Genomic DNA, 72,089 nt, shown 5'->3' with positions numbered 1-72,089 from the left:
TTATATGTTGATCAAACACAAAAATATTTTTGAGTGTTTTACTTGTTTTTGAAAAGTATTTTTGTTTTGAAAAATTTCAAAAACTGTGCAACCTTGTTTTGGCGACTTTGCCTCGTGGGTCAAGCAAGTCGCGGCCCCAATCGCGAGCTTACTCAGAAGCTCCTGGCGACTCTCTGGCAGGTCAAGGCCCCAGTCGTGAAAAAGACTTAGAAATATTTCAAAATTTTGGGTTTTTGAGTTTTTCGCGACTCATGTTGGTGACTAGTTCACGAGTGGAAACTCTAGTCGTGAGGTTTACTCAGAATGATTCCCAGCTCCCTTTGCGACTTGCAAGTGGAACTTCCAATTGCAAAAAGCACTTAGACAAATTTTTCAAATTTTTTCATACGGGATTTTGGCAACTTGCACTAGCAACTTGTTTGCGACTCACTCCAGTCGCGAAAATCGTGTGTTTTGCACAATGAGGGTTATTTTTAGGGCAGTTTCAAAAAATTTCATTTTTCCCTCGCATCTTGTGACTATTCATCGTCTTGTTCATCCCTCCCTCTTCCAAAATCACCATTATCGCACACAAAACCTCCAATTTCATCATCATTTCTTAACCAATCTTCAAGAAAAGGTATGGATTCTGCTTCTTTCTCAATATATTTCATGTTTCTTGCATTAGATTCCTTGTATTATGTATCTTTGTTGAGATTTGAAAATATGATGTTTGAATCTGGTTTACTGATGAATTTGTTGAACTTATTGTATGGGTTTTGTTGATTATGTGGTGTTATAATGGGCCCTAGGTTGTACTTGGTGACATTTGTTGCACACACACACTCTTTAACATGATTAAGTTCTTAATGTCATGATTTTAGGGTTTCATTCAAAAATTCTGATTTGGGACTAACTAAGTGCTAATGAAATTTGTTGCTCGATGTGGTCTCCCTTGCTCTTTGATATTACATGATATAGATTTATATGTCTTTGTTCAAGAAATTAGCTGTAAAAGGAGGTCGTAGAAAAAGGAAAAGAACCAGTGATTGATCTTGACAACTTCACTCCTAAGTCCAAAAGGTATCGCTCATCGACAGGATTCTATGATGCTAGCAAGTTCAGATCATATTCAGCATCACAAGCTTATGAAAACTACTTCATGGATGCTCCCATGTTAGTGGAGAGGGTGCTTGATCAGGGTTCTCTCTTGGATACGAAAATCTCGAAATGGTTTGCCACTAAGGACTGGAACTTCCTCCTCTCCAACTTAGAAGAACCATATGAAAATATGGTGAAGGAATTCTATGCAAACGCCATTTCAGAAGGGGATGAGTTGAAATGTTGGGTTAGAGGACAGCACTTCACTATAACACCCTACTATCTTGCTAACATTTTGCACATCAACCAACCAATGTTTCCAAAGCCACTAGTGTATGATGCCTTAAATCCGAATGAGGAATAACTTCAGGAGACTCTTGGAGAAAACTTGGAATTCTCTCCCAATGTGAAATCAATTAGTGTTTCCTCACTTTCTCCGGAATTAAGGGTGCTTACAGCAATCATGTTTCACAATCTCTATCCTCTATCAAGCACTAGGTACATGAATCTCGGAAGAGCTTTGTTCCTTCATTATCTGATTACTGATGAAGAGATTGATATTTGCACTCATATCTTTCATCTTTTGCGCAAAACTGCTACAAGAACTGTCTCAAGGAACTACATTCCTTTTGGTTGTCTCATTTCAAGGATATTGAAACTCAAAGGCATTCATCCATCGGACGATGAGTCTCCCTACCTGAAGCCAAGTCTAATCAACATTTGTACGCTCAACACTAGCATTGGTCATAGTCGGAAGGGAATCAAGACAGAGAGTCCAGCTTCTCATGGTGGCTCACGCTCTAGATCATACTCCTATGAAGAGAATTTAGACAGCATTATGGCATCCGTCCATAACATAAGCACTAAGATGTTCGGACTTGCCTCTCTCCTGCACCATCACAACATCTGTTATGATACGAAGTTCACTTCCCTCCAAACTCAATTGGACCAAATTCAAAGAAAGCTAGAAGAAAATGAGGACTAGCTATTCCATGACAAAAAGGGGGAGATGGTGATGATAGGGGGAGAAGGAGCTTGATTAAAAGGGGAGTATTGAAGTTGAAGAGCAATAGAAAGAAAAGGCCCACGCTTAATATTTTGCTTCATATTATCTTATATCAAGATCTATGTTGCATACTTGAAATATGCTTTATTTTTGAACCTTTGCTTTGTAGCTCAGTAATTTTAGTTAATGTTATGCGTTTTCTTTAGTACTTCACTCTTATGCCCTTGTTGGATTTTATATTCTTGATGCAATTACCTTGAGTTTTTGTATCAGTTAAGTGTTGGACATGCAAATGATACTTTGCATTGAGCTTATTAGCTTGTATGTCCGGATGTTCATTCCTTGTGTAAATGATCATTGTGATCACTATTTATAGTGATTGTTCTTGTTTGGCTAAGTTATAATTTACTGCTTTAATCTTTACTACTTAATCGCATTGTGCTTGCTTCATATGCATTTCAAGATTTCTACTTACAATGATCGTCTTGTGTTGTTGTTTTTAGGAAATACTTGTTCGTATGGTTCAAGAGCTTCACAGTTTCTAGAATTAGGATGTGAGTGAGTTTGGGCAACTGTTTCTAACTCACATGTTAAGTCTAGAGTCTATTTTATGGTTTTGTCACGGAATAGCCAAATGGGGAGATTGTAAGGTTGAATTTATTCAATTATGTATTGGCTTTATTCTGTGCCAAATTTGCTTGTAATTTAGCAATTAGATACCCTGTATTTAGGTGGGAATTATGTAAGGGTAGTGTGTGAGAGAGTGAAGAAAACTCAAGAAGTATGCAATTCAAGGGAGTCTCGCGACTGGATCTTGTGACTGGAAAGTCGCCAGAATGGCACATGTGAGAAGCACACAGGGGGAGCTGAAGGGTCACAACAGCTAGAGCACTACAGGACAAAACTTCCAGTCTGGCTAGGCAGTTAGCTCGCGACTCGTTCGAGTTGCCAGAATGCCCTGTTTGGTTGAAACAAGACTTTTCGCATTCCTCATACACCCTACTATAAATACCCTTATACCCATGAAATGTTGAGAGCTTCCAGAGAGAATTTTGAGAGAGAAACCCTAGAGAAAAACAAGATTGACTCATCCACAATCTTCATCCTTTGATTCTCCAAATTCCTCTATTCTCACCCTCTCCATTGACATATCCTTGAGAGGTACATTTAACCAACTCCTTATCTCACCATACCCATATCAGTGATGAGGTATTTTGATGCTTGGGATGCAGTTCAAAAGGAACCAATTCATTTTGGTTGATGCAATGGGCTATTATGGGATTCGGTAAGCTAGGGAAGACAAGGTTCGGCGTAACCCTGTTAAAGCAAGAAGCTTGGAGGGTTTAGGTGCATTGGGTAGATTAGACTTGGAGGGTCTTCTGCTATTCATGTATCCCAACTTCATTCTCTAGTGGATTATTGAACACTTGGAAAGCGGCGGAGAGGTTTTATGCTGAGTACTTCAGTTTATCTTTGTATTTGCATCGCCGTGTTATCTTTGTATTTGCATCTCTCTTCCTTTACTCTTTACCTTTTAATTATTGCTATGATTGTATTTAAATATGGTTTAGAGTGCTTTTCCAATTTGGGTTTAGCTTATATTCATCTTTCTGCACATATATTGTTTGTGTATAAGGTTGTATTGGTAATTTTGTATTTGGGGGTCTAAACGTTCATAGGTATTTTACACTCTATTTGAACTTTCAAATATTATCACCAAAAGTATCAATTCAAAATAGCAATTATAGGCAAAAACACAAATATTAATGTGGGAAACCTTTTCTCCTTAAAGAGAAAAATCATTTGACAAACTCCAAATAATTTCCTTATTATCAAATCCATTACAACAATTAAGTTTATGCCAAACTAAAGATTTATACCAAATACAATAATCAATCCAGATCCACCTAATAAAAGTCATATCAATGCGGAACATAGCATATGGATAGACAACAAACACATATCTGTGAATCAAATTTATATATAATATGGGATGTCACATACGATCAATATGTAGTTTAGATTAGCTTTATTAGAAGCACAATATGAGAATCAGCTAATGTTAACCTCCGACAAGTCTATACATGAATTTACACTGAGGATACCCCACACTTTCTTGTAATATAATTATGTCATATTTTCAAAGGTAATAAGTGTGAAAATGAAACAGACTCTAGCAGAAGGCTCACATTCATATTTTATTTTATTTTATTTTTTCTTCTAAAAAAAAAGAAAAAGAAAAAAAGAAAAGAAAAAGGTAAGCCACAGCAAAAGTTGTCATTCGTTATATTCCTAAAAAAGTTGTCATTTATTACATGTAGCCCAATAAGACACCATGCGCTGCGGAATCCAAATAAGTAATGTTATTAGTAAATCAATTTAAATCATTTTTATGACGAAATGTTAATGGGCACTAGCTCTTTAAGGAAGATTTATTATAGGACCTATTTAATAATAAAAAAAAATAGTATAAATTGATGGCTGGACTAAAAATATTATTGAACAGACAAGTAAAATTTAAAAGAGAACTTTATTAGCTCTACATCTTAAAAAGTTGGTAAAAAAATCTAAAATAAAGCAAAATAATTTGACATAAAACTATTTCTAAATATGTGTCCGTCAACATTATCCAAACTAAATAAATAAATAGATAAGTACTTATTTTATTATTTTCTCTACTTACTTCTTTTTCCTATTTTCTTTGTTTAAACAAAAAAAAGCCAAAATTTAAGAGGTTAAGGATGAAATGAGACGTAATCAGGGTCACAATGATAATTTTATAATATTCAAGGATGTAAATGGAGAGATTTCATAGGAGATGTAGCAATTAAAAGACATCCAATGTTTACCTTTATATATATATATATATATATTTTCCCTTTCGTGTAGTCGAAGGCTTTGATATTAATTATAATATAGTCCCTCAATATATATATATATATATATANAGCTATCCTCAAGGTAAAATATATCCACTACAAAAGAATTGAAGTTTACACAATAGCGACTTAGACTACTAACATCCTATTGCTACCTTGAGTAGGAAACTTACTACCACGACCACATGACAGCTCTGAGTCCACGGATTACTTCTTTCTTGGATTCATAGCAACCACAAGTACTCCCATTTATGTTTTCTTTAAGCTCTTTATGCAGCAACCGAACTGATCATCAAGTTCTTGACATAATCTTGATTCTTGATAACCCTAAGTATGTGTGAAGGAAAACACCTCGAGATCTCAGAAGAGATTCACATACACAGCATAAACAACAACAATAAAACGTGGCTAGGGTTTTTCCTTTTATACTTAAGGCAAAACATAAAACCCTACACGTCACATGGGCTTGGGCTGAGTTAGAAAATTCTGCAGAAAAACAATCTACACAATCTTAGATTGATCGAGTCTAATTTTTGATCGATCGAGGCTGACAGATTTACACAGTAAATCCTGTAGTACTTTCGATTCCAACTTTACATATAAACACACTTTGACTAAGTCTAAAACAAGACTAAACGTTTTGATCATGGTTTGCCAATATTACAAAATGAAGTTCTAATACATTTAAACCTAAAGTCTTAGAACCCAACAAGATATATAAGGTTTAAATCATGTCTACATCAAGAGTTAATTAGGTTATGTTTGGTAATAGTTTTTGTTTTCTATTTTCAAAAACTTGTTTTTGGGAATATAAAGAAAAAACAATTTTCTTGTATTTTTGAAATACAAAACATGTTTGGCTAGTTGAAATTAAAAAAATAGTTTTTTCAAGAAAAAGAAAGAGAAAATTCTGAAATATGTTGTTATTAGGATTTAAACTCTAGTGCTAACTCATTAAATAAGATAGATTCATTAAATAAGATGCGTGTTATCATTGACATTTGAAAGCTAGAAATTGAAAATAGCCTTTTGCATGTTTTCAGTATCCTTCACAAATTTAGTTTTGAGAACATTTTTTGTTTTTTGTCCATTTTGGGTTACTAAGCAAGTTTTTTAGTCTCAAATAGAACAATATTTGTTTTTTGTCCATTTTGGGTTGCCAAATAAGTTTTTTAGTCTTAAAAATAGAAAATTATTTTAGAAATAGAAAATAAGGGGAAAAAATAGTTACCAAACATACCCTTAATGTCTTAATTTTTAGGTCTCAAAAAATATTGTAAGGTAGAATTTATTCAATCTTGTGTTGGCTTTATTCCGTGCCAAATTTGCTTGTAATTTAGCAATTAGATACCATGTATTTAGGTGAGAATTATGTAAGGGTAGTGTGTGAGAGAGTGTGAAAAAAACTCAAGAAGTTTTCAATTCAAAAGAGTCTCATGACTGGATTTTGCGACTGGCAAGTTGCCAGAATGGCACACGTGAGAAGCACCAAGGGGAGTTGAAGGGTCACGACACCTGGAGCACTACAGTACAAAACTTCTAGTCTGGCTAGGCAGTTAGCTCGCGACTCAAACTTGTGACTCGTTCCAGTCACAACCCGAGTCGCCAGAATGCCCTGTTTGGTTGAAACATAACTTTTCGCATTCCTCATACACCCTACTATAAATACCCTTATACCCACAAAATGTTGAAAGCTTCCAGAGAGAATTTTGAGAAAGAAACCTTAGAGAAAAACAAAATTGACTCATCCACAATCTTTATCCTTTGATTCTCCAAATTCCTCTACTCTCATCCTCTCCATTGACATGTCCTTGAGAGGTACATTTAACCAAATCCTTATTTCACCATATCCATATCAGTGAGGAGGTATTTTGGTGCTTGGGAACCAGTTCAGAAGGGACCAATTCATTTTGGTTGATGTAACAAGCTATTGCGGGATTTGGTACGCTAGAGAAAAAAAGGTTCGGCGTAACCCTATTGGAGCAAGAAGCTTGGAGGGCTTAGGTGCATTGGGTAGATTAGGCTTAGAGGGTCTTTTGCTATTTATGTATCTCAGCTTCATTCTCTAGTGGATTATTGACTGCTTGAAGGGCGGCGGAGAGGTTTTACGACAAGTACTTCGGTTTCCTCTTCGATAACACATCGTCATGTTATCTTTGTATTTGCATCTTTCTTCCTTTACTCTTTATCTTTCAATTACTGCTATAATTTTATTTAAATATGGTTTAGAGTGTTTTCCCAATTTGGGTTTAGCTTATATTCATCTTTTCGCACATATATTGTTTATGTATAAGCTTGTGTTGGTAATTTTATATTTAGGGGTCTAAATGTTCATAAGTGTTTTACACCCTATTTGAACTTTCGATTGGTATCAGAGTGGGTGCACTTGCTGTGGTTTAATTACCTAACTGCGATCCTTGATCCCTGTTGAGATGAATCGGTCTCACTCTCTTAATGCTCATCCATACTTTGATGGAAGTAACAATGCATTTTGGAAAGTCCGTATGACGACATTCCTATGTTCAATTGATGAGAGTGTTTGGGATGCTGTAGATATAGGATGGACTAGGTTGGAGGCTGCCAAATCCACATGAGATAAGGTAGCCCTTGTGGCAACTGATGCAAATAGCAAGGCACTAAATGCTATTTTCTGTGGTGTTTCTCCAGATTAGTTTCATAGGATTTCTCACATTACAATTGCCAAGGAGGCATGGCAAATCTTGGAGATGACCTATGAAGGCACCAAGAAAGTGAAAGACACCAAGTTGCAGATGCTTACCACACGCTTCAAAGAGTTGAAAATGAGTAAGGACTTGTCACTCGACTCATTTTATAGGAAGCTGAATGAGGTGGTAATTGGGAAGTTTAACTTGGGGTAAAAGATGGATGACTCCAAGATTGTAGGAAAAATTCTACGATCACTAACGGAGACCTTCCATGCAAAGGTTATTGCCATTGAAGAGAGCAAGGACCTTAATGACATCAAAGTTCAAGAACTTATTGGCTCACTTCAGACCTATGAGCTTTCTCTACCATCACAAAGGAAGAGCAAATCACTTGCTCTAAATACAATCAATGAGAGAATGGAAGCTTAAAACTCATCGAATGAGGATGAGGTCAAAAAAGATATGGCGTATCTTGTGAAGGCCGTTCGAAAGTTCTTGAAGTTCAAAAAGAATGGAAAGTTTGCTGAGAAAGGAAAATTCCCAAATTCCTGGAAGGAGAAAAAGGATTTTAAGAAGAAAGATGGGAAGGATTCTCAATCTTCTCAAGCAATCACATCCTATGAATGCAACAATCATGGGCATCTCAAGAAGGAGTGTCTAAACAATTTGAGAGGGAAGGGTAAAGTGTATGCCACTACTCTTAGTGACACTGACTCCTCTAATTCAGATTCAGAAGAAAGTTGTGATGTAGAGGGAAACTTCTTTGCATTCATGACCATTGCTTTCGTGGAATTTTCGAATGATTTGAGTGTGCTAGTGGAAGAGCTTGGTAAGCACACTGAATTGGAGTCAATGGGGATAGTAGAGGAATCCGATGATGAGGAAGATGAAAGAACAGTGGGATTGTAAGAGACCTACAATTACCTCCTTGAGAAGACCGGTGAATATTCAAAAGTGGCGAAAGTAGTCATTAAGAAAATGAAGAGAGCAGAGCAAGACTACAAGAGTCTTTTAGTCTGATACAAGGAGACTAAGTGTGAAGTCGAGACACAGAATGGAGAGCTGACTGAAGCCTACTCAAAGATAAAATTTCTTGAGCTTGAGGTGATTCAAGCTAATGCTAAAGTAGAGTGGGTTTCCTCCAAGAAGCTTGATGAAGTACTTGCTCATCAAAATCCTTTCTCCAAAAAGAGCAGATTGGGATACACCAAAGAGAGTAGTTCGAGTGCCAAAGTGTCCAAGGATATGAAGTTTGTGAAAGCTAAGGAACCAATGGTGGCAATTGCTACTGTTGAGAAAGTGAAGGCAGAAAGGAAGCAAAATGTGACTGACCAATGGTTTTTGACAAAGTCTCTTAACTAATCGGTGGTCAAACCTAAGGCTCAAGGGAAATCACTCCCAAAGTCACAAAGAGGTCCGAGAACTAAACATTTCTGCCATCATTGTGGAATTTAAGGACACACCAGACCCAATTGTTGTAAGCTTTAAGCATTAAAGAATTCAAATGCTCAAAGGTCGAGAGGACCAAGACATGGCAAAGGGAATTGGATTGCTGAGCAATCAAAAGGTCAAGAAGGTGATCCCGGAGTAAGGGATGTGATGAAGATGATTGATGCATTCACTACCTGTTTGACAAGCTTCACTAGAAGGTTTGAAAGTCATAACAATAGTACCCAATCCTCTAGGCATATCACCCCAAACACAAGTGTTGTGTGAGTGAAGAAGGCTACACATGCATAAGCATTACAACATGTCCATGCATTAATACTTCCTATGTTTTATGACATTGATTGGTTGTGTGCTTTTTGTTATCATTTTAGCATGTGTTGAAAATTTTTTTGTTTGTTTTTGCTTTGAATTTTTTTACATTTTTTTTTTAATCAATCTTTACTTGCTTTTGTGTCAAAAATCCAAAAACACATAAAAAGTAATAAATCCAAAAAGTTTGATCAGCATTGTTGTGTATTGTCACAAGCATGTTTTGCCTTGTACCTTTGTACTAATGGCTATGTGCATTTACGAGCATAACTTGTTCTTTATGCACTCATATCAGTGTGGGAAAAATCTTGACATCTATGTGACTGTTATAAGTAGATTTTCAAATTTGTCATGAATGATTAGTCAATGGTTTTGTTGATCTTGAGACCTGCATAGACTTATGCCTATATATCTTCCCACTCTTTTTAATTTTTTTTGCTTAAAGAGCTCAACAAATGTAAATCTCAAAATGAAAAGAGATAATGAGTTGCAAAAGTCATCGCACATACTAGTATTTGACTAGGAAAAAGGGAAAGCGACTTTTATGAAATGTATGATACTCCAAAAAGCCAAAGGCTTGTTCATCAAATTGAAATATCAAAAATTTCAGGCATCGATCTCAAAAATGAGATGTATTGAATCAAAAAGATCAAATGATATGATGTGTATGAAGCCAAATGAAAAGCTTCAAAATTTTGTAATCAAGTTCTATGGGAGGTCATATATGCATATTTCTATAATTAAGATAGGTCACTTTTCCTCGTGTTAATTGTGTATGACTTGGTTGAATTGATCATTGAAACTTTACATTAAACTAAGGACTATCTCATCTTTGATACCCACACACATTACACATGTCTATGTTCAATGAATGCCTTTCTCATTTGTGTGATTCTACTTGATTTAATATGTTGCACATGCTCATTTATATGTTGATCAAACACAAAAATATTTTTGAGTGTTTTACTTGTTTTTGAAAAGTATTTTTGTTTTGAAAAATTTCAAAAACTGTGCAACCTTGTTTTGGCGACTTTGCCTCGTGGGTCAAGCAAGTCGCGGCCCCAATCGCGAGCTTACTCAGAAGCTCCTGGCGACTCTCTGGCAGGTCAAGGCCCCAGTCGTGAAAAAGACTTAGAAATATTTCAAAATTTTGGGTTTTTGAGTTTTTCGCGACTCATGTTGGTGACTAGTTCACGAGTGGAAACTCTAGTCGTGAGGTTTACTCAGAATGATTCCCAGCTCCCTTTGCGACTTGCAAGTGGAACTTCCAATTGCAAAAAGCACTTAGACAAATTTTTCAAATTTTTTCATACGGGATTTTGGCAACTTGCACTAGCAACTTGTTTGCGACTCACTCCAGTCGCGAAAATCGTGTGTTTTGCACAATGAGGGTTATTTTTAGGGCAGTTTCAAAAAATTTCATTTTTCCCTCGCATCTTGTGACTATTCATCGTCTTGTTCATCCCTCCCTCTTCCAAAATCACCATTATCGCACACAAAACCTCCAATTTCATCATCATTTCTTAACCAATCTTCAAGAAAAGGTATGGATTCTGCTTCTTTCTCAATATATTTCATGTTTCTTGCATTAGATTCCTTGTATTATGTATCTTTGTTGAGATTTGAAAATATGATGTTTGAATCTGGTTTACTGATGAATTTGTTGAACTTATTGTATGGGTTTTGTTGATTATGTGGTGTTATAATGGGCCCTAGGTTGTACTTGGTGACATTTGTTGCACACACACACTCTTTAACATGATTAAGTTCTTAATGTCATGATTTTAGGGTTTCATTCAAAAATTCTGATTTGGGACTAACTAAGTGCTAATGAAATTTGTTGCTCGATGTGGTCTCCCTTGCTCTTTGATATTACATGATATAGATTTATATGTCTTTGTTCAAGAAATTAGCTGTAAAAGGAGGTCGTAGAAAAAGGAAAAGAACCAGTGATTGATCTTGACAACTTCACTCCTAAGTCCAAAAGGTATCGCTCATCGACAGGATTCTATGATGCTAGCAAGTTCAGATCATATTCAGCATCACAAGCTTATGAAAACTACTTCATGGATGCTCCCATGTTAGTGGAGAGGGTGCTTGATCAGGGTTCTCTCTTGGATACGAAAATCTCGAAATGGTTTGCCACTAAGGACTGGAACTTCCTCCTCTCCAACTTAGAAGAACCATATGAAAATATGGTGAAGGAATTCTATGCAAACGCCATTTCAGAAGGGGATGAGTTGAAATGTTGGGTTAGAGGACAGCACTTCACTATAACACCCTACTATCTTGCTAACATTTTGCACATCAACCAACCAATGTTTCCAAAGCCACTAGTGTATGATGCCTTAAATCCGAATGAGGAATAACTTCAGGAGACTCTTGGAGAAAACTTGGAATTCTCTCCCAATGTGAAATCAATTAGTGTTTCCTCACTTTCTCCGGAATTAAGGGTGCTTACAGCAATCATGTTTCACAATCTCTATCCTCTATCAAGCACTAGGTACATGAATCTCGGAAGAGCTTTGTTCCTTCATTATCTGATTACTGATGAAGAGATTGATATTTGCACTCATATCTTTCATCTTTTGCGCAAAACTGCTACAAGAACTGTCTCAAGGAACTACATTCCTTTTGGTTGTCTCATTTCAAGGATATTGAAACTCAAAGGCATTCATCCATCGGACGATGAGTCTCCCTACCTGAAGCCAAGTCTAATCAACATTTGTACGCTCAACACTAGCATTGGTCATAGTCGGAAGGGAATCAAGACAGAGAGTCCAGCTTCTCATGGTGGCTCACGCTCTAGATCATACTCCTATGAAGAGAATTTAGACAGCATTATGGCATCCGTCCATAACATAAGCACTAAGATGTTCGGACTTGCCTCTCTCCTGCACCATCACAACATCTGTTATGATACGAAGTTCACTTCCCTCCAAACTCAATTGGACCAAATTCAAAGAAAGCTAGAAGAAAATGAGGACTAGCTATTCCATGACAAAAAGGGGGAGATGGTGATGATAGGGGGAGAAGGAGCTTGATTAAAAGGGGAGTATTGAAGTTGAAGAGCAATAGAAAGAAAAGGCCCACGCTTAATATTTTGCTTCATATTATCTTATATCAAGATCTATGTTGCATACTTGAAATATGCTTTATTTTTGAACCTTTGCTTTGTAGCTCAGTAATTTTAGTTAATGTTATGCGTTTTCTTTAGTACTTCACTCTTATGCCCTTGTTGGATTTTATATTCTTGATGCAATTACCTTGAGTTTTTGTATCAGTTAAGTGTTGGACATGCAAATGATACTTTGCATTGAGCTTATTAGCTTGTATGTCCGGATGTTCATTCCTTGTGTAAATGATCATTGTGATCACTATTTATAGTGATTGTTCTTGTTTGGCTAAGTTATAATTTACTGCTTTAATCTTTACTACTTAATCGCATTGTGCTTGCTTCATATGCATTTCAAGATTTCTACTTACAATGATCGTCTTGTGTTGTTGTTTTTAGGAAATACTTGTTCGTATGGTTCAAGAGCTTCACAGTTTCTAGAATTAGGATGTGAGTGAGTTTGGGCAACTGTTTCTAACTCACATGTTAAGTCTAGAGTCTATTTTATGGTTTTGTCACGGAATAGCCAAATGGGGAGATTGTAAGGTTGAATTTATTCAATTATGTATTGGCTTTATTCTGTGCCAAATTTGCTTGTAATTTAGCAATTAGATACCCTGTATTTAGGTGGGAATTATGTAAGGGTAGTGTGTGAGAGAGTGAAGAAAACTCAAGAAGTATGCAATTCAAGGGAGTCTCGCGACTGGATCTTGTGACTGGAAAGTCGCCAGAATGGCACATGTGAGAAGCACACAGGGGGAGCTGAAGGGTCACAACAGCTAGAGCACTACAGGACAAAACTTCCAGTCTGGCTAGGCAGTTAGCTCGCGACTCGTTCGAGTTGCCAGAATGCCCTGTTTGGTTGAAACAAGACTTTTCGCATTCCTCATACACCCTACTATAAATACCCTTATACCCATGAAATGTTGAGAGCTTCCAGAGAGAATTTTGAGAGAGAAACCCTAGAGAAAAACAAGATTGACTCATCCACAATCTTCATCCTTTGATTCTCCAAATTCCTCTATTCTCACCCTCTCCATTGACATATCCTTGAGAGGTACATTTAACCAACTCCTTATCTCACCATACCCATATCAGTGATGAGGTATTTTGATGCTTGGGATGCAGTTCAAAAGGAACCAATTCATTTTGGTTGATGCAATGGGCTATTATGGGATTCGGTAAGCTAGGGAAGACAAGGTTCGGCGTAACCCTGTTAAAGCAAGAAGCTTGGAGGGTTTAGGTGCATTGGGTAGATTAGACTTGGAGGGTCTTCTGCTATTCATGTATCCCAACTTCATTCTCTAGTGGATTATTGAACACTTGGAAAGCGGCGGAGAGGTTTTATGCTGAGTACTTCAGTTTATCTTTGTATTTGCATCGCCGTGTTATCTTTGTATTTGCATCTCTCTTCCTTTACTCTTTACCTTTTAATTATTGCTATGATTGTATTTAAATATGGTTTAGAGTGCTTTTCCAATTTGGGTTTAGCTTATATTCATCTTTCTGCACATATATTGTTTGTGTATAAGGTTGTATTGGTAATTTTGTATTTGGGGGTCTAAACGTTCATAGGTATTTTACACTCTATTTGAACTTTCAAATATTATCACCAAAAGTATCAATTCAAAATAGCAATTATAGGCAAAAACACAAATATTAATGTGGGAAACCTTTTCTCCTTAAAGAGAAAAATCATTTGACAAACTCCAAATAATTTCCTTATTATCAAATCCATTACAACAATTAAGTTTATGCCAAACTAAAGATTTATACCAAATACAATAATCAATCCAGATCCACCTAATAAAAGTCATATCAATGCGGAACATAGCATATGGATAGACAACAAACACATATCTGTGAATCAAATTTATATATAATATGGGATGTCACATACGATCAATATGTAGTTTAGATTAGCTTTATTAGAAGCACAATATGAGAATCAGCTAATGTTAACCTCCGACAAGTCTATACATGAATTTACACTGAGGATACCCCACACTTTCTTGTAATATAATTATGTCATATTTTCAAAGGTAATAAGTGTGAAAATGAAACAGACTCTAGCAGAAGGCTCACATTCATATTTTATTTTATTTTATTTTTTCTTCTAAAAAAAAAGAAAAAGAAAAAAAGAAAAGAAAAAGGTAAGCCACAGCAAAAGTTGTCATTCGTTATATTCCTAAAAAAGTTGTCATTTATTACATGTAGCCCAATAAGACACCATGCGCTGCGGAATCCAAATAAGTAATGTTATTAGTAAATCAATTTAAATCATTTTTATGACGAAATGTTAATGGGCACTAGCTCTTTAAGGAAGATTTATTATAGGACCTATTTAATAATAAAAAAAAATAGTATAAATTGATGGCTGGACTAAAAATATTATTGAACAGACAAGTAAAATTTAAAAGAGAACTTTATTAGCTCTACATCTTAAAAAGTTGGTAAAAAAATCTAAAATAAAGCAAAATAATTTGACATAAAACTATTTCTAAATATGTGTCCGTCAACATTATCCAAACTAAATAAATAAATAGATAAGTACTTATTTTATTATTTTCTCTACTTACTTCTTTTTCCTATTTTCTTTGTTTAAACAAAAAAAAGCCAAAATTTAAGAGGTTAAGGATGAAATGAGACGTAATCAGGGTCACAATGATAATTTTATAATATTCAAGGATGTAAATGGAGAGATTTCATAGGAGATGTAGCAATTAAAAGACATCCAATGTTTACCTTTATATATATATATATATATATTTTCCCTTTCGTGTAGTCGAAGGCTTTGATATTAATTATAATATAGTCCCTCAATATATATATATATATATATAGTTTCCACTTACCACCATCAGCAGTAGAGCAGCATTTTGTGTAAAGATTAAGGGCAATAATTTAGCACACGACTTCCCATAAAAAAAAAAAAAAAAAAAAAAAAATTTAGCACACGACTTTAGCACAACATTATGAATGTATATACTTTATGTGCAATAATCTTTATGAAATAATATTATCCTAAATATTGGGTTTTCTATTTATAGCTTTCACATTGGTTCATGCAATTTTTTTAAATCTATTTTAAATATTCATTTTTTAAAACATCTTACATCAGATTATCTATTTTACACCGCATTTCATTAAAATATTAAATTTTCTTGATTTTTTAAAATTGTTTCCCTTTCTTCATACACAATAACCATTATCTACTCTTTTCTTCATCTTCAAGATATGTCAAAGAAAAAACAATTAAATGCAAAATGAGTAGTGTTAATGTAAATTTACATGGTGACAATAGAAAACTTGTAAATTTAAACTATTATATAGAAACTAATGTGAGTTATTTTTAAGCAAAATTATGTAAATTACACCTCTTAACACCGACTATGTCAATGTTCTTATGCACTATGCTTTTCTTTTTCCATTCTTTTGAACAAATATTATAAAATAAAAGGACAGTACACATTAAACTAAATCATGGAATAATTAGTTCTGGCAAAAAAAAAAAAAAGGTAAAAAAAAAATATATATATATATATATATTTATCATCGAATAATTACTTAATTAAAAAAAAAAAAAAAAAAAAAAAAAAAAAAAAAAAAACTCAACTCAATCTTGTAAAGTACACACCACTGCAAAAGTTTTTTTTTTTTTTTGCTGAATAAAGCAAAAGTTATTACTTTACGTGTCACTGACTCCAGAATCACTGTAATTGTATAAGCTAGCTTACAAGCTCTATAGTCTATATGACAATCACCACGCGTTGTGGCAATCCAAATAAGCACATAACTTACACAATAGCAACAACAAGAGACACTTGTCAGTTTCGAAGATTGAAAACCAAATCTGGTAAGTGAGCTTACTTGAGTAATCAATAACTCGTGTGTTTTATTTTGTTTTTTCCTTTCTTATTTTTTCTCATTGTTTGTTTTTGCTTGTTTTTTGGTACACCCTTCAGTGGCTAGCAGTTTCATTTTGACAATGAAGTTTAAGAAGGGCTTAGTGTTTTTCTCACCAGAATTGAGGAAAATTATTAGTGAACGGGAGATACAAACTATGGTTGTATTTAGCCTTGCCATACAAGTCATCCTCATCGTGATGGGCTACAAGAGAAAGGTTTGTTAAAAATCAATAATTTTCTCTCTTTCTATAAATCTTGCTTAGGGGGTGCTCCTAAGATAGATTTACCCTTGTCTAAGTTCTCACTAGCTAATTCAGTTTTAACATCAATATTCTCAATTTCAGTATTATTAGCAGGAGGAACAAAAACAGTATTGCTAGTAGAAGCAGTATTAGAGAAAGAAATACCATACCCCAAACCAGTTCGATCCGAAGCAGATTTCTGATTGCTAAGCATCTCATCAAGCTTTGCACTTGAAGTCCTCTCTAGTTGAGCTCTGACTTGAAACAGCTCTGCTTCAAGCTTCTTGGTCTTCTCAGCCAAAAAGTTATTTTCAAATCTCAGTGCTCCAATAGTTTGATTCGCCTCATCAAACTTTGTGGACAACTCTTCGTGATCAAGTTTCACATCACTGAGCTTCTTGGTAGCCAGCCTGTATAATTTCTCATGCTTTTCAGAGAGCTTGTAAAGCTTCTCATAGGCTGAATGGATATCATCTTGATCATCCATTTTCTCAAATTTTGACTCCACCAGTTCTTCTTCTTCATCCACTTCTTCAACAATCCCTTCAGTAGGATTGACTGTGGTAGTGAAGGCATTTAAGATTCCGTCATCCTCATTGTCGGAATCATCTTCAGGCTCAGTGTCACTTAGAGTTGCAGCAAGTGCCTTGTTTTTCCCAATGCTCTTGAGATATGTAGGACACTCATGTTTCATGTGTCCGAACCCATGACATTCAAAGCACTTTGGTCCTGTAGGAACAGTGTACTGACTGCCATCCTTAGCATCCTTCTTCCCTTTGTCTTGGCTTTTAAACTGAGAAGAACTGAACTGCCTACGGTCCTTGTCGAAGCTCTTTCCATTGGCATTCTTCATAAACTTCTTGAACTGCTGAGTGATGTAGGACTTCATCTTAGAATCTTCATCATCGGAAGACTCATTTGTATCACTGCTCTTTGCCTTTAAGGCCATGCTTTTACCTTTACTTGACTTGCCAATCCTAGATAATCCTATCTCAAAGGTTTGCAAGTTTCCTACCAGCTCAGTTAAAGGAATCTTGTCAATGTCCTTTGATTCCTCTATCGCCGTAATCTTGGCATGGAATCTCTCAGGTAGAGATTTGAGCACCTTCCTTACAATCTTGGGTTTAGGGATGGTTTCCCCAAGATTGAAAGCTGAGTTCACTATGTCCTTGAGCTTGGCATAGAACTCATCAAACGACTCATCCTTCTCCATCTTAATTTCTTCAAAGCTTGTAGTGAGCCTCTGAAGTTTTGAATCTTTGACAGCCTTTGTTCCTTCATAGGTTGTCTAGAGGATGGTCCAAGCCTCCTTAGCAGTTTCAGTTGAGGATATCTTTTTGAACTCCTCATTGGTGACTGCGCTAAATAGGGCATTTAATGCTCCGCTATTGAAGTTAGCCGCCTTGATCTTAGTATCATCCCAATCGGCTGGTTCTTCTATTGGCTTAGTCCAGCCAATCTCTACAGCTTACCACACCTTTTCATCTAAAGACTGCAAGAAAGCTCTCATGCGTACTTTCCAGTATGCATAGTTAGTGCCATCAAATAAAGGAGGTATAGTTAAAGATTGTCCTCTATCCATGACAAACAGGGGTCAATAGATCAACACAGCAAAGATTAAACCCTAATCAGAGTGTGCCTGCTCTGATACCACTTGATAGGCCACAATCTGAATGACCCCTAGTGATTGACCCTAATTAATGAATTTAGCCAAGTTATTAATTAATCAATTAATCATGCAATCTCGTGGAAGCACAAACAAATCATCAAAAACTAAATATGCAGTGGAAAATAAATAACACGGTGATTTGTTTACGAATGGGGAAAACCCTAACGGCAAAAACCCCACCGGGTGATTTTTAGGTCATCACTTCCGAAACTCCACTATTATCAAATCAAGCGGTTACAAGTAAAGGAATCCCAAGTACCTTACCAACCTACAGTTGAACCCTTACCCCAATGCCCAATTGGACTTGATCTGTAGTGACAGTTCCCACCTTTGATGCACGGCTCCCAAGTACGTGACTAACCAATGCGCGGATTCAAGTACGCGACTTCAGAACACTAACTAAGGAAGAATGGTTGGCTGCAAAGTTCTTCAGTTCATCCTTTATGATGAATAGCAGGAAGATGCTTGGTTACAAAACCCTACGGTGCAAAATACACAGCAACTTCTTGATGGAAGATGAACTAGGTCAAGAACTTCGTCTTTTGATCACAATTTGCTTGAACAGAGATTGCTCAATGATAATGCAACTTGTGTCACACTTGACGGCTCTTAAAACAATCCTTTTATATGTTTAGGGTTAGAAGAAAAGAAGGCCCAAAATCATATTCACGGATCCTAAGAAAATCAGATTGGAAATCTGAAATTTTAAATCTCGACAGATAGCAGGTGTCGAGGTAGCTATCGAGAAGGTGTCGTGCTTTAAAAACTTTGCACTTCAGCTTGCTTTTTCTTGGACAGACTTGATGACTTCAACACTTGACCTTGAAACATTGATTCTTGAAGTATTAAAAACACCTAGAACTACCCGATTACAAGTAGAGTGCGTTTTGTCAAAGGATTAGCCAATTTACATAAATAAGTGACATATGTTCTTAATCAAGTTAAAAAATATATGTCCTAACATATTTTATCTGGATTGGTTAGCTAATAAAGTGTTAGTAAAGAAGAAGAACGGGAAGTGAAGAGTCTGCATTGATTTTACTGATCTTAACCGAGCATGCCCTGAGGATCCTTACCTTGTATTGAAAATTGACCAATTGGTAGATGCAACATACGGCTACCGAAGAATGAGTTTCTTGGACGTCTTTCAAGGGTATCACCAAATTGCCCTTGCCCCCAAAGACCAAGAGAAGGCATCATTCATCTCTCTCGAAGGCAACTGCCACTATACTATCATGTCTTTTGGGTTAAAGATTATAGGGGGCAATGTATCAACGAATGATCACCCATATATTCAGAGATAAGATCAGTAAAAAAATGGAGGTATACATTGATGACATGATTGTTAAGAGTAAAACGCCCAAGGAGCATGTACAAAATCTAGCTGAAGTATTTGAGATTTTGAGACATCACAAACTATGCCTCAATGCCAGTAAATGTGCATTTGGAGTGGGGTTTGGGAAATTCCATGGGCATATGATAACCTGCAGGGGTATTGAGGTCAATCTTGATTAGATCAAGGCGATCAAACAACTTAGTCTACCTAATAATCCAAAGGAGGTGTAGAAACTCACAGGGATGCTTGTAGCCTTGAACTGTTTCATGTCAAGATCAGTTGATAAGTGTAGACTTCTTTCAACTGCTCAAGAAATGGAAAGGGTTTACGTGGACTCTGAAGTGCAATGAAGCATTCCAAAGCTTAAAGAAATACTTGGTCAGTCCACCCATCCCGTCAAGCCCTAAGCTTAGAGAGGATCTCTACATGTATTTGGTAGTGTTCGATCATGCTATAAGCGTGGTGTTAATAAGGGTTCAGGAGGGAATACAAAAGCCGGTGTACTACGTCAGCAAGACCATAGTAGATTTAAAGACTCGATATCTCCCATTGGAGAAAAGGACACTTGCTTTAGCATATGCCACTAGGAAGCTACCACATTACTTCTAGTCTCACACAGTGTACATTTTGACCAAACAACCCCTGTAAGATTTGTTATGGGGGTTTGATTTCACGGGAAGAATAGCTAAAGGGGAGACTAGACTCAAGTCCTTCGATGTTAGGTACAATCGAGGAATGCCATTAAGGGGCAAATCCTGGAAGATTTTGTGGTTGAGTTCACCCTGACTATTGATGATGGACGGGGAATTTGCAAAATTTCAATTCGGCCATGGTGGGCATATGTAGAAGAAGCTTCTAATGCATGTGAGGCGGGAATAGGAATTATGTTGGAATCCCCAGAATGAATAAAATTGGAACGATCACTTAAGTTGGGTTTTTCAGGCCTCTAACAATGAAGCCAAATATGAAGCGTTATTGGCTAGTCTCTAAGTAGCCAAGTCTTTAGATATCATAGAGGTGGAACTGTATTCGGACTCTCGGTTGGTAGTAAACCAAGTCGAAGGGAGCTTTGGAGCAAAGAACCCGTGAATGGCTGGATACCTCAAGTTGGCAAGCTCATTACTGAAAAGTTTTAATAGGGAAAAGGTAGCCCAAATTTCTCAAGGACAAAATAGCCGTGCAAATTCTCTGGCCACCCTTGCTTCATCCATGGAGGATTGTATACCCTGGATTATTTTGGTTGAAGCAGTAGACCAGCTGAGTATTGAACGATAGTGTTGTGTGGCGGTAACTTCAGACGTTATGCCGAGCTAGATGGACCCTATTGTGTCATTCATCACAAATGGATTGCTCTTGTGTAACCCGAGGGAGGGTGATAAGATATGAAGGAAGTTTGCTAGATTCTGGCTATCAGAGGAGAAGAGATTGTACCGACAATCTTTTGGAGGACCATACATTTTATGTTTGCATCTAGACACCGTGGAGTGATTACTCGTCGAATTGCATGAGGAGATTTATTAGAACCATACGGGAGATTGGTCACTTGCCCACCAAGCGATGACCTATGGCTTCTGGTGGCTGAACATGCAGAGTGATGCTGCGAATTATGTCAAGAAGTCTGACCAATATCAGAGACATGCACCAAAAAAGTGATGACCTAGGGCTTCTGGTGGCTGAACATGCAGAGTGATGCTGCGAATTATGTCAAGAAGTCTGACCAATATCAGAGACATGCACCAAACATCCATCAACCTAGAAGGAGCCTTAACTCGATATTTAGTCCTTGGGCTTTTGCTTAGTAGGGCTTGGATATCGTGGGACCATTCTCTCTGGCAACTAGAAAAAGGAGTTTTGTGATAGTTGCCACTGATTACTTCACCAAGTGGGTGGAAGCCAAAACTCTAGTGAATATCCTTGATGTTGATGTAAAGAAATTTGTATAGAAGAACATAGTTATGAGGTTTAAAGTGTCAGACACTTTAAGCTCAGTTAATGAAATGTAGTTTGACAGCAAGGTATTCAAGAAGTATTGTAGTGATCTTGGGATCAAAAATAGGTACTCAGCTCTGCGTATCCCTAGAGTAACAAATAGGCTGAAGCGACAAATAAAGCCCTTATCAATGAGTTGAAGAAGAGATTGGATAGGGCTAAAGGAAAGTGGGTTAAAGAGCTGCCCAATGTGTTATGGGCATACCAAACCACCCTCAAGAGGTCTACTGGCAAGACGCCTTTTTCTCCAACTTTTGGAATATAAGCAGTAATACTTGTGTATGTAGGCTTGTAAAGCATGAAGGTTGCTAGTTTCTCCTCGAACACAAATAATACGATCATGACTCAGCAATTGGACCTCTTAGGAGAGAATAGGGAGATGGCATCCATCAGATTAGCTAATTACCAACAAAGGCTAGCCCAGGGATACAATTAAAACATGAAACCAATGGAGTTTGTCATCGAGTACCTTGTATTATGAAAGGCAGTAGGGAGCATGAAAGGCTGTACCGAGTAACAGTTGTTGCACAAGTTGGAGCATACTACCTAGAAGATATGGAAGAACGATCGCTCTTTCGACCATGGAATGTGAGCAACTTACAAAAGTTCTTCCACTAAGGGACGCCATTGTCTTCGAGTACTTAATGGATTCCCTGATGTAAATAAAAAATAAACCGTGTAATGAACTAACTTATGTATATTTGTACAAACAATGCATAGGATAGGATCATGTTAGTTTCGAAGATATGAAATTTCCACGGAGGAATGCAATACAAGATAGAAGCCTGGCCTCGACTTGACTCCGGTCATCGACTAGGTGTAAACCTACTTATAGGATAGAAGCTTGGCCTCAGCTTGACTCTGGCCACCAACCAGGTGTAAACCTACTTATAAAACTTGAATTAAATCATAGAATACAGGCATATCCTTGGCACAACCCAAAGTGCCCCCACAGAATCACTTTTTTTATTTGTTTTATATGAAGGCTGTCTTTAATATCGAACACACACATTGTCGTTATTATCATTAAGCCATCAAACTTAGAGTAATTAAAAAAATAAGGGGGGGGGGATAATCAAGGGAAGCAATCAAATCGTGAAAACTCAGTAAGTGTATAAGTTAATTCAAAAGAGAAATTACTTTATTATTGTTTTGAACATAAAATAAAAACATCGTCATAAAGGGCAAGCTAAGCTAAAAAGAAAACATAATACTCGTCTACAGGTCAAAAATTCATTTTGGTGGCTATAGGAATCATGTTTAGGCCTTGGATGGTAGTTGGTTGGAGATGATCTGGGCCTTGTTCGGTGGTAGGAATAGCATTCAAACTCTCTACGGCTGACAATAGCTCAGGTTCATGCGTCTACTCAGCCGAGGGAGTAGGACTGAGAGGGACATGACTTGGGGAAGTAGTAGGGGTCTAAGCAGGAAAAAGAAGATCGGGATTCTCAATGACCACTAAGTTTGCATTAGCTGTGTGGGATTCTAGCTATCTCCTCCAAAATTTGTTGAAAGTTAGGGCTCTTCTCCTTTGGGAATACTGGCAGGGGAATGTTCGACAAATCTACCACGAGGAAGACTTAGGGACAGGAATGGCATTTGCAAGAGCAATCCACCCTTCCATGAATCTAGCAACTCGAGCTTCTTTTATAACTACAACTGCAAAGTGCTTGACATCATGAAACCCTATGTCATAAAAGTTTTGCTCTGCCTCATCCAGCCTCTTCTGTAGGTCCTCCATCTCTATGTTCTAAGTCGTGATGACACTCAAGGCCTGTGCAAGCTTAGTGTCAGACTCTTCTAGCTTCCCCTTCAGTAACCTCTAATTTGTGCCTGGCAGAGTACGGGTCCCTTTCAGCAACAACCACTCTTTTCTCGTCTTGAACAAGCTACTATGTCTTTTTCTTGAAGGGTGGACTTAGTGACCTGTTTCAAGGCCTTCTTATGGTCAGCTTCCTCCACAGCTTCTTCAGTCGACCATCCAGCAGTTATACCAATTGCGTAGTCTGGAACTAAATAGAAGACATTTAAGGGTGGGGGGGGGGGGAGAAGAAGTCGGAACGAGTATACATGGGTGCACGCAACAGTGCTGGGACATATTTAAAATGTTATACGTAAAATAATAGAGGGAAGTATTTACAGTGATGGAATGCCACTTTAGATTGAAGGAGAGCTCCTCGTCAATGGTGTCTTCTTAAAAGCGAATGTCATCAGTAAGCAATAAGGCTTTCATGAAATTGTTTGCCACGTGGCCTCCTTCTCCTTTCCTCTATGTTTGAAGGAACTCCGTGGAAGGAAGTAGCCTCTCACTTGAGTGAAGGGATGTTTATACTCCGAAAAAGGAAGGTTGGATGGCGAGGCTTCTTCAGTCCCAATAATGGGTGAAGGGATGGTTGGCTATTCAGCAACGATATTTAGCTAGGGTGCTATAGGGACCGATGTGATCGAAGTGATGACTCCGGGCTAAGTGTCATCCTGCTCTACTTGGATGTTAGCTCCCCTTTGCCTTTTGCATGTACTAGGTGGGGTCCCAATTGGGATTTGAGATACAGGTGAGGTAGGCAGTGTGGGCAGAGCAGATGTTTGCCCCCTAGAAGCCTAGGTTGCAAGGATGTACCAAGCCGACTGAATAGTCCTTTGAACCATGTTGTTGTTTGGTTCCACTTCTTTAATGTCACCCATAGGTCGGTGTCGAAGTTTTACCTAGAAGACTGTGTCTCCTAAACTGTTGTTATAAGGTTCTGGGAAATCTGTCTTTCTTCTGCAAGGACCTTGTTGCTGAGCTTTGTTCTCTGAGACGTTCAACAAATCTCTTCAGTCGTACGTCAATATATATTAGTAGGGGATGCTTGGCCAAGAAGGCTACCCTGGGGTCCTAAAAGCTAGTGTAGGAGGGGATCCGACCAATGATAAGGTGTGAGGCTCAAAGTTACCCATTAGTATGGAAAAACACCTCAGAGTGTAGAATCAAGTTCAGGTCTTGAACTTTAACTAACCTTAAGTTTGGCTTTGAGCGCTGAGAACTTGCTTGAGCAATAGGGTCAAATAGGTCAGCGTGAAAAGTCAAATATAAGCATAAAGATAAATAATATAAAAATACACATGCAAATAAATACGACAAAGCAGTAAAAAACAAGCACAGTAGACTTTTTGGGGGTATCGACTTGCATTATCGGGTGATGTCGGGCATGTAAGTTGATCGCTAAGCCAATTTCTCCACACCCTTATGTACTCCCTTTGTGAATTCCTATTGGAGCCTAGCAAGTATGATATTAACCTTATTCGAGGGTCCCGCACTTGAAGATAATACCCATTGACAACACTACCACAACAGTTGTATAGGAAATTGATGTCATGGCATGTAAGTTTTTGGTTGTAAAGCCTATTTATTCAGCTGACGCAACCAACTATCCTATTGAAGTTTAGCAGACATTGGTCGAGGCAAATACCATAAAACCTAACGATGCTTAATAGTAACAGATCTAAAGGGAATTTCACTCCACCTTTTAGGACTACCATTAGTGGGATAAATATCACCGTGGGCACTCTCTTATCCTCTATGTCTCCCTCTACACAGTACTCAATATGTACGTCCTCGGGGATGTCATATCTAGCCTTAAAGGCTGTCACGGCTTCTTCAGTAACGACTAAGTGGGCAAAACTCATAACTAGAGAAAACAAAAGGAATAAATGATGCAACGAGAAGAAGAAGACTTACAGATGGATGGGTTTTCTCAGTAAGAAGAGAGTTATCGGAGAAGAGAGAGAGCTGGGGACTGGAAAGGCTCTAGATTGAAGCTTGAGGAGAAAAGATGAAGTAGAGAAAGTGAATCTAAAGGAACTAGGTGATATTTATAGGGGTAAGGGCATTAAATGCTTTTGGTGGGAAAATTATTAACCGCTTCTACCAATATCTCATGCACGCCTCAGTATCTGAACGGATAGATAATCTTGGCCGCTAATCTTGACAGATGGCCTTGCATGTGTGTAAAGCACAGGCTGTCAAATCCAGCGCATTTATTGCCTAAAAGATTGGAATCCCTATGAAGCAACAGTCATATCACGCATGATCTCCTATCATACTGAGAGCATACCCATGATCTCATTCCCTTGGTATGAAAATGGGATTGTGAGCGGTTGTTTTATGGTCCACGGATATCGGCGCAAACCAAGCTCTGGACATGTTTTTGAAATAGGCCCTTCCTGCCTTACTTAGTTACCAACCACCTAGCCTATTTCCTAAATAGGCCCAATCCAAGCTTATGGCTTAACCAAGCATCACTTATTAGGCCGAGATCAAAAGATAATGTCTTGGGGGAATCCGCTTGCCGAGCATCGATTGGCGCTTGGTGCAAGTTCTATAAGAGCCACATCAATCACGAGTAGCGAGTCCCATTTGGTTAGGAATATGGCTTAGAGGGATCCATTAACATGGGAAACACTCTTCTCATCATTACAATCTCACTAAGGGAAGTCCATAAAGAGAGACCGATGGGTTAGAGAAAGGGGGTTGGAAAATTTAGGGGAGAGAAACATGAGTGTAGTGAGGATAAATACATCTTGGGAAGAAAGAAGTCCAACCCGAATTTCCTAAAAGAGGGTCAGTTATGCTGTTAAGTTCTACTAAAAGGATAGATATCATTTGTCTCTTATATAAGCTATGTTGCCATCTTTTGGGCCTCCCACTGTTTGATATTCTTGACCCACAATACAAATAAATTGGGGAAATTAGCCCAAAACCTTTATTCAACTAGGCTTCACCACCACTATATATATATATATATAGAGAGAGAGAGAGAGAGAGAGAGAGAGAGGTGCAGATTTTGTCTTGTTTGTTAGCTAAGAAATTGCTGGAGAAAATGAGGGAGAAAATTCTCATTTATACATAATTGGCAACTAGCAAAACAAATGATGTTTGTGGTTGGTCCAAGTATGAAATTAACATTTGTCAACATAATTGTTGTGAAAAATATCAGTTGCACACTAAATGAATTCTCTGAAGTTTAAATCTTCTCAAGATTAATCTCTCTTACAAAAATCAAATATCTTATCTTTTAAATCTCACTATAATATACTTTAACCTAGGATGATAAACCTAATGTTGTGCCAAATAAATGAAACTATGGTGGCCACAATGCAACTAAACTCCACCTTGGGTTAAATTAAGCTCTCTAATTATTCCTTTCAACCATAGTGCATATTTTATGTAAAGTTGTGATTTTCAACTATGTTTTGTTGGCTTTAATTCCATGTCAAAATTGATTATATTCTATCAATATTTTCTCTGTACGCTTGTGGGATTTAATTTAAGGGTTGAGTGTGAGAGTTTGGTAAAGATTTGTGATGAAAAGTGAGGTTTGAGACTAGCTCGCGAGTAGATAATCCGAGAAAGGCCATCTGAGAAGCACATGTTGGAAGCTAAATAGTCAAGTGCTAGGAGGCATTTCGCGAGTCAGTTCGTGACTAGACCAAGTCACGAGTGACTCGCGAAACTCTCTGTTTGGTTGTTTTTAAATGTGCCTTTCTCATATCTTTACCCACAATATAGAAGCCCTCATACCCACGAAATTATAAGGAGACTTTTAGAGAGAAAATCCTAGCAATATACATGGGAGTTAGAGATTGTAAACCCATAATCATCTACACATTTTCTTTTAGTTTTCCTCTACTCCTACCTCTCCAGTTAAAAATCCTTGAGAGGTTATTAGCCCAATGCTTACCTCACCCAATTTGAGTAATGAGAGAAGTTTTTGTGTGTGTAGGTAGCATTGGAGGAGGCCATTGATTGGTGGATGCAATTTAGAGCTAATTGTGGGGTCTGGATAACTAGTGAAGACAAGACTCGGTGTAGTCCGTTGGTAGTTGGAACTTGGAAGGTTCAAGTACATTGGGTAGAGTAGGCTTGAAGGGTCTTTTTGATATCCTTGTTCTCCAACTTTATTCACTAGTAGATAATTTCGGCTTGGAGGGCCGTGAAGAGGTTTTTTGCTGAGTACTAAGGTTTCCTCTTTGATAACACATCTCGGTGTTATCTTTTGCTTGCATCTCTTGTCTCTTTCTTTTTGTGGTTTACATATATTGTTTATTGTTTATGTTTATGCACTAGAGAGTTGTTCTGGTTTATTGCATTTCATTTACTCTTATTCTGTACTTAGTTAGGTAGAGTAAAAGAAATTTAGCCGTAAGTTTAAAATTGAGGGTCTAAACAAGCAATATTGTCTTGCACTATTTGAGCTTCCAATTTACAACTTTAGCTACTAACTTGTATTTGAGCTTCAATAATAGTCATGGCTACTAAGAATTGTTTTGTGAATCTCCAACAAATTGGCCCTCCTAACTTTGTAAACATATAACCTATAGTAGACCTCTAGTCATCCACTAAATTAGTCCTATAGTCTCACAAACAAGATTCCATGTTCTTGGGTTTGCCATGTTTGTCGGGTTATTAATCCACAACACTAAAATATGGGATATTTAGTGATGATCCAAGGAATATATTTGCACTTATACTCGAAATGGACTAATCTAGTTATAATTAAGACTCTTTTTAGTTGTTAATAATGTTCAGATCAGCCTAGTACTCAAGACATGCCCACAAAACACCCACTTAATTAAATAAAAAATATGGGGCATCACAACTTTGACATGCCTTAAATTTTTTTGTCATTCTTTAGTCACCAATTAAAAGATAATCTAAAGTGATTCGGCAGTGGTACAACCTTGCATGTTAATATTTTTAAGCACCTTTTTGATGTAATTCTTGTGATACAACTGAAAGACTACAATTTGAATGACCCCTTGTGATTAATCCAATTAATTAATTAGTCAAGTTTGTTAATTAATCAATTAATCATGCAATTGCGTGGAAGCACAAAAAAATCACCAAATAACTAAATATGCAGCGGAAATTAAATGACACAGTGATTTGTTTACGAATGGGAAAAACCCTAATGGCAAAAACCCCACTGGGTAATTTTTACGTCACCACTCCCGAAACTCCACTATTATCAAATCAAGCGGTTACAAGTAAAGGAATCCCAAGTACCTTACCAACCTACAGTTGAACCCTTACCCCAATACCTAATTGGACTTGATCTGTAGTGACAGTTCCTCCTTTTGATGCACGGCTCCCAAGTACGAGACTAACCAATGCGCGGATCTCAGTACGCGACTTCAAACACCAACTTAGAAGGAGAGATTGGCTGCAAAGTTCTTCAGTTCATCCTACACAATGAAGATCAGGAAGATGCTTGGCCATAAAACCCTTTGGTGCAAAATACACAGCAACTTCTTCAGAGAAGATGAACTAGGTCAAGAACTTCATCTTTGGTCACAAATTGCTTGAACAGAGTTTGCTCAATGCTTTTTCAACTTGTGTACTATTTGACGGCTCTTAAAATAATCCTTTTATATGTCTAGGGTTAGGAGAAAAGAAGGCCCAAAGACACATTCACGGATCCCAAGAAATCATATCAGAAAATCTGATTTTATAAATCTCGACAGATAGCAGGTGTCGAGGAGCTATCGAGAAGGTGTCGAGCTTTAATGATTTTGCACTTCAGCCTGTTTTTCTTGAACAGACTTGATGACTTCAACACTTGATCTTGAAACCTTGTTTCTTGAAGTACTAAAAACACCTAGAACTACCCAATTACAAGTAGAGTGTGTTTTGTCAAAGGATTAGCCAATTTACATAAGTGACATATGTTCTTAACAAGTGAAAACACATATGTCCTAACAACAACAATCGCTTTCTTGCTTCTCTACCCTACGAATGTCCATACCTAAAAAATGTTTTAGCAATATGCAAGCCTTTCTTGACAAACTCCTTGCACATCAAAGACTTTAGCTTGCCAACCTCAAACATGCTCTTAACAATAGTTAACATATCATCCATATACATTATCAGAAAAATATAGAAATCAAACCTCTTATACCACTTTCTCGGAGACTGCTTAAGCACATAAACTGACTTCTTTAATTTGCATATAAGATTCTCTATAATTGGTTGCGTGAACTTGTTTGGTGGCTCCATGAAGATCTCTTATTTCAAATTCCCATGAAGGAATGTTTACTTCACATCCATGTTGAATAAAAATTTGTCAACTTATTTGTTGGGTATACATGTCTAAGTGAAGTCTCATATTAAATTATAAAAAAAAAAAAGAGTAACTTGTTAATATAAATATTTGAACCGAAACTTATAGATTTAAAGCTTTTGGGTTGATTGGAGGTCAAATATGCTATATTAATTATACAACTAGACTATCGCACACTCTTGATGTGATGATCACTTCACAAGTATATATGCTTATAGGATGTGGCAGGTAAGGGTCGGAGTTCAAGTTTCTAGAAAGGAGCTTTCAGATACATATACACTTAAATTAGACTAAAATAAAACTTTTATCTTGTAAATTTAAAAAAAAAAAAAATGCATTACTCTTTACTTTTTAAAGTTTGTTTTGTTCTTTAAATGAAAGTATCTTTGCTCTTATCAAGTTTTCTGTTCAACAAGGTTTCCAACAGCAACAAACTTGTCCTCTTGTGGGTTGCCTACCAATTAGCAGGATGGTTTTTAAAAAAAAAAACTATACAACCGGAACCTGCCCCATGTGTTCTCTTTCCAATAGTACTAATAAAAAAAAAAAAAAAAAAAAAAAAGCATTACTCTTTACTTTTTAAAGTTTGTTTTGTTCTTTAAATAAAAGTATATTTGCTCTTATCAAGTTTTTCTGTTCAACAAGGTTTCCAACAGCGACAAACTTGTCCTCCTTCTGTGGGTTGCCTACCAATTAGCAGGATGGTTCGCAACTGTATCGCTGAGTATAATCTCCAACAATTTCGTACCTGGCACCAAAGACCCGAAGTTTTCCATAGCAGCATTCTGGGCTCCATTTTTCTCTTGCACCTTGCTGGTCCAGACACCATTACAGCGTACTCCTTGGAAGACAATGCATTGTGGCGGAGGCAGGCTTTAATTCTAGTTAGCCAAGTAGGAGTGACTATCTTTATCATCTTTAGAGCCTGGGCAAATGAGCTGCTGAATTTTCTGGCAGTTGTGATGTTGATTCCTGGGTTAATCAAGATTGGGGAGAGAATCTGGGTTCTGAGGTCTGGAAGCAGTGAAAACTTTAAAGCAACCACACTTCGTCGTCCTGATCCGGGTCCCAATTATGCTAGATTCATGGAAGAATACCAATCAAAGAAAGACGAGGGGTTAGACGTCACATCAGATACGTTGATTGAAGCTCGTTTTGTATCAGATATTTGCCTTCCTATGCAAAAAAATTGTAAAATCCCAGATGCAGCCATTCTTCAACGGGCCTATATAATGTTCCAGACTTTCAAGCAGCTATTTTCAGATCTCATACTGAGTATTCAAGATATAAAGAATAGCCAATCCTACTTTCAGAAAGTTTCGTTTGAAGAAGCTTTTAAAGTGATTGAGGTTGAGCTAGGATTCATGTACGATGTGTTTTATACAAAGGCTTTCTTAGTTTATTCTCTAAAGCCTGGTTGTTTTCTACGTCTTACTAGTTTCTGTTCTACCTTGGTTGTACTTTTGGTTTTTTCGACTGTAGGTGACAACAAGCACCTTTACACACTAGGCGACAGAGTCATCACTTATGTATTGCTGTGTGGAGCCATCTCGCTAGAGATATATTCAGTGTTGATAATGCTTACCTCGGACTGGTCAATGCATTGGCTCAGTAAGCATGAGAATGCAATGGTGGATCTCTTGTATAGAGCAATTTCAGTGGTTTCATCAATTCCACTTTTGGCTCGGAAAAAGAGGTGGCGAAATAAAATGGGACAATACAATCTAATAAAATATTGCATGCAATGCAAGCCAGCCAGGTGTGGTCTTATCCAGAGGTTCTTATTCTATCATGAAATGTTAGAGAAGAATCGGTACCAAGAGCTTAAGGAGGTTTCTCAGGATTTGAAGAAATTGATATTTCAGCATCTTCTAGAGAAATCAAGGAGTGCCAAAGATCTCAAGCCTTGCACGGAATTATGTACTTGTAGGGGGGACCGGGTTCTTAAAAAGTCGAAATGCTCTGATTGCATCAGAAAAGAAGAAAGTAAAAAACACCATGAGAAGGTTCTAAAATATTCGAAATGCTCTAATTGCATCAGAAAAGAAGAAAGTAATGTATTCCATGAGACAGTGGAGGAAGAATCTGATCATGTTGATAAAGATGCAAAATGTTTGAATGAAATAAACAGAAAATATCGTAATATACTCCAAGAGAGCGTCGAGTAGAATTTGACCAAAGCATTCTTCAGTGGCATATTGCAACAAGCCTATGTTATAATGTTGATCAAAACACACACCAAAACACTAGTTGTCAAAATCATCGTGAGGCCAGCAAGTTGTTATCAGACTATATGTTATATCATCAAGTCATGCGTCCTATCATGCTGCCCAATGGGATTGAACAGATCAGAGTCCAAGATACATTGGCCGAGGCTAAAATATTTTTTGAAGAAAGAAAATCTGTATCTGATGAAATCCAAGCATCGAAAAAGTTACTCGCAGTGAATACTGATATTCCTCCATCTGTTGTGAAAGGAGACAGAAGCAAGTCAGTGCTATTTGATGGATGTCGACTTGCTAAATCTTTGCAATGCCTGGAGATTGATAAGAAGTGGGAATTGGTAAGTGATGTATGGATTGAAATGATGTGTTATGCTGCGACTAAGTGTCGATGGAACCATCATGCTCAGCAGCTCTGTCGAGGCGGAGAGTTTTTCACTCATGTGTGGCTTCTTATGGCACATCTTGGTATAACTGAGCAGTTTCAAATTTCAAAAGGCCATGCAAGGGCTATGCTGGTTATACAGTGAAAAAGCTTAATTTTATGGTAGGCGAAAGTGCTCTTATTTCCAAAATAATGCATTAACAGTATTTTTTTTATAATAAATTGTTTATGTTGAATACGATGTCTCTTTAAGCGTATATTATCCTCTAATTCCATTCCTTGAGAATTTATTAGACTTTCTCACTAAAATGAACCCTGCTCATAATGTTTAGAAATCCACTACTCCAATGTCTCATCTACTCATCAAAATATTTCAAAATGACAACAATTTCCCCCAGATTTCACCAATCAGCATAGAACACCATGAACATGCCTAAAAAACAACTTTAGGGGAAATGGGTACTTGCCCTTAATTTAAAAACTATGTAGTAAAATGCCCCTATTTTTTAAACTCGATATCTTCAAAATCGATTTGAATGCATATTTTTAAGTGGAACTCGACATTAGCAATGTCGAGTTTGATAGGCCAAGAATGGATTGACCCATTGTAATAAATTAATCAACTGATTTAGCCAAGTTAATTATTTAATTCAATTAACATGTAAATCGCGTGGTAGCATGAACAAATCACCAATTACCTAATATGAGTGGAAATTAAATTGATATAATGTTTTGTTTACAAATGGGGAAAACCTACACGGCAAAAACTCCACCGGGTGATTTTAAGGTCACCACTCTCGAGAATCCACTATTCTCAAAACAAACAAATACAAATAAAGTAATCCTAGTACCTTATACCAACCTACAGTTGAACCCTTACCCAATATCCAATTGAACTTGTTCTGTAGTGACAATTTCTCCCTTTTCAATGCACAACTCCTAGTACGTGACTAACCAATAGATGTGCGAATTCCAGTACGTGACTTAATTACCAACTTGAGAAAGTTGTTGCCTGCAAAGTTCTTCATTTCATCACACGATGAAGATCACGAAGCTCCTTGGTCACAAAACCCTAAGGTGTACAAACACAGCAACTTCTTTAAGAGAAAGATGAACTAGGGCAAATTCTGTCTCCGGTCACAATTTGTGTGAACAAAACTTTGCTTCACACTTGTGCAACCTTTTACGGGCCTTAAAATAATCCTTATATTTGTTTAGGGTTCTGAAAAAAGAAAACCCAAATATATACACATAGATTGGATGGAAAACAGCTCTTGAAAAACTGAATTCCATAAACCTCGACAAATAGGGTATCTATCGAGCTAGCTGTCGAGCTTCGGGCTTTAGTAGCTTTTTAAACCTCGATAGATGCTAGTTGTCGAGTTTTAAAATCCAGAACTTCTTCACTTGTTTCTCGGATAGATTTGCATGGCTTTAATACTTGAACTTGAAACCTTGTTTCATGAAGCATTAAACTCATCCTAGATCTACCAAATTACAAGTAAAGTGCATTTTGTCAAAGGATTAGCCAATTTTAAATTGACATATGTTACTAACATCAAATCACATATATCCTAACAGAGTTTCACTTAAATTTTCAAAAAATATAAGTGGCAAAATATGCATAGAACTCAACATTGCTAATTGTTGAGTTTTATCTGTATCTTGATTTTGTTAAAATTGAGTTGAAAAAATAGGAACATTTTGCTACATAATTTCAAAACATGAGCATTTTGCTGCATAGTTTATAAATTGAGGACAAATGCCCATTTCCCCAACAGCTTTAATCGTACATAAGTTCAAACCACACGCATAAAGAACAACTTGTACCAAAATGAAATAAGTATTTACAAATGTAATCGTTTATTCTTCCCCCCCCCCCCCCCCCAAAAAAAAAAAAAGAAAAACCAAAAATGATAAGTAAGAACTAAGAACAACCTCAACCAAACATAAATGAAAAAGAAAAATAAAGTACCAAATATAAATACTAATATAGTATTACAAAATATGAAATAGAATGGTACACAAATATTTTTGTTTTTGCTGAGTAATGGTACACGAATTTGTGGCGAGACCTGTACCTTTAACCCACTTGCTAGTACTTAGATTGGTGCTTCAAGATTTCTTTAGTCTCGATGTTGCTGTTGCTATCCAAACTGCCGTGTCACCATTGACATCCACAACAAAAAAATATTTTTGTATCACTTCCAAGATACAACTGCACTACACCACTGCAAGGTCTACCAACCATATATACCGCCACCGGTCACTCCCTTCATCTAATCTAATCCTAATCCTACTTGGAACACGATGACAATGCGACTGTGGTTTAGTGTTGCACACTGGCCACTGGTAAAGCTGAGATACTTCATATATGTTTCTGAATGGGTTTTGAATTTGGATATCATGTATCCATTCCTACAGTGAATGTAGCACTTTCAAAAAACCAAAAGCAATCCTGATCAAGAAAAACAGAAATTATCACAAAGAGAATACACATCACATGTATATATTTATGTAAAATTTAATTATTACTTAAAATTCATTGAAAAATACATACATGTCTTGAGCAATATGTCAATACCCCTATGGAATAGGCAAATTATAGAAACTGGTAAATAACGTGGTCCCATGAAAAGTTACTCACTGAATTTTATAATTTGGTGAAATCTCCTTTTCAACCCTGCCAAACCATTTATAATTTGGTAAATAGGCTGATCAGAAGAAAATGTAAATGCAACAATTCTGTTGCTGTTGAGGATCCAAACCAGACTCCAAATTCTTTTATCATGTACAACCCCATTTTCAAAACTCTCATTGAACCTTACTTGCATTGCGTTGAATATTATCACCATCTTATGTCTCTAGGGTAAGACAATAATTTCAATCGTTTGATTTCCAAATACATTTCATGAAATGAATCTCGAGGTCATAACAATCAAAACGACCATTCATATGCATTAATTGGACCACCAGATTTAAAAGATATCAAAGAAACAACTTTTAATAGTAAAGTGCACTTGCATGAATCAGATCTTGACCATACGTGATTATAATCACTTAATTTTAATTCGTTTAGTATTAGTCCAAATTGAATTTAGTGATGTGTCATACACTATTGGTTGAGGATAGGGTTTATTCTAAGGTTTCATGCACTCAATTTAATCCAAATTAANTCCAACAATCCACAGAACGTAAAAGTTTTTTCTATCAATATTGTATTTCAGCTGAGAAAAATAATTTATGTAATTTAAACGCAAATGTGTTGTAGTCTTGTATGTAGGAATTATCACTGCTTATCATGCTTAGTGTCCATTGTTTATTCCTCCCATTATAACGTTAGGCTTGCTGGTAGTGTTCAAAACTCTTATTTACCACTGCAATGTTGATAGTGCTGGCAATTTGATTTTAGACATCTTAAACGATAGTTGGAGTCCAGCTCTAATAATCACTAAGGTGCTACTTGGAATCAGATCAAAATTTGTGTTTGTATGTTGGGAAGGGGATTTGAGGGTGTTGGATCATGCTGGGATGCATCCTTTACACATGTCACCAACAGCAGTAGCCAATGCCAATTTGTGCTTACAATATTAAACGAATTAAAATTGGGATTTTCACTTCTCAAATTGTGGCAATGCATGTGGACCTTTATAGCTTAAGTTGGAACTAAGATATCAGCAATGTTAAATATTAGCATTGATACATCATGTTGAATATGCTAGTATGGATGCGGAAGCGGAAGCACAAAATATAAAACACAATAACACACGAGGATTACATGGTTCAGCCTAACGGCCTACATCCACGGAGGAAACCTTAAAGGGCTATATCAATAATATATTATAGTGTAGTATAAATCCTGTGTTATAATGAACTATAACATGGGTATATATAGTAGACTAAACCCTAAACTAATAGACTTCTAGTACAAGTAGGAGACTTGGCTTGCACACAAAGTAGAATTAAGCTTGAGCCTATGCTAATGAGCTAATATATCTCTAACATCCCCCTCTTAAACTCAAGATGGAAGTTTAATGAAATTTTGAGATTTGATAAAATTAAGAAGATCCATTAAATGAAATTTGGCTTTGTGACGGTAAGGCAATAGTCTTGCAGTGTTGATGCGACTTCTGACGATGGTTTGACTATATTGGAGAGTTTTGACGGCAGCAGTAGGAAGCCAAAGAAGATGAACGTAGAGAAAAAAACACCGAGGAAGACAAAGATTGCTCTTAAATATACTGTAAGGACAGAAAACCATGATCACAAGAAGGTGGCTCTGATACCATATTAAATATTAGCATTGATACACCATGTTGAATATGCTAGTATGGATGCGGAAGCGAAAACATAAAATATAAAACACAATAACACACGAGGATTACATGGTTCAGCCTAACGGCCTATATCCACGGAGGAAACCCTAAAGGGATACATCAATAATATATTATAGTGTAGTACAAATCCTGTGTTATAATAGACCATAACATGGGTATATATAGTAGACTAAATCCTAAACTAATAAATTTTTAGTACAAGTAGGAGACTTGGCTTGCACACAAAGTAGAATTAGGCTTGGGCCTATGCTAATGAGCTAATATATCTCTAATACAAAGTATAATTAGGCTTGAACCTATGCTAATGAGCTAATATATCTCTAACAAGTAAAAATAACACTTGAACTGGATGTGTCTCTCTCTAGTATTGAATGTATGAATATTCTGTTCGCAGCACATAACCCGCTTATCCCTGGCATTGCCCAATTGTACTCGACAGATAGAGAAAAACATGATGAACTAGCTGCAGAGTGGACAAGGCGATTTGCCAAGTGACTTGGGTGAATCTGACACAAGTGCCATTCGAATTGCAGATGTTCCATCATTTTGATTCATGGATAGGTCATAAAATCCAGGTGAACACAAAGGAAAAGTTGTTTGTAAAATTTTCACAGTATCTTGCTAACCTTATGACCAATGAGAAATCTCAGACTGTTTGGTTAATTGGTGGTTATTATTGTTGTTCACTGGGGAAAAGCAGCTGTAACTATAGAAGACTGTGTCTGGTGGAATGTCCCAATTAATTAGTTGTCGGAGTTGTGGACTAGCAAGCTGAATGATATTGATGCGTCAAAAGTATCATATGATGTGTACTACATGATACATTATAGTGCAAAAGAAAACATTTTTGTGAAGTTACATATTCAAGAATTATATTTGTGCTTCTGTTTTTGCTCCAATAAGCCAAAAGACTATCCCGCAAATGAAGACATAAACTAGTGTTTTTCTGAAGTGCCTATACTATTATCAAAATTGTGGGCAAAGCTGTACTTTTTGAGTTGTTTGAACTGTCTTGGACTTACCTTGACAACAAAATATGTAAAAAAAAAAGATAATGGAGCTATTAAACCTCTAATGACTAACATTTGAAAATTGAAAAATGCCAATAGTTTCTAGTCCGAATTTCACCAGACATCTAACAACAGGAAAACTTCAAATTTAATACAACCGAGATATCTTTTCAACCCACATATAAATGCCATTTGAGTGACAAACTCAAATTTTCAATTCTCAAGGGAGGAAATGTAGCTCAAAAACTCAAATTCTTTGATTAGCTCAATCTCAATTCTCACAAACTTTTACAAGAGTTGATAATGGATGTTACAAGCCTATAAATTACAGAACCACCTTATTATGTGTCTTCCCCCAACCAAGCACCAACAACAAACTTATTACATCCTCCAAATCCACCATCCACACAATCCTTTCGTTGAGCAAAATATAATCCAATCGACTTTTACACATAATAATACCAACATGTACATTCGAGTAATGTTGAACCACCCAAAATAAAGAGGTAAAGCTATAACAGCAAATACAATATATACCGGTTTCAGTGACAATTTACGTTGACTTTATTGAATTTGACCTTTTTCTAGCCAAAAACATAAGAACCCGTGGGAAGAAGGCTTTCTTCTTTTTCTTCCCAAGCCTTGAATCTGTGGATGACTCAGTATCAATGTCAATCCCTTGCATCGGTGGGTTAGACACATAATGAGTAGGAATGGCAGCATCAGGTGCCCGGTCATAGTTCATTGTTTCATTTCTCCCCTCGAAACTTAGCCTCGGGCTTTTAGTGGGATTTACTACTAGTGGACCCGATGCATTTGCCTTCCGTCGTTGTTGTTCATGTTCAGCCCTCCATTTTCTTAACTCATGTTCTACACCCAACTTCCCTTCCTTGGCCTTCTCAGCCTTCTCCAATGCAAATTTTAGCTCTTCCTTTCTATCAGCCATCTCCTTATTCACTTCTTCCAACTTTGCTAAGCTTCTTAACTCAGACTCCTTGGCTACCTCAATTTGGGAAATTGCAGTTGCCACCCTAATGTTGGCCTGCTCCTCTGCCTCATGGGCGAGTTTACTGAGCTCATAGTACTCCTCTAGAGAAAGTGTTACTCCGGTAGGTGAATCCACATCGTCAACGCTTCTAGTTGATTCGCTCTCTTGCAATGCTTTTATTGCTGCTAGCGCCAACTTCTCTGAAGCCCTGGCAGCTTCTATCTCCTTTTGAGCTGCAAGTAATCTACTCTCCATGGTACTTGCTCCAGCCTTTGCTTGCTCAGCTTCTTCCTTTGCCTTGCGCAGCTCTTCACGAGCCACTTGAGCAAGTGTCTTTGCCTGATCAGCCTCTTGTGCTGCTTGCTGTAATCGCTTGGGCAGCTCCACCATCTTTTCTCTAGCTTCTCTCTCTTTCATCTGAACTAGAGCTATTTCTGACCTTATCCTGTCTATCTCAGCTTCAAGAGATGCAACTGCTACTGATGCCATTCCTTCTCTTTGCCTTAAGGTGGCAAGAGCCGATTTCTCTGTTTCAAGCTCCGACTTTAAGGATGTGGCTGCCACCTTCAAGTAATTTACTTCAGCAACTGCCTTCTCTATGTTAAGCTTCACTTCTTCAAGTTCTTTCTTTGCAGAAGCAACTGCTGCTTGTATATCACCATGAGTTTTCTTTGCTGGATCCTCTAGCTCACCATTTGAGAGTCCTTCACCAGTTTCCTCCTTCAATTTTGATTCCATATAAGCTGCCAATTCAGCTTTCAAATCAAGTAGCAAGGCCGAGGCAGTGTCAAGTTTTGATTTGAGATCCTTTGCTGATAGAATTTGCTGGTTAAGTCTCTGAAGCTCCTCTTCTGCCTGCTTCAATTCCTTCTCCCAATAAAGAGAATCTTGTTCTCTGGCCATTGCGGCTCCTATTCTTTGTTCTTCTGCTTCTAGATGGGCAGCATGTGCAGACTCTAATGATTCCTTTGTGGCAATCAGCTCAATAGTCAGTCCTTCCACTGTCCTCTCAACTTCCTTTGATGCTGCAATAGCCTCTTCAGCTTTCTTCGCAGCCACATCTTTCTCAGTCACCAAAGAAGCATATTCCTTACACAGTGCTTCTAATTCCTCTTTAACATATTTTAGTTCCGAAACTGCAGCTGTATACCTGCCTTTAGCCACCTCAAGCTGTGCCTTGGCTGCAACACTAGCCTCATCAGCAATTCCTTGCTCCATCTCTTCCACCCTGAGCTTTGCAAGTTCTGAATCTTGTTTTGCCTGATGCTCTTCTGTTTGTGCCCTTTCGAGGTTCAGCTTTAGTTCTTCTATGAGTCTCTTAGTGCTGTCCAGCTCCTTTAGCACTTGTATTTTTTCCCCTTCAGCTATCTCTGACTGTCTCCTATACTCAGGAATCTCCTCCTGTACTCTCTCAAGTTCTTCTTCTACAAGCTTGCGTCTCTGCACAGCCAGAGAAGAATAATAGTTATTTTCAGTAGGACCATGTCACAATCTTAAAATGTGAGTCACAATCCACAATTGAATACAATGTTCAGAAGCAAGTCAGGGAACAAATAAAATTATTAACATGTTATGCATCCCAGAAAAGGTTCAAACAGTCACCAAAGAAAGCAAAAGCTTGCAGCAAGCAATAATCAGAAATTGAAACCATTACCCTAGAATTGAAAATCTATCCTCTTCTTTCCATTGGTTATTTCTAATTATACTGAAACACCTGACATAACATAGAGAAAGTAAACCTGCAAAAATAATCATTCAGTAAAGTGAAAAAAACAACGTGCAATTTGTTCTCTTGTTAGATCAATTAGCCATTATTTCAGAAATATACATTTTGTCTCATACATGTACCACTATAATCATCATCACAACAACACTAACCCTATGACTACATATAATTTTTAGCCATCCATCTGCCAAACTAATTGCACAAGTACTGCTACCATGGCTAAAGACATTACCACAAACCAGTAACACCACAACCAAATACACCACCTTAGTTGTTAGGTCAAAATCATACAACTCCATGTCCCAAAACAATTGTGCTTTGCCCCCCTATCTGTCTCTCTACATTGTAGAAGCTGTATAACAATGCTACTCTCCCACATAGCAGCCCTTGGCACAAGATTGACTCGAGAACAGACTTATCAAAACAAAGAGAAAAAGATTGACTCAAGAACAAACTTAATCAGAAGATCCTAAAGCTAAAGGCACCTAACAAGTCACTAAATTGAAAAGCATGGAGTAGTCAGTTGATCCCTCCCATTTGTCATAATCCTATTAATGTGAAATATTAACTTTCTTTAAATTTAGCTATTTTTATCGGTTTGTCAATAATGTATTTTTTTCTATAATTAAAAAGTTAGGGGAGGGGAGGTTTGAACCTTGGACATCTCCTCTAGAAACGCTAAAAAGTGCTAGTTGAGCTACCAGGCTCTTGGCAATTTTTCAATAATGTCTAAATATCATACATGCAGCAGCAGCAACAAAAAAGCTTTAGTTCCAAAACTTTGGGGTTAACTATAGATTAATTAAGGTCAACCAAATGTATTCTTAAAATCATACCTGTCTGGCAAGAAAATCAATAACTGGGATTTTCTGTGATGGCAATTACAACAGGGAATTGGATTAGAAAAATCTGTTACAATCACTTTTGTCTTCAGGCCAAAGCATAAATTTGAAATAAAGTCTATATAGATGTAAAGTATCTATGTGTTCCTTTATGTTTATCATCACAAACTAAAGTTCTTCTGATTATAAGATTGCACTACTTACCTATAAAAAAAAAAAAATGTATAGCGTCCTCATAAATTTTTTAATCAGGTCTCTCCAGCTATATTGATTTCCCCATTACTACTACCATCTTCTCTCCATAGCCATGCCACCACTACCACCAACCATTACCATTACCAGGGTTATTGCCTCTAGCCAAAACAATGGTTATTGCCTCTAGCCAAAACCACAACAGTAAATCACATATTTTCCAACTTTTTTGAAACATATCATATACAGCATAGTAATCTCCAAAACGCTTTATAATCTCCCCCAAAAACCATAACAAAAAATAAATCTCCAAAACACTTTAGGCATTATCTTTGCAACTAAAACAAAACAAGACAAAAGGGATGCAAGTTACACTGTGTAACTCTAACTAATATTACACCACCTAATAATTTGTTATTGAATTTATATTTTGAAAATTTCACTATTAGATTATATGTTCTATATGTTTTTAACATGCATGCCAATTTTTATGCTAAACAGATGTTATATACCATTTGATCTATAAATTCATCTTTTATGCATTATTTTAAATTACAAAAAATTGAATTTAAACAATTGATTGATAACATGACTAATGATCTTTGATCATTTTGAAATTTTGCAAGCATGGAGAACACACAAAAATAATGCAATCCAACAGTAGATTTGTCAAACTTTGCATTCAATTAAAAAATATTGAGTGGTACATAATTTAAAGTTACACTAGGTTTAACTTGAACCCAACCCATACATACATACATATATATATATATATAATATAAAGTCGAGAACATTAATTGATAATTATCACAATAACACAGTATATCTACCTCCACAGTTTGGATTCTATGGGCCTTCCAATCAACAATTCCTCCAAATTTGGAAACAGCTTCTTTGACAGATTCAAAAGGTGCTGTAGTATCAATAAGTCCTCTGTTTACATCAACCTGCTCAGCATGTTTAGAAGGATCAATTGTTACTGGTTTTTTAACGGCAATATTGGCAAACCATGCATGATGCAGAGAAAGCTTTCAGATAGCACTACATGATCCACAAAATTTTCCACCTTACCTCAGGGTATGAATTCTCTTCAGACAGCACTATGTGGTCCTCATTTTGGGATTCATTTACCGCCAGGGATGAATGCTCATCAGATGACACTACAAGGTCTTCATTTTTTGATGCTTTTACCTCAGGAGAGGAAGCAGGTGGTGTAACTTCATCCACATGAACATGAGCACTGTCAATAGAGGAACCATCTTGAGTTTTCTGTTCATCATTGGAATTTATTATCTCTCCAGTTTTAGAATTTTCCAGTGTTATATCTGGTTGGTCTGTCTCTATTTTATCAACCTCATCTGTTGAGGTTGAAGCTGAAGTGTATGTTGGGAGAAGCTGATCTTGTCCCAGAGATGGACCATCAGATGCATCCCGTACAGTTTCTGAAGACTGATCGTTGGGTTCCACTTTTCCATTAGTAGTAACTGGGTTTGTCATGGGAGAGGGCAAGGAAGTTTCAGGAGGAGGCATCTCATGAGCAATTTTCACATCCTGAGAAGGCTTCTCTTCAGTAATTTTAGTATCCTCCATACTAAGAAAGTTTTAAGAAGTGCCACAAGGGTATCTAAAATTCAATTAAACAGAAGCTAAATTAGCAAAAATGAGCATAAAAAAAAATGACAAGAAATTTATTGCCTGGTTTGTGCAATTCTTGAAAATATTGAAAATTTATAACCATTGCTCGGCTAGAATAATTACAAGCTGGAACTCCTTAAGAAGCAAGTTGCCGAATTCAAATATAAGATAGATTGGATCAATCATAAATTCACCTTGTTTTCTGCACATACTATTCATCATCATTTACCATTGAATCTCATTTTTTCCATTTAACTCCATTGTTAGGCTGATCAAGGTGGGGAAACTGGGAATAGGATATACGTTTCAGCCAAAGGCACAGATAGTTGACATGTTTTGAGCAAGGAAGTTAAGCCTTGCAGGAAGAACATGGACAATTAAAAGTGTGTGGTGAAGAGAGGTAAAAAAGAAACAGAAGCAGGGTTAAGGATCAGGAAACATTTACTTGTGGCCCTGCTAGAAATGATTCCAGAAAGGATTCCAACTTGTAACCACAGCATAAAGATTCTAAGAAGAGTTGAGCGAGATAATTAGCAAACAAATGCGGAAAGAGGGTCATGGTGCAATTGATAAAAATGATTTTGAGATTTTTGATGGCCATATCTACATCAAAACATATTAAATAGGATTTGAAACCATAATTACTAGATAGGATTGATGACATCTTCAGTCTCACCACATAAAAGATAAAAGAAATTCATAGCATTTGACAGTATGCAATCAAGAAATTATTGTAATTAACCTTTATGACTATCTTAGGTAAACAACCTTCTAGTTTCGTACTCCTTGAAGATTCAACAAACCAAGACGGACAACAGATCTTTACTACACTGTTCTTTAATACATGGCCTAGGTTTAATTACAGTGCGTGCCACTGCCACCTAGCAGCATCCTGGATTTGTTATTGACAAAGAAAAATTAGATTTTCTCTCATAGTCCCTTTAACATTATTCCAAAACTTCCAAGCAGAAGAGGATGTCCAAGTAACCGATTCATCAACTTAGAGTACCCTTCAACTAAATCTTCTTTAATTTCATCACAAAGGGTCCATCTAACAAAGCATTCATTCAGCTACCATGAGGATGTGTTCATTCATGATCATCAAATTCAGCTGCTTACTTGTCATTTTCACCAATTGAATGAATATTTTATAAAAAGGGGAAGAGAATATTGAGTCACTAACAAACACAACACTGAACAGGATGCTTAACCGGAGAAACTAGCACGCCAATCCAACCAGAGGAAAGTAATGTTTTAATCACACACAACTTTTGAAATGCATTATCCAATTACAGGACTCATATATCCAGGTACTCTTATCACATCCCATTTCAATTCAACTAGCACCCAAAAAGGCCGAAAAAGATATCTGTTGTACACCAAAAGCCGTTAGATTTTCATTTTTGCAACAATAAATTAGCTGCTATAACCATTTTATAGTAATATGAAGCCGAAGGGTCCTTTATAAAGTTTTGAAACTGCACCAACTTTCTAAATTCTCCATGCTATCTAAATTGCAAGGTCTACCAACCACGCCAGCATAAAATTAACCCAACACAAACTATTGCAAGGCCTGTGTACATTTTATAGACAACACCTCGCTTTCAAAAACCATACCAATTAACTATACCTCACAAAGAAACCATGTTCACCTGAGCTTCAAACTTAACCCTTTAATTTCCACCCCAAATAAGAGTTTAAAGGGCAAGCACAAGATAAGAACTTTTTACACTGATTAACCTCAAGCATAAACAATATTAACAAGCAAAGATAAAATAAAATTCTTATTTGTAACAAACTGGTTTAATATTTTTCTCTTCCAATTATATACATATAAAGAGTAACATTTCAACTCTAAGATTCTCCGTAAACATTCATAGAAGACCAAAAAATCTCAAAATCTCTTATAGTAGCTGCAAAAGCTCAATCCATCCAAGCTGTTCTGTCATTAAGCTTCAAAATTTTCAAGAACTTTAGGAAATCAAAAAACCAAGAAAACAAATAACAATTATGACTGACTACCAATCAAAGCTTCACAACAATTCTCCAACTACACGAATTACAAAACTTCCAGGATTTCAAATTCCCAGAATTCCCTTTCCACAACTCTTGAACAACCAAAGTGCAAAATCTAATATTTACAGAGCTAATTTGAAACAATAATTACATGTAAAAAATGGAAAAAAAAAAAACAGAGAAAGAAGAAAGAGAAACGTACCGTGATAGAGTAGAAGCGAAATAATGAAAAGTCAAATGGAATTGGATATTAAATATGGCTGAAATTAACAAAAATAAAAACAATAATTAGTAGAAAATAATAATAATAATAATTATGAGAATATGGTTAAGGTGGAAAAATTGAGTGCTAAAATTAGAAAGAGAAAATTACGTGGAGCCTACCTCTTCACACACAGAGTACTAGATCCATTCTGTACGCTCAATCTTTCTCTCATTCAAAATGAAAACATTTTTTTTTTTTTTTGTGTGCTTTTGTTTTGTTTTTGTTTTTGATTTGAGAAACGAAAAGAATCAATTATTATAGTTATAATTATGTTGTTGTCGCTTTTTTGTTTTCGCGAAGAAAAAACAGTCTTGTGGTTTTTAATGAAAGTGTTCGTTCTTTGAAAAGGAATCTTACGACACAAAGTTTGTTTTTTGACTATAATATGAATACCGGAGCGTCGACTACAGCTCAGCTCAGCTCAATTCAGTTGATTTTTTTTTTTTAATAATTATTTTATTATAGTTTAGCTTTATAAATTAAAAAATAAATAAAAGAAAAAAAATGTTGGTATGATAATCAACTATAAGAGGTTTAATAAACAAGTAGAATTTCTAACAAAGAAAAAATAAATGTGTTCGTTTTTCAAACCGAATGATCAATTTTTTTGGTAAGTTTGACTGTAAGCTATGAATTTGGCATTCATAAAAAAGAAGTTATAATTATAGTAAAATTGAACCGAACTTAAATTAGTTAGTGGATAAATATCAAAGGTAAATCGCAAATTACACTATTAAAGTTTAGAGTGTTTGAATTTAGCACCTTAAAATTTCAGAATTTAAATTTTACCCACTAAATTTTAGTGGTATTTAGATTTTACTCTTTAAAATTTTGGAAAGTGTTTAGATTTTACATTCTAAAACTTTCAGAAATTTAGGGTGTAAATAAGGGTTTAAATTCTAATTCTGAAACGTCATAATGTAAAATTCAAGTACCCCAAATTTTAGAGAAAAAATTCCAAATTCTGAAATTTCAGGATATAATAATAAAATCCAAACAATCTCAAATTTTAGAAGTATAATTTGTAATTTACTTTATTATTTTTTATTAAAATTACAACATAGAAAATTGTGGAAGAAATAAAAGTGGCCTAATAATAAGTTTATTTTTTGATAAACATAATAAGTTTAATCATTTGGTGTAGATAATTTATACAATTATTTAGTAAGATTTATGGTCAAATTATTTGATTATAAAAAAAATGACATCACTATCTTTTTCCTTAATTTTCAAATAAAGATGTCCTATTATTTTTCCTTCATAAACCTATAGGAGTTTCCATAAATTCTATAATAATTTTCTAAAGAATACAAACAAAACCAATTTCCAAAATTTCATAAAATAATGAAAGGTCCCCTCTAAATTTTTGTAAGATATTACACTTTAAAGTAAAGGAATAAAATATAAATGAAGTCACCGCCCATCATGAATGGCTCCTTCACGCGCTCAATAGAGGATGTAAAATTAATTTTCACCAAAATACTATTATAGCCTTGTTATATTGTTTAAATCACGCATGATTTTGATGAATCACGGTCAACCGGTACTGGACAATGTTGTCCAATGTAAAATTTCGAAGCAGAGATTTGAGATTTCAAGAAGTTCAAACAGTCTCAACGGTAAAGGAAATGTGAGGCATTACTAAATGACGAAAATACCACTTTCAATGTTGGAGAGTGAGGTCCAGATCTTATCTCACGACACCGACCTATTGGCCAAATTGGGACCGTTGGATTAATTGTTTTGCAATGGTTGAATCTTCTGTTTCAAAAGTAGCTGAGAGTCTGTGACTTTTTCACGGGTTGTAATGAAATTAAAAGGATCCCAAGGTGTTTGAGAAACAAGAAGAAGTTTTGGAAAAGGAGAAAAAAAAAATCTATTTGTAGAAGGTAAAAAAGCTTGGGATTTGGGGAATGGCAACCTTATGCCAAGTGCTGCATTAAGAGGATTCATTTTAGTACCAAAAAACAAACTAAACCAAAGGTGTCAAACTTACATATAGTAAATTGCTATTTCTGAAACATTACTGTTACTAAATGGTAAGCATAAAAAAATGTTGTTTAATTGTTCTCATGTACATATGCATTATAACACTGTAGCTCACTCGCCTATAAAGAGAGCAATTTGCAACTTTCAATTCCAAATCTGAATAGAAGACGTACTACCAAACGTTACCTCTGTTTTACAGGTTAATCTTGACAACCTCCCTTAAATGAAATGTATTGTCTTTCTTCTAAAAAAAAAAAAAAAATTTGTTAAACATTTAAAATTAAAAAAAAAAAAAAAAACGTTATTTAATTGAAAGATAGAGAGAGCGACTTGAGTGGTAAAATAAAAAAGAGTATATTGCAAATTACATTTCTAAAATTTAGAGGTGATTGGATTTTACACCTTGAAGTTTTAGAATTTGGATTTTACCTCTTGAAGTTTGGTGGTGTTTGAATTTTATACATTAACGTTTCAGAATTTGAATTTTACCCCATATATTTTAGGAGTGTTTGGATTTTACTCCCTAAAATTTTGGGGTATTTGAATCCATAGACCCCAAACTTTAGGGGGATAAAATTCAAATTTTGAAACTTCAGGATGTAAAATCCAATTACCCCCAAACTTTAGGGGTGTAATTTACAATTTACCCCATAAAAAATAAAGAATCAATATTTAAATAAAGTGGTAAAAGAATAGAATATTAGATGTTGAGTGTATTATAAAGTAAGGTGTTAAAATAGATTAGCCTCATCACATGTACTCCGCATGTGAAATGAGACTCTTTTTTTATTTTGAGTTTAATATAATTTTTCAATTTGAATTTATCTATTGTTAATGAGGTTACACAAGAAAGGATTTTTATAAATCTAAAATTTAGAATTTGAAATGGAGTAAATTGTTAGGTTTAGTGTGTGCTAGTTTTTATGAAAAAATGTATCAAACGTACGTGAGATATGTTTAGATAGAGAGTGTACTTATTTTTAGGAAAAAAGTTTTTTCTGTTTTTGAATTTTGTTGAATTACAGAATAAAGATTATCTAATTAGATTATGCGTATTTTTGACATTTTTTGAAGTTATAATTAACTTTCTAAATTCTCTTAATATATATAAAGATAAAATAGTTTTTTGAGTTGCTACAAACTAAATTTTTTAGAACATTTGATGCGAATGCTCTAAGTAGGACTCTTTTTGCCAAGGGACACATTCCAATACTTCAATACTTTAAATCTGATGTGATATGTACACGTATCCAAAACGTGACATGTATTATAATTGTGTCAAATGGAGTTAAAATTTGCCTTTTGCTAAAAGCCTTGTAGGTCAAGGTTTGAGATTCAAATCTCTCACTCATATCTATATATATAACTAAAGCCAAAATTGATAGAAAATTTAATTAGATCTCAAATTAGATTTTAATTATAGGCTAATTTTGTGCCATGTGTCCACTAAATTTTTTTAATCTTTGTGTCAAATGAGTTAATGAGTACAAAATACTAAGAGTTCAATATTAATGAATATAAAACAAAAAATAAAAAACCAATTATATATCTACTCAACCAAAGTCACCACACTTTCTATCTTATTCAAAATTAGAATAAAAAATAATAATAAGTAGTATTAAACTTCGGCATAAATTTTAAGATGCATCTAATTATGTTTATTTTTTCTAATAATTCAGTCAATTATGTATCTTTTTATGATTAAAAATGAAAGCTTGAAATTCTGTAAAAACACAAGAATTGTTTAAAACCCCAAATTAAAAAATACAGCTAGATTGCTTTTACTCTAATTTATCTAAGTGCGGAACAAGAGTAAGTGAAGCGCAATAAACCGATAAAACTACTCTAGTGCATAAGCATAAACAACAAGCAATAAAAGTAAAGCATAAGAGTAAGGGAAGAGAGAATGCAAACACAAACTAACACGCTGATGTGTTACTGAAGAGGAAACCGAAGAACTTGGCGAAAAACCTTTTCGCTGCTCTCCAAGCGGTAAATCGATCCATTAGACAATAAATTGGGATACACGAATAGTAAGAGACCCTCCAAACCTAATCTACTCAATACACCTAAGCCCTCCAAGCTCCTACTCCAACAAGACTTATCGAAATCGTGTCTTGTCTAGCTTTTCGGATCCTACAATACGCTTGATTGCATCCACCAAGCCTCACTGGCTTCTTTTGGCAAATCTCTAAAACCTCTCAAGCTCTAAAACACTCTCTACACTCTGAAAATGTGTGAGTTATGCTTGGGTACAAATTTTCTCTCAAGGTATGACAATGGAAAAGGAAAGGAGAAGATGCTAGAATAATTTCTCACTAAGGATGTGTATCTCTCTCTCTAAAAGATGGGTCTACGTTTTGTAGAAAACTTATCTAGGATTTTTCTCTCTGAGTGACCTCCTTTACATTTGTGGGTAATTATGGCATATATAGTATAAGTGAAGGATAAGAAAGTCACACTTAAAAATCCTCCAGGTAGAGAGTCTCGCGGGTATCTTGTGGGAAGGCTTTACTCGCGAAATTGACAATCTGGCATGACTTTTCAGTTTCCAGTCATGTGCTTCTCACATGCCTTTTTCACTGGAACCCTTCTTGCAAGCTAGTCATGAAATGCACTGATCTTCATTTAAGCTTAAGTCTTCACCAACTTATAACACTTTTTGTCATGGAATAAAGCCAACATAAAACATAGTTGTAAATCACAACTTTACAATCTCTCTGTTTGGCTATTCCGTGACAAAACACCTTAAAACAGACTCTAGACTTAAACGTGAGTTTGGGAACAATAGCAAAACTCACTCACACCTAATTCTAGAAGCTGTGATTAACTTGAAACATGTATATCTGTAACCTGAAACACTTGCACAAAACGCATTAGACCTTCAAGGTAAATCAAGTGATAAAAGGACAAGTATAATGTAACAAGTAAATAGCGATCAAGTAAACATGTTGTAAAACATATGAGCAACTTGATCAAACACAAAATAGTCACATGAAAATGATCATAATGATCATATAGCAAAGCAAATGATCATCCAAATATGCAACCAATAAAACACAATAGCATAAGGATGTATGCATGTCCAACACATAAGCATGATATGATGAGAGTAACAAAACATAGATACTAAGCATAACTCAAAGCACCATAAAGTAACAAGAAAACAAGCATAAAGTAAATCAAGGTTTTCTCAAAAAAGAAAGGAAAAAAAAATGTTTTCTCCCCCTTGGTATATGCATCTCCCATATGGTTTTCTCTCCCTACGAATGTACATGAGGTAGAATTTCTCTCTCTAAGAATGTGCACATGAGTCATATAGAAATAACGAAATACACCAGTATACTCTCCCTCTTTTTGTAATGAAGAGACAAATGAATAAAGAGGAAGAAGGGAAAGAAAAGAAGATATGAACAAGAGTAAAGATGCATGAGGGGTGCAAGATGAATGAGAAACTAAAGCTCAAACGAAAGACAAAAATATCTTTAAAAAATGCTACAAAGTATAAAATAAACATGACATGCTAAGGATAATGGAACATAATATAGACCTAGGCATGACATAGATACAAGAACATGTTATATGTGCTAAAAATGTCTAAAAAGACTTAACTAGCATGAGTAAGTACAAAACATGTCAAGTGTTGAATTGTGTGCAATAAAGGTGCATCTAGTGTGCATGTGAGATGCATGAGCAAGCACTCATGGGGTAAAGTGTATAAAACATACAACCAATGATTAAAACATGATAAACATGAATAATTATGGTGATCCCCAAAGTTTGGTACTCATCGGAGTCCAAAACAACGACAAAATGTCATTTGGGCATTTTATTAAATACTTAGAGTGCGCACACTACACATGTATGTTAAACAATGCATGAATATATGAAAATCTCGCCTAAATACATGTTAATTTTGCCACAAGGGGCCAACATCCAAAGAAAATTAACATTTAAAACAAAACCCAATCAAAAAATTGCAAAAAATAAGTTTTCCAACTCATATTTGGGAAAATCCCAACTATGAACATAAAACCCCCAAAAACACAATCTAAGGATCAAAATTGATGAAAAGAGTTAAAGATTACCTTAGAAATGTTTATGACTTGTAAAACATTTGAAATTAGTTGGATTTTGATGTTGTAGCATCAAAATAGGGGTTTAGGAGAAGACGGGAGACATTTAAAACAAATGTCTCACGAAATGCCCTTTAAAAAGTTGATCTAGAAATTTTCGTTGGTATCTTGCTGGTTAGCTTCCCGCAAAATTTTTGCTGATATTTCGCTGGTCAGCCATACTCACGAAAGAGTCGTGAAACTCTCTGTTCAAAGTTGAAAAACTTGAGAATTTGACCATTTAACTCGCAATTGAGCTTATACATGAAACAAGTCATGAAAACACCTAAAAAACATGTTTTTCACACAAAAAAACATGTTTTTCATACAAAAACAACTTGAAAATTTTGAAAAAATATGGGTGATACAAATCACTTCCAAAAGCAAACAAAAAGAACAAAAGTCTTTTTGGTTTGATCCACATAAGGTTGAGCATACACGCATCACATTTGAATATGTACAAACACACAAATGAAATAGGCATTCATTGAACATTAAACTTGTGTGTTGTGTATATGTATCAAGTGTGGAATAATTTTTAGTCTAGAGTGAAACTTCAATAATCAATTCAATCAAGTCATATACAACTAGTACTAAGTCAAGTGATCTATCTCAATTATAGAAATGAACATATATGACATCTCACAAAAAAAATGATTATAAAAATTTTAAGGATTTTCATTTGGCTTCTTTACAAATCATAACAATTAATAATTTTTTTTGAACAATACATCTCATTTTAAGATCGGTGCCAGTTTTTTTTTATATTTCACTTTTGAGAATAAGCCTTTGATTTTTTGGGCCCCATACATTTCAATACAAGTTGCTTTCTCTTTTTCCTAATCAAATACTAGTATGTGCGACGACTTTTGCAGCTCATTATCTCTCTTTACTTTGATATTTATATTTGTTGAACTCTTTAAGTAAAATAATAAATAAATAAAAAACATAAAAAGTGTGGGAAGATATATATGTATAAGTCTATATGTATCAAAACCAACAAGACTATTGACCAATTATTCGCGATAAGCTTGAAGATCGATTTACAACAATCATACATAGATTTCAAGATTTTTCCCATAAAGATAGATGTGCATACAGAACAAGCTAAGCTCATAAATGCATTACGCTATTAGTACGAAGGTATTAGGCCAAACTCACATAAGATATGTGCTTAAACATATACGATCAAACTTTTTGAATTTTTCACTTTTTATATGGTTTTGGGATTTTTACACATATAAAACAAAGACATAAAAGTAAGATAAAGAACAAAACAATGCATATGAATAAATGCAAGATGCACAAAATGCATGAAGATATGATATTCAATGCATGAAGGGTCCAACAAAGATCGAGAAATTAGATCAAGGACCAAAAAAATAAAACCTTAACCATAGGAACCCTTTCTCATCAAAATGAAACGATTGTTTGAAATGAGTGTCTCATGAGAAGTGAAACAGGAGTTAGAAGAATGAGATCCGGAGATATACATAGACAAGGAGGTAAGAACATCAAAAATTTTCTTTAACAACTTACCATTTTCCCTCAAAACCAATTTAGCTTGCAAAACATAACTTCCAAGAAACTCAAGTTTCTCTTTCTTTTTATTCTTTTAAGAGCTTAAAATTTAGAACAATGAAGTCTTAGATGACCAAAGGCACCATAATGGTGATAGACAATGTGTTTAGGTCTATTAGACCTTTTGGAAATAGATCTAGCAACATAGTTTTATTCTCTCTTCAACTTGGAGTATTGAGGTCTTATATGACCGATTACACTGTAATGATGATAAGTTGGAACAAACTTAGATCCATTCAAAACCTTAAATTGAGACCTAAATGGAGGCTTTGGCTTAAAAACCTTTCTCTCCACTTTTTAATTTCTTTTGTGTGGAAAAATGTACACCGATTTGTCATTTGAGGTAGAACACACAATAAGCACACAATCGAGTACCACAACATGATTGCAACAAATATTTTCATCATTTTTAACACTTGGTTCAGCAATCAAACACTTGGCATGCATCTTAAGAGATTCATTTTCACATTTTAGCTTATCAACAAGTTTGTTAGACAAAATAAGTTTAGCATCCAGGTCTATATTTAAAAATTCAAACTCTTTCAACTTTTCAAGAAAATTTTCAGCAAGCTTCTTATATTTTTCAACCAATTTATTGGATTCATTAAGCTTAGCAATCAAATCATCATTTTCACAATGAAACTTGCTCAAATTCTTATGAAACTTCATAGCCTCTTTCTTCAAGAGTTTGATGTTAGGAATATCAACAATACTCAAAGATTCATGTAACATAACATCACAATCATGAGAATTATCACTCATAGAGGCATTTTCACAAACACGTGGCATATTACATTCATCAACATCCAAAACATGCATAGAAGCATACAAAGTACTATCCATGACAAATAACACAAGGGGTCAAGGATCACACTTAGGTAATGAAACCAAAACAAGTGTACCCGCTTTGATATCAATTGAAAGCTTGAAATTGTGTAAAAATACAAGAGCTGTTTAGACCCCGAAATTAAAAAATACGGCTAGATTGCTTTTACTCTAATTTATCTAAGTGCAGAACAAGAGTAAATGAAGTGCAATAAACCGATAAAACTACTCTAGTGCATAAGCATGAACAACAACAAGCAATAAAAGTAAAGTACAAGAGTAAGGGAAGAGAGAATGTAAACATAAGATAACACGCTGATGTGTTATCGAATAGGGAATCGAAGAATTTGGCGAAAAACCTCTCTGCCACCCTCCAAGCGGTAAATCGATCCATTAGACAATAAGTTGGGATACACGAATAGTAAGAAACCTTCTAAGCCTAATCTACCCAATGCACCTAAGCCTTCCAAACTCCTACTCCAATAAGGCTTCTCGGAACCGTGTCTTGTCTAGTTTTCTGAATCCCGTAATACGCCTGATTACATCTGTCAAGCCTCATCGGCTTTTTTTGGCAAATCCCCAAAACTTCCTAAGTTCTAAAACACTCTCTACATTTTGAAAAGGTGTGAGTTGTGTTTGTGTACAAATTTCCTCTCAAAGTATGACAATGGGAGAGGGAAAGAGAAAAGGCTAGAATGATTTCTTACTAAAGATGTGTAGCTCTCTCGAAAAAAGATGAGTGTGTGTGTTGTAGAAAACCTATTTAGGGTTTTTCTCCCTGAATGGCCTCCTTTACATTTGTGGGTAATGAGGGCATATATAGTATAGGTGAAAAGTAAGAAAGTCACACTTAAAAATCCTCAAAGCAGAGAGTCTTGCAGGTATCTCGTGGGAATGCCTTACCTGCGAAATAGTTGCGAAATTGACAGCATGGTACGACTCTTCAGCTTTCAGTCATGTGTTTCTCACATACCCTTTTCGGGGGAACCCTTCTCGCGAACTTCTCGCGAGCAAGTCGTGAAATGCACTGATCTTCATTTAAGCTTAAGTCTTCACCAACTTAATACTAAACCCAATACAATAAAATCCCACAAAATATAAGGAATAAAATTAAAACAATTACAACACTTTTTGTAATGGAATAAAGCCAACATAAAATATAGTTGTAAATCACAACTTTACAAAAAAGTGTGCTCATTTTTAAATATATCCATGCGTATGCATGAGTTACATGGTACTATATATATATATATATATAGGCAAAACTAGGAGAAAATCCAATTAGATTTTAAATTAGAATTCAATTAGAGTTTAATTTTGCGTCATGTGTTTCATCTAATCAAAACTTTTAAATTTTTGTGCCAAGTGAGTTAATTTAGTGTAAAAATTGGATTTTAATTAGAATTTAATTTTGCGCCACGTATCCCATCTAACTTTTTTTTTTCTTTTTTTTTAAATTTTAGTGGCAAGTGAATTAATTCAATGTAGAAAACGAGGAGTCCAATATAAATAAACCTAGGTAATATATATACTTAAAACCAAAGCTTAGTGAAATTTGATTAGATTCAAAATTAGATTTGACCTTTGATAGCTTTTCATACAAATTAAATTGTTTAAATTTTTTGTTGTTATGTTTTTTTGAACTAATGAGTATATACTACTTCGTATAAAAAATAAAACATAATAATAATAATAAATCAATTTTATTTAAATGAATGAGGGAGTACTAATTTTACAACAGGAGGTGTTAACAACCAATTATCTCTTGTATAAATTCACAATTTAATTGTTAAATTTTAGCACCAAACTATAAAAGTGACAAGAGGTACGGGCGGTCGCATACTAATTGTCTCTATCATTTTGTAAGAAGTTGTTTGATAGGGTTGAAATTTGAAAATATGACAAGCTAGCTAACGTTGACAAGACAATATTGAATGTATAAAACAATCTCATAAAATCTCCCCCAGTGAAAAAAGTCTTCTCAAATATTGTGGGTTTTATTCTAAAAATTGAAAATAAAAAATAATATACACATCTTTCTATTTTTGTTTTCTTAAAAGTTCTTTCCATACAAATACAACACCTTTTTTATCTTTTGTTTAGATTTAAGGATTAAATAAATGGATTTGTAGAAACAATTACTAGTTCAAGATTTATCTTTTGAAAACCAAAAAAAAAAAAAAAAACTCTCATCTTAGACTTAAGATTGCAGGGTTTTCATTATTTTTTATTATTATGGTTAAAAACCTTTTATTTACATTTGTTGAAAGAAAGCCCATCCAATATACAAGCCCATATTCAAAACAAGTGCCTTTTCTTTTGCCACCCTTTGGGTATACCTCACAAGTTTCGGGGTTGTGTGCTCCATATTAACCAGCCCAAAACGAAGGAAAGAGAACACTGATGAGGATCTAGGAGGACAATGTTCAACTTGGCCCAATAGAGCCAAGAGGCTTTCACTTTAAAGTTCATTGTGAATTCAAGTGGACTAGATCTCAATTAGTTATAGTCATGGACTTATGGGCACTTCTACTGTACAATAGGCCCAATGTTGCATTGAGAAACTCTCAGTTTTCTTCATAGGAATATATGGAGGGTAGAGCATTGTTGGACTTGGACCTATGGGCTACCCTCCAAATTAACCAGCACAAATTTTGATTTTGAGAGGGGACCATGTATAATATGCAAATGATTTTCAGAGAGCACCATTATAAAATTTGAAAAATAAACTCATTTTGTAAAGCCAAAAACTAATTTTCAATTGTTTTGGAGAGTTGAGTCAGTGCCCTCTTCTAGGAAAAGGCATATGATCACATATGAGAATTGAGTCGAATCAATAGTAAACATATATTCTCTTCTCAAAATGTATTTACTATTTATTTTTATTGAAGTCTCTCGTTTACAAATTGATATATTTATTGCTTAATTTCTTTTCAATTCTTCTAAAGATATCCAAGCTACTCAAAGCTCTTTGTTGTTTAATTCTAAGTTCAACCCCGACTCCCTTTACCAAATGGAGATCTTAAAATTGTTTCCTCCTTTATCATATATAAGGGCAAAACTTAAGTATAATATTTTAAGATATATATATATATATATATTTCAAACTCTTTGGTCAAGAAATTAAAAAAAATTCTTATATGTACTACATAGCCTTATAGTTATAAAATGGTATGCTTTTACTATCATAACATCTTAAATAAATGTGCCAAATTTTTGTTGTTATCCTTCAATTCTTCTATGATGTCATGTACTCTTTAATTAAAGGTTCCTTGCAATGAACACAATCTAATTAAGATAGAATATATATATATATATATATTTCAAACTCTTTATTCTAGAAATAAAAAAATCTTATACATACTACGTAGCCTTAAATTTATAAAAGGTTATCCGATTACTATCATAACATCCTAAATAAATGTGCCAAATTTTTGTTGTTGTTTTATTAAATTCTTTTATAATGTCATATATTCTTTTTTTAGTTTCCTTGCAATGAACACAATCTAAGGTATAGAAAAATAAATAAATATTGATATATTTAAGTTGATTTTAAAAACAAGAACATCATATAATGATTAATTTATTTGTATTTATATTAGTTAATATTCTAGAATCAATTTTGTCTTACTTCTATTTTTATTTTGTCCCTTGAACTAAAATTCTCACTCCTCCATTGACGACTCAACTCAAGTTGTCTTACGTCTTTTGTGCTTTCTAGCCCATGCTTTTCACAATTTCAACATCTTTTGCTACAAGCTCGACTTTTAGCTTCTAACTTTTATGTACAACTTCTTAAAATCTTAATTTTTTTTTTGTTCTCACATTTTCAAAATACAAGTACGTTTTAATATACATTCAGCAAAAAGTGTTCAGTAAAAAGTTAGACAAACTGTTTCCAATCGGACACAGATTTTGCTCCAGAGAATAACTTTGTTGTGTATAATAATTAATACATTAATGCTCGAATCTGAATCTCAAACTGCTTATTTTTGAGCTACACGAATCCGTGATCAATATCACGGAAAATTTCATACATAAGATTGCTCACCGCTCACCTTCCCTACCAATGTGTCCTTTAAATATGTCTGCTAACCAATACTTTTGTGAGGGAATTAAGTATCATTTTCTTAATAAACTCTCTACCCAAACCCAATAAATTACTGTTTTTTTTTTGGCAGATCATAGGGTTTCTGGACCTAATAGTAGTTGAGTTATTGAATTTCGAATAAGACTTTATAATATACCAATACTTTATCATATCATTTTCTTCTGGACCATGCACGAACATTAGATATAAATTAGGGCATGTAGTAGGTGTACCTAAGTGGGTTTGCTCAACCAATCCTTTCACAATTTCCACAATAATCTCTAATCCTTGCCTTGTACCCAATCATTTTCTTGGTTCACTGCTCTTTAGGCCCTCTATTATGAATTTATGATAGTGACCAACAATCCGACTACTAATTAACCTGGAGAAATTCGTTATTAGAGAGAACAATTCAAGGTTTTGGTTAAAATAATTGACATTTTGTGGACTACTTAACTTTGACACAAAACACAGATATAGTACTAATTCATGAATCACTCTGCTTTCTCGCTCAATGGATATTTACTTCCATTTTGATTTAGACACCGCATTTGAATTTCATAATTCCAACCTATAGAAATTGATGTTTAGATTCAGAATCCATTCTTTTTATCACAATATACTAGGTTGTCAACGGAGCCATTCTCAAGAAATTGATAGCCATAAATGGAAATTAAGTGTGGCCATTTATGTAAATGACTTGATCATATCCAAACTGCATCAAATGTTTATGCTTTTTTTACATCAAGTGAGAGAGTAATGAAAATACTTTATCATATCATTTTCTTCTGGACCATGCATGAACATCAGATATAAATTAGGGTATTTAGTAGGTGTACCTAAGTGGGTTTGCTCAACTAATCCTTTCACAGTTTCCACAATAATCTCTAATCCTTGCCTTGTATCCAATCATTTTCTTGGTTCACTGCTCTTTAGGCCCTCTATTATGAATTTATGATAGAGACCAACAATCCGACTACTAATTAACCCGGAGAAATTCGTTATTAGAAAATTTTGTTTTGGCCCTCTTTGTTTTTTATCTTGGGGTTGAGGTTTTTCATTTTTCTTTACTTGAAATTTACCTTGATTCTTGTCTTGTTTAAAAGATTAGCCCATGATACGCCAAAATTTTGATATGGGTGCATGGTTTGATACTGAATCGGTGTTGCTTTGTTTTGAAAGAGGACAAAATTTTGTTTTTCTTTTTACGAAGTTTAGTGAAGTTATTCCTGAATTGGTGTTTGATTTTTGGCAAATTTCTTGCTATATTGTTTGAAATTTGTTGGAGAGCTAAGCTCTGTATCCATATACCCATGTCTTGGTTGAAATTTTCATATGGGTTTTTCTATAATTGGTGGTTGGAGTTGCCTTTGAACACTCCGTCAGCATTACTTCGTCTCCAGGTTGGGGTCGTGGTTTGGGTTGCTGATTTAGGCTGCCAGACAAGGCAGTGGCGTTGGGGTTTCAGGCTACTTTCAGCCTTTCAAATTTTGGAATTTTTGGGACTGGATTGAGGATTAGATTGGGTTAGGGGTGTGAGGGGCAAATTTGTCTCACCAATTTTTTTTTAACCCATGCGAGCCAATTATTGTGCGTCATGTGTTTATAATTTTAAAAATAAATTAGTTTGGTCCAAGTTGAATACCATGTCAGTACTCCGTTAAGCCACGTAGGACATAAACTAATTAACTTAAACAAAAGGATGAAAAGTAAAATATTTTGCAAAGTTTAGAGGCGAAAAAAAAACTTTTAAAAGTTTAGGGACGAAAACAAACTTTTATGAAAGTTCAGGGATGAAAATAATATTTTATCCTAAAATAATTGACTTTTTGTGGACTCCTTATCATTGACACAAAACACAGATATATGACTAATTCATGAATTACTTTGCTTTCTCGCTCAATGGATATTTACTTCAATTTTGATTTAGACACCGCATTTGAATTTCATAATTCCAACCTATTGAAATTGATGGTTAGATTTAGAATCCATTCTTTTTATCACAATATACTAGGTTGTCAATGGAGCCATTCTCAAGAAATTGATAGCCATAAATGGAAATTAAGTGTGGTCATTTATGTAAACTAGTTTGTAACCCCATGCATATGTATGGATACACTTAAAGATATACAATAAAATGCATAATATAATTCATATATATAATTTAAATATTATTGATAATCATTTTTATATTTTGTTAACTCTTTAAAAAAATTTGTAAGGATATTATTAGGTATCAAATGTAAATTGTCTATTTTTTTTTAAATTATTGCGAAACACTTTTTTTTTTTTTTTATGATTAATTTATTCTACACTCTTTGGTTTTGTACTTAATAACTCACTTGGATGAATGTTATGGTGTGGTCCACATTTTATTCTAAAATTAAGAAATAAAACTTTTTAAGAATAAATAATTTAGGACACATGATGCAAAATTGGAACTTTAATTTGGAATTCTAATTTAAGTTTCTCTCACCTTCACTTATTATTATATATATAGATGACTTGATCTTACCCAAATTGCATCAAATGTTTATCTTTTTTCTTACAACAAGTGAGAGTAAGAATTTAAAATCAAGTTTTCTCGATGAGAGAGATCGGATGGGATGGCATGTCATTGAGTTGCAAGGATTTTGGTATATCCGCGTCAAATCAAATGTTAAAATTTGAATTGTATAGTTACTTAAATTTTTGGCAAGAATGAAAATATTTGAGCTATTTGACACGACTCACAAACACGACACATTTTTTTAAAGCGAATTAGTGTGTAGTATAAAATTCTTGTATCAAAACATGTTGTCCCATTTTGATATGATTAATAAGCGGATTAATTCCATATTAGCTTATTTAACTTGTAATCAATCCAAAATGACTTGATCCACATGAATAAATATCATTTTTGTCAAACATGAATTTGAATTTTATACATAAAGCTAAATAATTAAAAACTTTTGATAGTTATATTAACAAATCATTTATTTTATGATTTTTTTAATGGATTGAAATAGGTTGTCTATGTGTTAACCCATATGTGTTTATTGAACAAATTGAAATGATTCGTACTTATTACAAACTCAACAAAATAATGATATTAAGTTGGTTATGTGGGTCCATGATGGGTATTCTAATGTATACTTATCTCAACACGACATAGCCACTAGCGTGAAACCGTGAAGACACAAGAATTTATTTTAATTACAAAATGGCATTGTCTTCCAAAAGTTGTGGAAAATTGAGCATTTTTTAATTGTATGCCTCATTTTGCACGAGTATAAAATACAAAGTACTGGATTTTTTTTTCCCTAAAAATCCCAAATTTATGACATAAGATGACTAATATTGCACCTAGCTTAAGACATGAACCTTGGGGCTAGGAATATTTCTAGAACAAAAGTTAAAGAAAATAGAGAGAGAGAGAGAGAGAGAGAGAGAGAGAGTATAAAATGCCATATATCCCCGCAAAAATAAATATAACGACTAAGAACTCCCAATGTCTCGTATGCATTCTCTCGTGACAATCTATTCACACATAAATTAAGTGAAACAAAAAAGGAAAATCAAATAAAAAAAATAAAAATGAGAGAGAATTATTACAAAATTCTATGTAACCAAATGCTTCCGTCTAGGATCTGTAATTTTAATCCCCCAATGCTTATCAGCCAAACCCATCTTTCTAGCTTTCATTCTATCCCAATCCAACTCAATCCTCCTTCGTTCCGTTAATCCACAAAACTTTTGCAACCCTTCATCCATATCATCGTGAAATTTCCACCACCTTTGGTGTGCCACATCGCTTGCATAAACACGTTGGTCCCCAATGTCCCAGTTACAATCATAGTCCCTGTAACAAAGCCATGGCTTCAACCCTAAATAATGTATAGAATAAACTTGTGGTGGGTCAGCTCCAAACAAATGGTTCTTCACGGTTGCTTCCAACGTTGTGTTAGCCCAAAAGTTCTTCAAGTAGTTCACTCTCCTCGGCAAACGATGCCACCACACGAAGACCTCGTTAAGGAAACCTTGGTCACCACCATTGTACGAAATTATGTCCCTTGTACGGTCTATGAAAACTCGAAACGTGCAATTCGAAGGCTCGATGACCATGATGCCGGAATTGAAGATCGAAACATCGTTCCCAGTGGCTGTCATTTGAGGAAAATGGAATAACAAGTCGAGGTTGCGTAGTACGAGGATGTCTGAATCGATGAATATGACTTTGTCATAGTCAGTGAGTTGCCAAAGTCGGAACTTGCTGTAGTTGTACTCATTGTACGTGCCATTTTCAGCTCTAGGGTTTCTGATACGTTCGATGATTCGAAGAGTCCACCCGGCAGCGACGAGGGCATTGCGTTTGGGTATAGAGATGGAGTTGTCTATGAGCATGAGTAGGTCACGCTTGGTTCCGGTTTTGATGAGGCTTTGGGCTAAGGTTATGGCACCACAAACGTAGGCTTCTGTGGAATGAAGAACTGTGGCATAGGCTTCTTTTTTTGGTGTTATTGTAGAGCTTTGGATCTTGGAGAGGTCATAGATTTCGTGGATACCTGTGAATTAATGATTTTTTTCATCGATTAAACATCAAAACAAGTAGTATTGTAGTTTTACAAATCGAATAAATATATTATGCTTCATTTTAATTTATGAAGTATAAAGTGAAATATAAAAAGGAGATACAAGACTATGATATATTATGTTTTATACATGGGTGTTTTTGATACATTACTCTAAGAATAATGTTATATGTTACTAAATGTACTTTATAATTTTTGTGAGAATTTTATAGTTAAAATTTGAGTATGAAAAAACACATTTATTATTGAGTATGGAATTTTTTTCACAATTATGTTTGTGTGAAGTAGCCATGTAGGTATGGAAATGATGCATTAAAAAATAATTAATAATTTTTATCTATAAAAAATAAATTAATAATGACTTGATTGACCAGTGTCTCTCTCTCTCTCTCTCTCCTTTTTTGTTTTTTGTTTTCTTTGGCCGAGTCAATTTGTCTAATGTTAATGATGAAAGATTCATGTCATCATTTATGGACATAATTTTATATCATCTAGAAGAAATGTTAATTCAAAAGTTATTTAGAGGATATGCTATTATGAACTATTTAGATCGGACTTCTTCATTAGGGGTAAAAAAATGTGACGGTGAATTTGAGGATAGGGAATTTGAAAAAAATTTCAGATTCCTTGATTTCTAAGCTATATTGAAAGAAAATGTCAGCAAAAGATGTCTCCCAATCTTAAAAGAGAATGTACATTTCATGAAAGCTACTTTTTCGGCATCTAAAAGAAGTATGAAGGTTTCTTAGAAACACAGCTAAAGCACAACCAACCCAGCCAAAAAGATATCATCAAAGCAATCAACTAATTTTGTTTGTTCTTTAATTTGTCCACATCAATTTTTCGGCCAACCAACCGCAATTAATAGCTAATACCTACCCAAATCACATAAAAAATGAGACCAGAAAACCAAAAAAAGCATAGAGATGCTTTTGACTTCCGTTAATTTACAGCCAAATGACTCTGTTATTTCTTATATTCTTGTAGAATTGGTAGCGTACTCTTGCAAGAGAAAGCGCCTGTAGCTCAGTGGATAGAGCGTCTGTTTCCTAAGCAGAAGGTCATAGGTTCGACCCCTATCTGGCGCGAATTTTTTTATTTTTTATTTTTTTATTTTTATACCTCAAAGTTTTTGCATATGCTATGACTAATTTTATTGTGACATATATGATATATGTAATGCAGGTATAGAGCAAAAGAAACTTGGAAAACCATAATTGAAACAAACTCAAACAAGGACTTGAAGCCTTTTACGTACCTTGTCCCCAAAGGGGTAAAGCCAATTTGCAAGACCCAATAGGCAATGAAACTTTCTGCTCCAACCTCCCCATCTCTGGCTCAAAAAACCACCAATCACCTTCTTGTTTTACCAAATCCTCACATCTAAACAGCTCCATCATTGGCCTACACTTGCTCAATAGCCCAACCTTTGTCCTACTATACCAATCCTTCTTTCCTTTCTTTACAGCCAAATTTGCCACAATAAGATGAACTTGGAGTCTGAACACCTCTCTTGCCCAACCCTCTTCTGGAAACTTGCATGGCAGTATAGCCACTATCATGTCCAAATTGTCATAGATTCTATAATCTGGCATTGGTATCTCGGGACATGTTGCCACATCTGTGTCTTCCTCTTCATCTATCCATTCAGGGAACAAGTCTTTCCATTCAAATAACTCTGAGACCCTTTCAAATTTGATTGGTATAGTTTCACTGTGTGTGCTCCATTTACTCACATCTCTGTCATCCATATTGACCATTCCAATCTTCATTCCTTTCCCCATTTTATTCAAGAAGTTTGGCATTTCTAGCTCACTCAGGTTTTCCTTGGGCTTTGGTGAATTGGCTTGAGTCTCCTCCAACACCACCTTCATTTTAAGAGTGTCCGCCTAAAAATTCAAGTTCAACCAAATGGGTCATCCAAAAAAAACAAAGAGTCTGAGAAAAGAAAGGAAAAAAAATCTCTAACAAAATGATAATGTATTATTACAAGGAATAAGATCCTCTTTGCTTCAAGTGAAATGAAGAGCATAAAGAGTGTTACATCATTTAAAATTTCAAATGAAACACAACTTTACTATCTCATGATGCCAATAGATGAGGCAGAAAAATTACAAAAAATAAAAATAAAAATAAAAATCATGTTTGCTTTCTCATGGTTTTAAAATGCAGATGAATGGGGGAAAGAGAAGAAAAACTTGTGCAGGCTCACCTTACCTTGTGATGGCACTCACGCAATGAACACCTAACAAGCGAGCCAGCATTCTCGAAATAGAGTGAAGAATTTGGCCGGAGAAGAAGAGCTGCGTAAACAACCAGAAATAAAGCAAGGAAGACCAAATTGATCTTAACCAAAGCCTTTGAAGGAGTGGCCTTCATAAGCTTTTGAAGACTAAGTCCTTCCATCAGTTTATTCAAATTCTTTCAACTCCTTCGAAGGGGACCCTGTTTATATATATATCTAAGTATTTGCTCCACTTTCACATTAAAAATGTAGGTGCTGATTATTATTATTATTATGATTAGGATTGAATGAAGAATTTGGAGGCAGTGGTTAGAGAGCTTAGAGAGTGATACTAGAGTAAATCTCAAATTAAGAAAGTCTAGACCATTTATAGAGCTCCATGTGTGTTCCTGTTAGTTTTCTTTACTTTAAGACAAAAAAAAGTTGGGAGTAATTGAGTAAAATATAACTTTGCACATTTTTATTTCTAGACAATCATTTGAAGTCCAATTCTACCCTCATAACCTTGCACCTTTCTCCCACACTACCTTCTACCAACCCCTATAATGTTTTATTTTTATATGTCAATATAAATTTTTTTTAAAAAAAAAATGTACTTGATCAATAATGTGTTTTTTTTTGGCTGAATGTTTCATCTATATTCTGCCTTTTTTTTTAATCCATTTTTTTATGAATCTAGGCAATTGTCAATCGATTAGTTTGAGGATAGAGCATAGGTAGAAAGGTGAAACTTTCTCGAGAAACTTTATGTGCGTATGCTAGGAATCTAGAAGGAAGAAGCTAAGCGACCCTCCAACAACTATTTGGTTGCCCCGTCAACTTCATACACGCAAGGAAATGTCGTTTTTATTCGTTAGGAAATTGTGTCTCTTCACCAATATCTTAATTTTCTAATCATTTCTTCCTTTTGCTGATCTTTATTCATTATTGATATGATTTTCATTTTAGGTTAGATTTCAATTCATTACATGAAACAACTCACCCAAAATGATTTCTAAATCATGTTTTGCACGAAATTTTGCCCAAGTTATGGTAAACTATCACAATGGTGTTCTTGGTGGTCAGCCTCGTGACATTGACGAACTAAAAAGTGAATGCATGTATGTATCCACAAGTACCATGCGGAAAAAAGTGCATCTTTTACGCTTTTTCTTCTATTTGGGCCTATAGTTAGTGAACAACCTGTGTAGTAAATTTCTGACATGAATGAGGGTTCAGGTAACACAGGGCCCATCCTAAGGAGTTAAATAATATTGATCCTTGATATCCCTCGAGTGAGAATTGACAATACTTGAAGTGGTCATCTCATTGCAAGCTGCCAAGCTCTCTGTTCAGCACCATAATAAGCAAATTGAGCATCTATGCTGCCATGTGACATGGAAATCTGGCTTCCTTAATATGAGCCATGTTCATTAAGCAAAACAGGGAACATCTTTTAAGCCACTTTGAGCAATCCGCTACTCTCACTTCCCGCCTCATTAGCATTAAAAGTATATTAGTTTGATGTATCACATGCTGGGCAGTTGCCAGATGCAAAAATATGTAAGTTTTGGCAACATGATAACTGATGTGAAAATACTATTCCATTTAAAGGAAATGCAGCTTGGCACAGGGCAAGCCTGACTGGATATTTATGTCATTGTCAAACAGCAAAACCATTGTAATACTAGTCATTCGGTTCATTATTAAATATTAGCTAAGCCCTCTTACTCAATGTCTTCAATGACATAAGGGTCACCACACAACACAGTAGTCATGTTCGATGGCCATCCATTCCAATATGACAAAACTGTACACATAGACTACAACCAGTTCCATAATTTGAGTGTAAGCATTGTGATTTCCCTGACCTCCTTTACTGGATCTCATGTTAGCTGTTCCATTCTCATAATTTTTTGAATGGATACCCACTTTGTAGCTTTGATCTCCTACAAACCATTATCCGCATGTCAAGGAACTTAATTTGTTAACTTGAAATACACACATGCCAAACAGAGGGGTTACTGATAGACATAATGGCTGACCTGCTTTATTATGAACCTGAAAACTTGCAATGTGTTCACAAATGGTCAGTTGAAGTCACACATCACATTCATCTCGCTTTAAGCACTTCTTGAATGTGTTGAGAGTGGCTCTTGCCAGGTGGAATAAAAATCAGATCTTCCCAACCCAAGTTCTTTTCACTCACCTGCATCAGTCGGGCACCAATTCAGTATTACTATTTAATTCTAGTTTTTTCTAAAAAAGTAAGCATTCAATTTCCATAGGAAATGTCTTGTTACCTCCATTTTTCTCAAAACATCTTCCAAGCTACCAACCTGTTGAGGTCATTTTAATCAAGTAAATAGAATACAATAATGTAAAAGAATAAGTACCAAAAATCAACATTGCATTGTTGGTGGAAATGTGAGTAGTAAATCACAAAATATGAATTATATACTGTGTAGAAATATGAGCTAAAGGCACTATTGCCTTGTTGCAATTGCTGAAATATACAGCAGGGAAATAGTTTTTATTTTAATTTTTTGATAAGTAAATAATTTTTATTTATTTCCCCCAATGCAATTTCTCCTTTTATCCATTTTCTCTCTTTGGTATAGGAGAGCTTGATTTTTAATCTATAAACTTATGTTGCATCCCATATCCATTATTATTTATTTATTTATTTTTGATAATGTAAGGAACCTTTATAAAGTAGAGACTAATAAGAGCTTCAAGCAAATAACTTCTCCAATAACTGTGGATTTCATGTAGAAAATTTGAACATTTATTTGGTTTTACCCTGAATATTAAAATCTTAACAGAGTCAGAGGATCAAACTGTAAAACTTGCCCTTTATGTCAGTGATCTATTATCATATGATCATCCTGATATCAATACCCCAACTTTGTAAAAGACATTCCCAAAATGCTCCAGGCCCCAAAATCAATGCGGAATTCATAAAACTTCATTAAGTTGAAAATGAACATTAATATTTGTAAATACTTGGTGAGTTACTGAGTTATAAACTAGCAAACAATAATTTATTGTCCAATATTTCATGAAATCTGGGCCAAAGATTTGCAAATAATTGGAAACCTTAACCTACTTTTTGCACAAATCACCAGTTGGAATAAAGGCAACTTTCAAATCAAAGCCAGCAAGTTATTCCTGTGACCTGTCACCAACTATAAATTGGATTCTTGCACAACACAATTATTGGAACAAAACCAATTCAGGACAAATGAAAACAGCCATGTCTGTTGGTACCCAAAACAGAGTAAAAGAATGAAGTGTGATTATGTTGGTAAACTCGGAAAAGGTGCTAAAATTGGAGCATGTTACAACTTACAAAGACAGAAAAATGAAGGATGACTTGGAATACATTGAAATTTTCTTTTAAGTTTCAGAAAGGTATTTCACATTATTATTTCATATGTTTTCAGGAAAAAAACATTCCCATTAACGCCATAAATAGTTCTATAGGAGAAGAGAGGCAAAAGAAAGGTGGGATGTCATACCATAATATGTTGGGAAAGTGCTGCTCCTCTTGATGCCCTAGAGACCTTTGACAGTTCTTTTTCTATATCCTCCTGTATACAAACAAACGAAGGACAGCTACTTGTAAATCATGTACTCATATCTGCATCTTACAACACAACAGCATAACCAAGGAGCTCAATGGGCCCAACCAACCTTTGTAAAATACACAGGGCAGTAACGCTTGTTTTTCTTCTTCACAACCAGAAGGTCTGACTGTAGACACAGGCAGATAATTAGAAAAAACTGAGGAAGAACAACTAAGACCCAAAATTTTCTCCCACCAACACACTCATGCAAGAAAATTTGGTCACTTAAATGATCCCTAGCACTAGTGCAAAGGCTGAGAACAGCCATGCTACAGTTTTAGTGTTCTACTGATTTGGCATGTGTAGGTTCCATTTAGTAAGGTAGTCTCCAGAGTATAGAAATTTTATATGTAGTCAATAATTTTGTATATGATAGACATTGTTAATGTAATAATACTAAAAAACATCCATCTTACTTGTTTAACTATAGATGAATCTATTTGAAAATATGGAAGGCAAGGCTGAGACAAAAAACCAACCAGCACTCAGAACAAAAATGTTATTTAAATCTTGATTTCTTCTTCTTATTTTCTCCTTCATTTCAGTTCCTTTCTCTCCAAAGTATTTCATTTGAGTAGTGGACACAAATATGAAAGCCATTCATATGATGCATAAAAGAGCCGGTGTTACTTAAGCACTCATTCTAATGTATTTCTGCTTTTACAATTGGGCATTAGATTCCAAAGTAGATTAACAAACCTGAAAAACAGGAACTCCATCAAACCCGCTCCTCCCATCAGCAGATTTGATCTATTATATATGACACATAATTGCGAGTCAATCTTAAAGGTTAGCTGAATATAATTATACAATAATGGCATACAATTATACAGCGCATTCATAAAAAGAAATTATGATTTCTCTCACAACATCCTTCTATATGGTTTTTGACTCCTACATTTTTTTTTTTTGGTTGGTATTGACACCCCACTTTTTAATTCATTTAGTTTATAGTTGGTAATTATGCATGCACCCAGTGCGTCTTGAACCCACAAACTCACCCTTCACCTTGCTGTTATTAACGCATGAGGTGAATTATCATTTTTTTTTTGGGGGTCATTTTGCCCGTTAAATCTTCACATTCTTGTAAAGTTGGCACTTCCATCCATTGCTGTCTATGTAGATGCTGAAAAATCTAGTAAAACGATGTTGCATCACATATTGCGATTCTTACAATTCTGTAGACAACAATGGACAGTTCACCCAAAACTTAAGATGGTGTAATTTCGATTTTTTAAAATGGACTTATAAACTTATTTATTCCTTTTTACATGTTGCACTTGAACTACATTCAATTTCTTCTCAATCAAAAAACAAGTTGCTGATATGCCTCAAACTTCTAAACATAATAGACCCAATAGAGAAAAAAACTAACCTCTAGTGCATTCTTTATTTGAACTGGATCAGGCAAAAACCGAAATGCAATTCCTTCAACCTTTAACAAATACACCTATAACTTGTAGAAAAAGAAATTTGAGTTACATTACAGAATAGAATTGAACAATGAATCAAACTCCAAAGGAATACACTACCTGGTCAAGTGTAATTGGAACCACCTTTGCCTCACTGCGTAATTGTCTCTTTCGCGTCCTAACCTGAAAATTCACCACCGTAAAGTAAAATAACACACAAATTTCCAATTTTATTTTCTCGGGAAACAAACAGAAGAAAGAGAGAGAGAGAGAGAGGGAGAGAGAGAGAAAATTACTGAACTTGAGCAAGGAAGGCCTCGGCGTCTTCCTGGCGAAAGCAAAGCAAGCCAATGGACTTAACGCCATTAGGATCGGAGATGAGCACGAACTCATTGTTCGAATTGCTGACCGTGTACACCGCCGTGCCGGCTAGGGTTTTGGCCACGTGTTCGGAGCTCAATCCGGCGGCTACGGCTTGCTTCGGCTGCGAAATCGAAGCGAACGGAAGAGGCGGACGATGCGCCGGGCGGACACGCCTGTTTGGCGGTGGCCAGTGCGCGGCGGCTATGGTTCCGGCGAGTCTCTTGGTGTCGTCGAAGCGAGCGGCGATGTCGGCGCCGAGGCGGAGGCAGTGTTGGTGGATGAAGGTGGAGAGTGAGAGAAGCGGGTTTGTGGGCCCTACAAAGGGTTCGGGTTTTTGGGGCTCCATGTGGATATTGGATTTGGCTCCGAAAGAGAAACGGAACAGTAATGAGTGAGTTGAGTGAGTGAGCGAGTGAGAGTATTTTGGTTGGTGTTTGTTTGTGTTTGATAACAAAAAATTTGAGCGCGTTAGAGAATGGAAGGATTACAGGACCCTTTTTACATTGGGCCTAATATAAGTCTTCGGAAGCCCAAATTGAGTCACTCTATTTATTAGTCTGCATCTAACTTCATTAAAGTATGGATAAATTGAATTCTATAGTTTCATTAGTTTCAAATTGATCCTAAAATTCTAAAATTTATTAGTTTGCAACTCTCTTTTCTTTCTCTTTCTAAGTTTATCCTCAATATCTTGCTAGATTCAAAATTAGTAAGTGGGGTCTGTGTGATCATTATTGAATGTTAACGAGGATATTCAATATGCAACTTTTGACAGCGAGTAGCACTAGTAGCTAGGGAATTTATATCTATCTATAATCTATAATCTATATATGAATAGATAATTTATAATATATAGTCTGTTGTGCAATCGGGCTACCGCTGGCAGGTAGGAGACAGCAAGTTCATTGGAGTGTGGACGAATCATTGGCTGCCAAGACCCTCCATCTTTCGTGTCCTCACACCCCCGACCTTACTGCTTGTAAATACTACAGTGAATTCTCTCATGGACCAAAAAAGTGGTGAGTGGAATCTAAACTTGATCAACTAGGTTTTCTTCCATGAAGATGCCACATCCATCCTAAGCATTCCTCTGAGCTGCCACAAGCCAAAGGACCGCATGATTTGGGCCTTCACTCATCAGGGGCGTTTCATTGTCAACAGTGCATACAAAGTTGCAAGGACCATCACCAGCTTTCTACCTCAGCTGAGACATCTCAGAGCAATGAGCAAGCCCAGTTTTGGCGCCACATTTGGAATTTGCACATACCCAACAAGATAAAAAATTTTACGTGGAAAGCATGCAACAACATACTTCCCACAAAAGCCAACCTCTACCATAGACGGGTTATTGACGACCCCACCTGTGAGGCTTGCACACTAGCACCAGAAACGGTTGGACATTTATTTTGGGAATGCAATGTTGCTAAGGAACTTTGGACCCTCTCGGACATACCACTGGAGAGAATTGGGATCATTCATAGGTCTTTCATGGACTTCATCTGGTATCTACTCTTCAAACAGCACATGGACACCACACTTATCGAACTGGTAGTCATAATAGCATGGAGTGCATGGTTCAACTGAAACAAAACCCGCCTGGGTGAAGCAAGACAAACTCCGCAAGCAATTCTGAGACGAGCTCACTCCATTTTACATGACTTTCAACTTGCACACCTACAGCCCACTCAGCTCAAAGAAGCCATGGATGGCCATTGGGTCCCACCTGTGTTTCCCTGGTACAAGGTCAATGTAGATGCTGTAGTCTTCTCTTAGTTTAGCATGATCGGCGTTAGTGTGATTATTAGGGACCACCTTGGATCTGTTGTCATAGCCTTAAGCAAACGCCTCCCTCTCCCATTGGATCCTCTAGAGGCAGAAGCAAAAGCAATGGATGAAGCCACTATTTTTACATGGGGCATAGGAGT

The 72,089-nt window shown here is 35.5% G+C and overlaps 4 protein-coding genes and 1 non-coding gene across 7 annotated transcripts; 2 read left to right on the top strand and 3 right to left on the bottom strand.

Annotated features, from left to right (window-relative positions):
* The first annotated feature begins 32,058 nt into the window (after nt 1-32,058).
* Nucleotides 32,059-37,191, top strand: LOC136071452 (uncharacterized). Its single transcript, XM_065782770.1, has 3 exons — nt 32,059-32,310; nt 35,664-35,932; nt 37,057-37,191. Exons 1-3 carry the CDS (start codon nt 32,059-32,061, stop codon nt 37,184-37,186), a joined length of 651 nt encoding a protein of 216 aa, XP_065638842.1. The 3' UTR covers nt 37,187-37,191.
* Nucleotides 37,192-37,936: 745 nt separating this feature from the next.
* On the bottom strand, nt 37,937-45,723 carry LOC112008352 (protein WEAK CHLOROPLAST MOVEMENT UNDER BLUE LIGHT 1). Of its 2 annotated transcripts, XM_065782755.1 has the most exons (6): nt 45,485-45,723; nt 45,303-45,360; nt 42,521-43,073; nt 42,280-42,396; nt 41,252-41,284; nt 37,937-40,129 (listed from the first exon to the last, which is right to left on the bottom strand). In XM_065782755.1, the coding sequence occupies exons 3-6, from the start codon at nt 43,037-43,039 to the stop codon at nt 38,255-38,257; spliced, it is 2,544 nt and encodes an 847-aa protein (XP_065638827.1). In that variant the 5' UTR covers nt 43,040-43,073; nt 45,303-45,360; nt 45,485-45,723; the 3' UTR covers nt 37,937-38,254. The 2 variants fall into 2 exon arrangements, with proteins under 2 accessions (XP_065638827.1, XP_065638828.1); XM_065782756.1 differs by lacking the exon at nt 41,252-41,284 and having other exon boundaries at nt 45,485-45,721.
* A 15,679-nt stretch (nt 45,724-61,402) lies between these two features.
* LOC112024124 (UDP-glucuronate:xylan alpha-glucuronosyltransferase 2-like) lies at nt 61,403-65,134 on the bottom strand. Of its 2 annotated transcripts, none has more exons than XM_065782752.1 (3): nt 64,754-65,134; nt 63,795-64,425; nt 61,403-62,509 (listed from the first exon to the last, which is right to left on the bottom strand). In XM_065782752.1, the coding sequence occupies exons 1-3, from the start codon at nt 64,940-64,942 to the stop codon at nt 61,566-61,568; spliced, it is 1,764 nt and encodes a 587-aa protein (XP_065638824.1). In that variant the 5' UTR covers nt 64,943-65,134; the 3' UTR covers nt 61,403-61,565. The 2 variants fall into 2 exon arrangements, with proteins under 2 accessions (XP_065638824.1, XP_065638825.1); XM_065782753.1 differs by having other exon boundaries at nt 64,749-64,864.
* On the top strand, nt 63,552-63,624 carry TRNAR-CCU (transfer RNA arginine (anticodon CCU)). Its single transcript has one exon. It is a non-coding gene; the product is annotated as a tRNA-Arg (tRNA).
* A 1,212-nt stretch (nt 65,135-66,346) lies between the features above and the next one.
* On the bottom strand, nt 66,347-70,644 carry LOC136071445 (protein TIC 22, chloroplastic-like). The gene is made up of 9 exons (XM_065782754.1): nt 70,103-70,644; nt 69,922-69,984; nt 69,765-69,839; nt 69,089-69,139; nt 68,457-68,516; nt 68,282-68,353; nt 67,064-67,099; nt 66,806-66,969; nt 66,347-66,709 (listed from the first exon to the last, which is right to left on the bottom strand). Exons 1-8 carry the CDS (start codon nt 70,508-70,510, stop codon nt 66,874-66,876), a joined length of 861 nt encoding a protein of 286 aa, XP_065638826.1. The 5' UTR covers nt 70,511-70,644; the 3' UTR covers nt 66,347-66,709; nt 66,806-66,873.
* Nucleotides 70,645-72,089: the final 1,445 nt, after the last annotated feature.

This window comes from Quercus suber, unplaced genomic scaffold (assembly GCF_002906115.3).
Source record: "Quercus suber isolate HL8 unplaced genomic scaffold, Cork oak 2.0 scaffold_313, whole genome shotgun sequence".
NCBI lineage: Eukaryota > Viridiplantae > Streptophyta > Magnoliopsida > Fagales > Fagaceae > Quercus > Quercus suber.
Note: the sequence above shows the minus strand (reverse complement) of the source record. Positions and strands in the feature narration are given on the sequence as shown.

Excerpts from the sequence above, each read along its gene's own strand:
- LOC112008352 (XM_065782755.1), bottom strand. The coding sequence starts at position 43,039 with ATGGAGGATACTAAAATTACTGAAGAGAAGCCTTCTCAGGATGTGAAA. Across the intron at positions 42,397-42,520 it reads AAGAGAATTCATACCCTGAG|GTTGATGTAAACAGAGGACT; the intron begins GTAAGGTGGAAA and ends CATGCTGAGCAG. Across the intron at positions 41,285-42,279 it reads ATAGAATCCAAACTGTGGAG|AAAATCCCAGTTATTGATTT; the intron begins GTAGATATACTG and ends TTGCCATCACAG.
- LOC136071445 (XM_065782754.1), bottom strand. The coding sequence starts at position 70,510 with ATGGAGCCCCAAAAACCCGAACCCTTTGTAGGGCCCACAAACCCGCTT. Across the intron at positions 69,140-69,764 it reads AAATAAAGAATGCACTAGAG|ATCAAATCTGCTGATGGGAG; the intron begins GTTAGTTTTTTT and ends CATATATAATAG. Across the intron at positions 68,517-69,088 it reads ATGGAGTTCCTGTTTTTCAG|TCAGACCTTCTGGTTGTGAA; the intron begins GTTTGTTAATCT and ends CTGTGTCTACAG.
- LOC112024124 (XM_065782752.1), bottom strand. The coding sequence starts at position 64,942 with ATGGAAGGACTTAGTCTTCAAAAGCTTATGAAGGCCACTCCTTCAAAG. Across the intron at positions 64,426-64,753 it reads TGCGTGAGTGCCATCACAAG|GCGGACACTCTTAAAATGAA; the intron begins GTAAGGTGAGCC and ends TTGAATTTTTAG. Across the intron at positions 62,510-63,794 it reads TTTACCCCTTTGGGGACAAG|GTATCCACGAAATCTATGAC; the intron begins GTACGTAAAAGG and ends ATTAATTCACAG.
- LOC136071452 (XM_065782770.1), top strand. The coding sequence starts at position 32,059 with ATGCGTCCTATCATGCTGCCCAATGGGATTGAACAGATCAGAGTCCAA. Across the intron at positions 32,311-35,663 it reads TTGATAAGAAGTGGGAATTG|TGTCCATTGTTTATTCCTCC; the intron begins GTAAGTGATGTA and ends TATCATGCTTAG. Across the intron at positions 35,933-37,056 it reads GCAGTAGCCAATGCCAATTT|TATTGAATGTATGAATATTC; the intron begins GTGCTTACAATA and ends GTCTCTCTCTAG.